The 70,844-nt window shown below is 42.2% G+C and overlaps 2 protein-coding genes across 4 annotated transcripts; both read left to right on the plus strand.

The window, feature by feature from the left end:
* The first annotated feature begins 381 nt into the window (after positions 1-381).
* Positions 382-5,521, plus strand: LOC104026583 (protein FAM83D-B). The gene is made up of 4 exons (XM_075721216.1): positions 382-837; positions 2,896-3,063; positions 3,651-3,775; positions 4,023-5,521. Exons 1-4 carry the CDS (start codon positions 382-384, stop codon positions 4,411-4,413), a joined length of 1,140 nt encoding a protein of 379 aa, XP_075577331.1. The 3' UTR covers positions 4,414-5,521.
* A 1,499-nt stretch (positions 5,522-7,020) lies between these two features.
* On the plus strand, positions 7,021-39,109 carry DHX35 (DEAH-box helicase 35). Of its 3 annotated transcripts, none has more exons than XM_075720991.1 (22): positions 7,021-7,098; positions 9,407-9,540; positions 9,897-9,989; positions 10,814-10,891; positions 13,159-13,263; positions 14,535-14,596; positions 15,136-15,205; positions 15,773-15,832; positions 17,859-17,971; positions 18,321-18,417; positions 19,505-19,663; positions 20,866-21,076; positions 22,800-22,924; positions 23,657-23,711; positions 28,834-28,929; positions 29,332-29,426; positions 30,067-30,144; positions 31,342-31,471; positions 32,188-32,269; positions 32,837-32,908; positions 35,190-35,328; positions 37,864-39,109. In XM_075720991.1, the coding sequence occupies exons 1-22, from the start codon at positions 7,059-7,061 to the stop codon at positions 37,906-37,908; spliced, it is 2,139 nt and encodes a 712-aa protein (XP_075577106.1). In that variant the 5' UTR covers positions 7,021-7,058; the 3' UTR covers positions 37,909-39,109. The 3 variants fall into 3 exon arrangements, with proteins under 3 accessions (XP_075577106.1, XP_075577104.1, XP_075577105.1); XM_075720989.1 differs by having other exon boundaries at positions 7,059-7,098; positions 35,190-35,301; XM_075720990.1 differs by lacking the exon at positions 9,897-9,989 and having other exon boundaries at positions 7,059-7,098; positions 35,190-35,301.
* Positions 39,110-70,844: the final 31,735 nt, after the last annotated feature.

Consider the following 70,844-nt stretch of genomic DNA (forward strand, 5'->3'; position numbering starts at 1 on the left):
CTTAGGAGCCGCTTGTGATGGGGCCGGGGAGCAGGTCGAGGGCCGCGCTTGCTCTCCCTGCCTAATTCGGGGTTTGCTTTTCTGCGGACGCTTCCCTGGGCGGGGGCAAGCCGGCCGGCGCTGCCACCCGTGCCTTCCCCGCGGGCGCCGCCGCTCCAGCGCCCGTTTCCGCCCCGCTGCCGGCGGCTGCGAGGGGACGGGCGGGGCGGCGGCTCCCACCCGCGGGGCGGCCTCCGTGCGGGGCGGCCTCCGTGCGCGGCGCCGCCGGCGCCTTCCCGCGGCCCCGGGGCCGGGCGGGGGGCGTGGAGGAGCCTCGCGCGCGCGGGGCCCGCCCGCGGAGCCGCTATAAAGGCGCGGGGCCGGGCCGGGCCGCGCCGCGCCATGGCCAACCCGTCGCAGTGCCTGGAGGAGGGCGCCGGGCGCTGGCCGCCGCGGCCGCCCGGGCCCTACAGCGAGGCGCAGCGGCTGGCGCTGGAGGAGCTGGTGGCGGGCGGCCCCGAGGCGCTGCGGGCCTTCCTGCGGCGGGAGCAGCTGCCGCCGTTCCTCTCGGAGCCCGAGGTGCAGGCCATCGCGCGGGGCGCCCTGCCGCCCGCCGCCGCCGCCCCGGAGCCGGCGGGCGAGGCCTCGCTCGGCGCCTCCCTCGACGCCTCCTCGCTCACCTACTTCCCCGAGCGCTCGGACCTGGAGCCGCCGGCGCTGGAGCTGGGCTGGCCGGGCTTCGCCAGCGGCGCCTTCCGCGGGCTGACGCGGGTGGAGGCCCACTTCCAGCCCGGCTGCGGGGAGAGCATCTACGGCTGCAAGGAGGCGGTGCGGCGGCAGATCCGCTCCGCCCGGCAGGTGAGTGCCGGCCGGCGGCGGGCAGCGGCCGCGGGTCCCGGGCGTGCGGGCTCTGCCGGCAGCGCCCCGCGAAAGCGCCCAGCCCGGGGCCCTTCCCCAGCGGGTCAGCAGCCGGAGCCAAAATCGGTGACCGGTGCCAGTCGCCCTCGGCTGACACGACGCAAGGCCAAGAGGCTTTAAAACCCCTGTCGAGTAAAGACAGCCTCCTTGGGACACGCTCGTGCATACTGGGACCGGCACTCGTCCTAGCAGCGCCCGTCGATACGCTACACCCCTGAGATCTCGCCGCCCCCGCACGGCTGCCCGGGCCCACCTCGGCCTGCCCCGCCATTACTCTGAGCCAGCTCCCGAGTTTGCTTACAACGCTATTTTGCTATTGCCCCCACCCCCCCCCGCCTTCTCTTGTATTCATTTTTTAATACGTTCGCTATTTGTCAGGTTTCTTCCCCCCATACTGATGAGAGCCGCGTCTGTGCTCTCCGGGCCTCACTGCGCGCACCGAGGCGTTGGCACCTGTGGGCGATGCGTCCCACGCGCCCATTCCCCGCTCGTCTCTGGAGTCGCCGCTTCCACATCGTGCGGCGGATGCAAAGCTCGGGGGCTCAGGCCGTGGCACAGATGTGCGAGGGCCGCAGCTGGCGCTCAAGGGAGGTTTTACTCAAGGAGCTCGGGTGAATAATCGGATCTTGGCTTGACATACCATGAGGATGTGAATAATAAGTTGAAGAGAAACGTCATTTTTATCTTAAATAGAGAGGTGAGATGTAAAGAGCAGTCAGACACCCGTGATTTTTTTTTTTTAACTGTTTCTTTTCATATTTGAGAAGTTTGAAAGACTCTGGCAAACTTAAGTTTTAGAAATAAGCTCATCTTTTTCTTCAGGCAATGCTTTGGAGGAAAAGACATCTGTTCTCAGGAAAAAACCCTCTTGCCTAGGACTCGGAGACCAAATTTGCCTAACACAGAACTAGAACCCTGTTTTTGCCATATCGCAGGGTGAGGAAGAAACCTGAAGCAATGCATTTATTTTGCCACTGTTCTGGTTCTTCCAAGATCCTCTCAGCACCCCCAAACACCTCCACGATCAACTCGGGGCTTCTGTTACACTGAAAGTTACTGATGTGGCTGAAGAAGTCTGACAGCAAAATGTCTTTCTTCTCCTCATGCAAAATACTTTTTTATCAGTTCACTTAGGTTTTTGGAGAGATGTCAAGTCTCCTTCTGCCTTCGTAGGTCTTGGCACGGCTCTAGAGGTGGGGGGAAAGGAGAAAATGCTCAGATTCCTGTAAATTTTTCTTGAAGGTGAAGTTAGGTAGTAAAAAAGGGAAGGCTTTAGTTAGTACAGGCTTAATTAAAAACCATGAGCAATGTGCTGCTGAACAGATGCAGGAGCTATTATTGCTGCTAATTAGTGATGAACTCTCATTTTTAAATAGAAAAAAGGTGTCTTTCCACAATAGGCTTTCAGGCTAGATTGCTTATACCTAGTGAATCAAAAAAGATACAGATCCTCGCAAAAGAAGCTTCAATGTCTGCTGATGAAATTATAGTAAACCACAAAATTCTACAATGTGATAATAAAAATCTTAAATGATGTTATCTGCTCTAAGTCAGTCAAGCAACAACAAAATTGGGGCAAATAATCTTTAGCAACAATTTCTGTTCATAAAGTCAATATTTTTTTTTTTCTATTTAACTATACAGGGATATGAATAGGTGATCATGGTGAAGGGGTGATGTATATTGTGTCTCTTGTACCTCAGCATACTGCACTTGGTAATCACCTCTACCAAAATACCATTCTCTTCACGGAACTTTATTCTAATCAGAGTTATTTTTCCTTTCTCTTCTCTTTCTTACATGTCTGTTAAATGTTTCAGCAGTCCTCTGAACAACAGAAGAATACATGGTCTCACAGAACACTGTACCGTGTTCCATAACCACCAGGAAAAAAAAGAAGGGGGGAGGTATTTAATTTGAAAGTCAAATTCCTCATGTGCCATCTTCGTTGGGATGCTGTGGAAACAGCCTAATGATTTCTTCTGAAACTTGTTGCAGATGATTGCCTTGGTTATGGATTCCTTCACAGATACCGATATCTTCAGAGACCTCTTAGAAGCTTGTAGCCAGCGGCAGGTTAAAGCATATATCCTTCTAGATCAGTCTTCATTTTCCCACTTTCTAAAAATGTGCAAGGATCTGGGAGTTGACCTGGAACAGGAAAAGGTGAGCCTTGTCATATTTATAGGGATAGAGAGTTGATCCTCTTATGACTGTAATCTTTGAGCTATCAAAAGAAGAAACTATTTTGCCTGCTGCCACAACTTAAAATGGGTTTTACGTAGCTCTAGTTCTTTCTTGGAAGATTTAACCATTCTTGCATAAGAAGTCAATTAATAGAAAAACTGAAATCTCTATAAGTGGCTGTTACAGTTGCTTTCTGAGCGCAAATACTAATTGAATATTCAAGGAAATGCAGGAGGAATGCCCAGTTCTTAAAGTGTGACTCAGGCTCACTGAGACTTTGAAGGCTGATGGAGAAGCAGGTTCTCAGGCGTCTGTGGAGTTTGGGTCCTTCCAAGATTTGGCAACAATCACATTCTGCACAATCAGTTTATGGGTCTGCCCCTTAATGCCACCTCTTTGCCTACTAAAACAAGACAAAATTATCATTTGGTTCCTAGAGGGTGAATCTTGTGCCACCGCGCAGCAACCTTTGCTCGTTCATCAGTGATAATTATTGCTGTCTGTACTCCTTCAAATACAATCGTTTAACTTTGAAATCCACATGATGCTTGCCGTATCTTTAACAGTCGATGAGAATTCGAAATATCACGGGGAACACATACTACACGAGGTCGGGTGCCAAAATTGTTGGAAAAGTCCGTGAAAAGTTCATGTTAATTGATGGCATTAGAGTGACAACAGGCTCCTACAGGCAAGTGCCAGTTTCTTTCTGTTGCTTTACATTATTTCTTTACAAGGAAAAGAAAAGCAGCCACATTGCAAAACTGCTTTCCTTATCAGAGTTTATTTGTACCGTTTGTCCTAAGTGGAGCACACTGCTCATCGTTTGGATTATAAGAACAATCTAACTAAATGTGATGAAAGAGGATTTTCAGTTAATACTTTGTTTACTATTTACTTTTAATTAACTCACAATTTTCTCATTCTTCCTTTGCTAGTTTTACATGGACAGATGGGAAGCTGAACAGCAGCAACATTTTGATCCTGTCAGGCCCTGCAGTTGCACACTTTGACCTGGAATTTCGGATTCTTTATGCACGGTCAAAGCCTATCAACCTCAAAGAGTTATCCAGCTGCAAGAAGAATAAGGTGTTGGACCAGCTGGTCAGGATAACAGTGGCCTCCAGAGACTTGACCAGGGAAAACTTCCTGAGAATGGAGTTTTTGTATCTCAGAGCATTTGTAGGAAATCTAAAAAGGAAGCGAAGCTGGCTGCATGCCTCAAGGGAGGCAGTCTACGTGTCAAATAATGCAATGCATGCCTCTCCTCCACTGACTAAGAGGAATGGCTCTCTAGTTATGAGGCCACACTGGATCATAGAGAGATGAATTTCATGGTCACTCAGAGCGAGAAGCAGAACCTCAGGAACCACGTCCAGCCGTCCACGTCCAGTACTGTCTTACAGTATGTGAGAGCAGCTGGGAAACAAACCTCGAACTGAGAGAAAGTGATACTGGAATTGCGGTTCCGTTTGAAGACCACTGTAATGCAGAGCAACAGATACAATTACGGTATTGTCTTAGGCTCGGACGTGTTTTTAAAAAGAAACTCCTAACACCTAGAAAGCCATTATTGATTTCTAGTATTCTGTCAGATTTTCATTTTTCCACCTATTCTTACATGCTGATGGGTTAGCAGTGTCTTAGCTCAGTAGCTCAAGCCTTTTTTTTTAAGGAATCTAGGTATAGAAAATAATACTGCTTAAAGCTCTTCCAAAGATGAATAGCAGGACTGCTGTACGGCTCTGAAATCAGTCTAAGCTTAGTCTTGTGTTGAACGAACTCTCCATGAAGTGTTTCATGACACAGAACTGGAGTAACCATAATCTAGAAACTAGTAGATCAGTACCATGCTACTAGTCCTCAAGTGTTACATTTTCTTTACACAAAGCTGTGCTGCTAGGCAGAACGAGCTAAAATGTCGGGCAAACAAGGCTTTTGCAATGATTGAATTTCAAATGACCTTTTCCTTACAATTATAAGAATACTTGGGTTGTTGGATATCATGCAATAAATGCATGCAAGGGATAGTGTTCCTAAGAACCTACTATGTTTGTAGTAGCGCCAAATGAGACTATTTTCTTGGCATTACTATATATACTTGTTGTTTTCTTTATGGTTGCCACTGCTGTCTGATCTTATGGGAAAAGCTGAGTATCTGAAATCTGTGAAGCTGCTGCTACTTCTCAAAAAACCTTACTTCCACCAGACATGTGATAACACAAAAGTCAGAAATAGAACCATTTATTTTTAAGGTTTCATGCAAGATCGATTTTTTTTTTTCTTTTTAAAAAAGATCCATCCATTTCTGGAGAAAAACAAAAAAACCCGAACTTAATAAACTATCCTCCCAAACAGTTGTACATTGAGGCACTGAAGTGCCAGCAGCCTGCCAGTGCAGAAACTCGTTAGTCCAGCCATGGCAGCTGCGGCAAAAGCAAAGGTACGCCATTTCTCAAGTTGTTCTTGAGGCTCTTGCTACTGCAGAGAACTCAGGTGTATGCTTGCGTGAGTGTCTTGTGCGTTCTGGGCTTCAAAGGAGAAGGTTAAAACTTAGATGGGGAATTTCATATGGGTCTCTGCTAAACATCAGCAGGATAACATTAAACTGGACATGTGGAGCTTACAAAAATGGTCTTTATGGATGATGCAATAATGTACTGATAAGGATACAACTTATCTGTACCCTTTTTCTTCTGCGCTTACAATCATGGAAATGTAATAGTTCTGACTCTCCTAATCTGTAAATGTTCAATAGTTTATAGTTTAATAGTCTTAATTTTCATCCAGGTGTAAAGTTTGAAATGTATTTTTATTCTTAACTATATTTTTCCATAATAAAAAAACATACAACGTAGTACTCTATGCAAAAGTGTTTCTGCAATCTTGTTTTCACAATAATTACCTGTATATGTTTTCTCAAATACAAGTTTTTAACTTTGTTGTTCATCTCATTACTTTAATAGGCAACTCTTTCCGTGTGCCATTAGTAGGACTTTTTCTCAACAGTTGCTAATATATTGATGATACAAAACACTGTGACGAGTTGTGTTTATTTTTGATAGAGTGGACTTAATCTGAAAAGTACATTGAAATAAAGAGCTAGAATTTTAAGAATGTCTAATTATAACTGAATAACCTCTTTTTCAAGTGGTTGCCTAGACTTAGCATCGCAAGTGACCATGGAGGTAGAGCGTTGTGAAGCGCAGTCTGTGTTAATCACCACGACCGCACTGTTAGCGGCTCAAGCTATTAATGAAGAATGATTAAGAAGAACATAAAATGTGATTAGATTTTTTCCATAAGCATGAATTTTTGACAGCACTGCTAAACTTGTCAGAAGCTGCCTTTTCTTTTTTTTTTAAACTCCAGCCTATACTTAATTAATGCAAAGTCTACATTAAATTTGATTCTTCACGTGGAGAGGGGAAGCGATTGGCCTCAGTTAATGAACGAGACAGGGACAGCTGGAGGCCGTCTCTCACGCCCGCTGAATGCTAGGTTCTCCGGGGGTTAGTCACGGGAGCGGCACCGGGAGGGCCGCCTGACACACAGCTCGCTCCTCTGCTGCTGCTCTGGAGGTGCAGGGTGGGCTCCCGGCGCCCCTAAAGCCTGTTTCGCCAGCTGGGCTCCCTCAGCAGTCGCTCCCGCGTCTCCGAGTAACCGCACGGCTCCCACACTCGGCATGGCGTTCACGCGCGTTCGTCACGTTCGCATACCCGCCATGCGAGCCGCCAGCCGGCCTCGCCGCCAGCACACGGCAGCTCGGGCAGCGCCCGCCTCGCCCCGCCAGGCGCTGCGGGCGCAGCCGGGGCCTTGTCCCCGCCCGCAGCGAAGCGGGGCCGGCGGCGGGCGCGCGGGCAGCTCCCTCGGGAAGGGCAGCTCGCGCCGAGGGGCGGGGCCGCCTCAGGCGCGGGGAGACGGGCGGCGCGTCACGTGGGCCCCGCCGCTTCCGCTTGCCCTCTCACCCCAAGATGGCGGCGCCCGTGGGACCGGTGAAGTTTTGGAAACCGGGTGAGGGGCCGCGGCCGGCGCGGGGAGCCGCGGTCCCGGGGCGGCGGGGGGTGCGTGTGAGAGCTCCTTCCCGGGCCGTCTGCAGCGGGCCCCGGGGTTCCCTCCCCGCCGAGAGCCGCGGCGCTGCCCCCGGCAGCCGTCGGCAGCTGGGGGTCGCACGGATTTTAGAGGCCGAGGGCAGCGCAGAAACGTGCTGTCCCTCCGGCGCCGGGGCCTGGGGGGCGGCGAGGCCTCTGTGACTCCAGCCGGGCGCTGCCCGCTACCGGGGGTGGCAGGGGAGCGGACGGAGTGGATGGTTCGGCGGGCGGGCGTGCTGCCCTTCGGGGGACCTCGACTGGCTGGAGAAACGCGCAGGGGAACCCCGAGAAATTTAACAGAGGGAGGTGCGAAGTCCTGCCCCTGAGGGGGAATAACCCCAGGCGCCACACGCCGGGGAGAGCAGCTCAGCAGAGCTGAGGGGACCTTGGGCTCCTGTGGGCCAGGAGCTGGGCGTGAGCCATTGATGAGCCTTGGCAGCAAAGAAGGTCGCCCGCATCCCGGGCTGCGTGAGGAAGAGCATTGCTGTTAGGTTGAGGGAGGCGATCCTTCGCCTCAGCACTGGGAGGGCCGTATCGGGGTGATCTGTGGGCTCCCCAGCACCAGGAGACGTGTGCTTGCTGAAGCAGGTCCACGAAGTGAAGGGCCACGAAGATGATTGGGAGATTGGAGCATGCGATGTGCAAGGGGAGGCCAAGAGAGCTGGGACTGTGCAGCCTGGAGAAGAGGAGTCTCAGGAGGATCTTTCTGATGAATATAAATACTTGATAGGGGGGTGTAAAGAAGATGGAGCCAGACTGTTCTTGGTAGTGCCTCCTGACAGTACAAGAGGCTATGGGCACAAGCTGAAATACAGGCAAGCCAGCTTGAAAATGAGAAAAATCTTTACGACTGTGGGATTGATCAGGTTCTGGAACAAGCAGTCAGGCAGGTTGTGGGGTCTCCAACCTGACTGAAGGAGGACCTGAGCAGCCCGCTGTAAGTGACCCAGCGGTAAGCAGGGTGTTGGGCTAGAGGTCCCTCCCAGCCTTCACTGTGCTGTGACCCTGTGATCGTTCCCTTGGGCTTTGGGCAGTTGTATGCCTTCCCAGTCACTTATCCCAAAGGGGAGCTTGGTAGATAGGAGTTTGGTGGGGTTTTTTTTGTTTGGTTTTTTTTTTCCAAATTGGTCACTGCGTTGTGGTATGCTGTGGTTTGCAAAGCTATTCCAGAGTCAAGATTAGTTTAGCACACAGGTTCTTAATCATTTGAATATTATAGTAATATGTGTGTATATGCAATATGTATAGATAAAGTAATATATTGACAGTTGTGTATTAAAAGAAAAAAACACAGAAAATGCTGTGAAAGAAAATCAGTGGGTGATGAGAAGCAGTATCTGTTAACTTTGTTGATTTCTCAAGATCCAGATATTCAGGTCCCTGGTTCTTAACTTCCACATCTGTCCTGGGGAGTGAATAGTTACTGGAATCATTGCTAATCACTCTCAAAATTGGATCAGTTTTCTATAAAACTTGCTTGGCAGCTATGCATAGGGACTAACTGTTTTTAAATGGCGGAAAAAGTGGAAAAAGCCCAAACAAGCAAATCCTACAAAACGGGGGAATCCTTCTCTTTGCTCTCAGCCTCTTCCAGTTGAATCTGCAGATGGAGATGATACATTCTGTTACTGAGATGAGGTTTTATTGCTAGTTCACTCATATGATTCAGCATTTTCAGTTGTGAGTAGTTTTATGGTAACCTGCATCAGGAATAAATCAAGTTTCAGTTACGGAGGTAAATTCAGATCTGAAGTGAGTGGCATATCTCATGAGCAGCAAGGTTGAATGATTATACAGCTGATGTTAGTCAAGGGAAGTTCTGTTACATGTCTGACTGGCTGGCTTAAAATTCATGGACCATGCTTCTGAGAAAGATATTGAAGATATATCTGAACTGTTGCACAGAAAAAGAAGAAAATTGCTAAGATCTTATTGTATATTTTTCCTATGTGCTTTTTTCTTCCTTTATCTTCTTTCAAACATTCAAATACTTATTCACATTAGATTTTTTTTTTTTTTTTTAACCAGCAGGAGACACATATTTTATTTGAAAGAATTTCTGCGTGTTTACTGTTAGTTAAGATTTTGATTATTTTCATAGAAAAGTTAGCCTTTTGATATATGCTGCTACCTACGATTCTTCCTTGTAAGGAACATATTTATTTTGGTCGTATTGTGATGCACTAGGCAGAAGTGTATTCTTCCAGTTAATTTTAACTTATGTCATGTAGGCACGGAAGGTCCTGGAGTCAGTGTCTCGGAGGAGAGACAGAGTCCTGCTGAGAGTAGTGGCATAACCGTCATCTATAATCCTTATGCTTCCCTTTCTATTGAACAACAAAGACAAAAGCTGCCTGTTTTTAAGGTACAGAAGTTCTTTTTGGTCTATTAAATATGTTGCATGATGTCTGGCTCTTATGTCTTTTTTTGAGAGAGCAGTACAACATAAACCAATAATTTGATGACCTTGCTGTCTTTATTTGTTGGAATTGATCTGTTTGACAACTGTTACTGAGAGTTTTACAGGCTTTGTAGTTTTATGTTAAATTACTATACATTGTGCATGTCATTTACAGATTTTTAAAGAACTGTTTAGCTTTTGGCACTAAACTTCATGTAAACTGAATTTACTGTGGCTGTTAAATAAGTAAATATTGTAATTTTAATTCTTATTTTTGTATACACCTGTGTTTTATACTTAAATGTCATCTTCTCTTTCAGCTAAGAAATCACATACTTTATCTAGTGGAGAACTATCAAACTCTGGTGATTGTTGGGGAAACAGGTTGTGGGAAATCAACGCAGATTCCACAAGTAAGTGTCTGTTTAATTTGGTAAAATCAGGTGTTCCTTCAGGGGGTTTTACCTGAAACATTAAACCACCAACCCAGAACTGCGCTGCGAGAGTGGAATTCACCTGTCCTCATGTGTGTGACCAAAAGGAGAGAAATATAAGGCTTCATATTAGATAGCAGGAGCTGCTATATCTGTAATATAAAACCTTCTTCCTCTACGGGAAAGGACCATACACCACAAATAAGTTTATGCTGGTACAAACAGTAGTCACTGTGCTGTAGTATTGTGTTTATTACTCTATCAGAATCATGTTTAAAATTTTGTTGAGAATATGTTTTTAAGAAGGAAAAAAGGTACTTGGACATTTTTTGGAATATTGTATATTTTTGTGGTTTTGTAAAATTTGCTTTTTTGTGACAGGAATGAAGAAAGTCTGAGAATGTTTCGAAGTTCGTTCTTGATTTTAACTTAAAAAATTGCAGACTAATGATGAATGTCATCTGCTTCAGTGTGAGCACAGGACTTGTGCTGCTTAGCTTTTTTTCTTAAAGGGGTTATAAAATAAAGGAGAGAAAAAATTGAGGTAGTTCAAAAATACTTGAGACCAAAGAACTGCTCTTAGATGCTTTCTGAAAGTTTATGTGCTTAAGAAGTAGGTATTGTACTATATTAGTTTTAATGGTGAGATTAATAATGCACAAAATCTCTAAGTAATGAGTTTGCCTGATGTCATGCATCAGTTAGTGTCAGAACCAGGAAAAAGCACATAGTGCGGAGAACTAGCCCCTTGCTGTAATCACAGCATGACCAGCTCATTTCTTATCCTCAATATTTGTTTGCAGTACCTAGCAGAAGCTGGCTGGACAGCTGAAGGAAGAGTTGTCGGAGTGACGCAGCCTCGTCGGGTTGCTGCTGTTTCAGTGAGTTTCTCCATGTCCAAATTTTCCCGGTTTGTTGTCATTATAACCTCCAGTTTATTAGTGAGTTTTGCCGACTAGCAGGAATCATAACTGCATGAGTTCCTGAATGAATAGACGTTTCTGCTCATCTTCCTCACAGAATTGCTGGTACTATATGCTGAATTCAGCCTGATTAGTAGGTCTTGACAAAGATTCCAAGTCCAGATTTGCAGATTGCAAAGTAGAAGCTTTGAAATAAAATTGAGTGGTATCAGCTGGACTGTGTATGGAAGTTAGGGCTGTGCAGGGTTGAGCTGTGATTGACTCCGGACTAGAACCATGCTTGTGTGACCCTTAGCTTCTTTCACAAAGTAGTCATGTAAATCTGTGCATAGCCAGTGGAAGAAAGAGGAGGTTGTGTACCTCTTTTTGACAATTCATACCTAGTTTTCTCAAATCTTTTTTTCTGTGGATTTTGTTGTTGTTGTTGGGGGTTTTGTTTGTTTGTTTCCCCTTGTAAGTGTTGGGGAAAAGAAGAAACAATTTTATCGTGAGAAATCTTTTCATGTACATAGTATGTGTAGGAGAGCATAGTGTCAGCTAGATGTGCTATGAGAGGAAGAAGAGGGGATGCTGAGGGCAAAAACTTGTACTCTCTGGTTATAGTCTGCACAGAAAGCATCCAGTGCTCCTTGTCTTCATAACTGCTGCCAAACACTGACTTGGTGGGCTGAAGTTTCTGCTGCAGCATTCTTTTTTGTATAGAAAACTGAGGTGCCATTTTGTAACCCTCATTTTGCCTGTTCTTTATAATGTATTAAATAGTGCCCACAAGAAATCAGCTTATGCCTCTGGTAAAAATGTAGTAGACTGAGCGGCTGTGCAACTTGCTGTTTCATCTCATGCAGTATTCTTTGACCAGATCCAACATGGTTAAGGAAACAGTCTCTAGCAGTGATTTGTGTCTTGTGCTTTGGGCAGGCTGCCTGCAGTGTCCTCCCTTTTCTCCTTCATAGGACATCCAGCTGACTGCACGGTTCTACAGGAGATGTTGTGTATCCTGCAAGGATTTCTCACAACTAACTTACTTCTCTTTTCCCTTTGATGTCTTAACACATTCTTTTTAAGTCTAAAATAAAAAGATTACTCAGTTAGGGCTTAGTATACAGACACAGTAGGATTTCTCTTCAAGAATGCTGTTGCAAACTGCCTGGGCTGTATGGCTGTTGCAGGGAGATGAGAGAGTTGATGATTTATTGCTTTGTCTTGAACTGAAAGTGATATTTTATTGTAATCGCTGCGCTTATCTGCATTACCATCTGGAGTATGGGGGTTGTCAGAAGTAAAGATAGGTAGTTGCAGAGGCATAAGGCACAGTTTAGAAATTCCTGAACTTCTGCTTGCATTACCCAGACTGACAATTATCCTGAATGCTTGGGCTGAAAGTGATGGAGTGTTAAGATTCCAAGTGAAATCATGAATTCACTGCCTGTCGGTATGGTTTAGAATGTCACTCAAATGACTGAATGTAGCTGGCTCATGGAATTGTACTAGGACTAATGTATATATTGTGGAGTTTTATTGTGTCTTTAACTATTAAATGTCTTTGTAGCTTGCTGAAACCATGGCCTGATAATACATAATATTCTGTAGAATAAATCTGAATAACTCAAGACTTTTAGCTAAAGGAGCTATGGGCTTAAAAGTGGCCCTGGGTAGTACTGTTCCGAAAATTGTTGCTTCTTTCCGTTCTATGTCTGTTTTCTGGATAGAAGATTCTGCATTGTGAAAAGTACAGTAGCATCTTTATTTAAAAAAAAAAAAAAGTCTGAGTAAGTTCAGGGACAGATCAGCTTAACTGATAACTTTTTTCTGCATGCCGTATGCCTGTACTCTTTCCCTTTTTGCATGCCAACTGTGTTCTTAAATTGTACTCCTACAATTGCTGGTAGGTGGTCCTTCCACAGCGCTGTGACTGGTTGAGTGGCTGCCTTTGTAGGTCTGTCGGAGTACTTATCACAGAAAGGTACCTCTGTACCTTCTACCTCTGAGTAGAAGCAGTGTGAAACAGATTGATTAAGTTACACTAAAACATTTAAACTGTATTTACAACTTGTATGTTCAGTATGTGCCATTGTGTCGAACAGTATGCACTTGAACGAGAACAAATAACTCCTTGGAAGCACTAGCTCTGTCCCTGTTTTGATACCAGTTCTCTGAGAAAATAATGATACAATGAAGTAGTGTGCTGTGAGATGTCTCTTGTTTATAAGAATCTCTTTTCTCAGGTTGCAGGCCGAGTTGCTGATGAAAGAGGTGCAGTGTTGGGGCATGAAGTTGGATATTGTATTCGGTTTGATGACTGCACAGATCCACACGCTACAAGAATTAAGGTGAAACATGAACAGTATGTGGTTATGCTGAAAGGGTTAGCTGAAGCTCTTCAAGTACTTTTGCAAAATTAATGAGAACCTTGTGATGCCCAGTAAAGAGAATAGATAGCATTTCAGTTTTCCAAGGGGTTACCCCAAAAGTGTGCTTGAAATATCTGTGGCTATCCAAACCTTAATGAAACAAGTACGTGTTCTATTCTGCTAGTCTGGCAGCCACTGTTTTAAAACTAAAGGAGATTTTCAGGGCAGGTATGGCCAGATATTAGTACAGTGCTAGTGTGACCTGATACGTCACTCAAAGTCATAGTGAAAGGCTGCAGTGAATCACAGCTAAAATATCCTCACCACCCTAAATATAGATTTTGATTAAAAGCGCAGATAAAACATAAGATGAGTAGGCTAACTGGGAGTAATTTGATGTGGATTAAATTGCAAGCTTTGCAGCTGTTCTTTAGGGCTGTGAGCAATATTAATGTTGCATGTGTTGGTACAGACAAGAGTTTGCTTTAGTTATGCTGGCATAGCAATGATGATGAATGAGACAATTTACTTTTCGATTTTTTTTTTTTTTTCTGAGACTAGTAGCCCTTTTAAAGTGAAAGAAGTGGAGATGCTTGTTCATTAAATGCAACTGAAATATTTTTTTTTTGAGTGTGATGATTAATCATTTGGAGTTGGAAATCTGGAGGTTTTTACCTTGCGCACCAGTTCTTGCCTAGTTTGAGGCCACGGTTGGAGTCCCAGGTCAGACTACTGTTTGATGGCTATATAAAGCTGATGGGTTTCCACTGGCTAGTAGGAAGAAAGTGTTAAATTAAAATGTTGCATTTTGCTGAAATGTTAAGGCTTGTGTTCTGATCAGAAGTGTGTGATAGATATTAAGTAGCCTACTTTGAGAGGGTCAAGACTGGATTGACCACAGGATGTTATCGGTAGAGCAGATTTAGCCATGTTACAGACAAGAGTGAAAAACTTCTATTGCCATGTTCCAGTTTTTTTCTTTCTGTTATTTTCTTTCAATACAAAAATAACTAATTTTTTAAAAATCAATACTGATTAAAAAGCAATCACTCTGCTTATCTCTGGGCTAGCACTCAGAAATACATGTTTGGCTTCCATAGCTGATAATAGATCAATTTAATAGATCACTAGAAAATTAAAAGCAAGGAATAATTTAGGCAAAAGCCTAGAAAATCACCTTCAAAAATCACATGGGTAATCAAGACTGCTGTTAGGGTTTTTTTTACATTTTTCTTTGCATTCACTTGTAGTTTCTAACTGATGGTATGCTGGTGAGGGAGATGATGGCTGATCCTTTATTAACAAGATACAGGTAAGGAAACATGGAATGAATGCTTGCTGAAGTGTAATTTGGTAAACAACTGCATTTTGTTTAGACTGAGGTGTGGTTATTATAAATTAAATACCAAAAAATATGAAAAATGTTTTAGGAGTTTGAGTTCTTTATGTTGTAAAGACTGTTAAAAAAATCAACTGATCACTGCAACACCAAAACCAGCAGGATTTGGTGCTGTGGTTTTAGAACAAAAGGTAAATGGGTCTCATTGAGTCTGAATCGTTTCATTTACTTGTTTTAAATTCACTTTTTCTTTCCAATGCTAATCAAATTAAAAAAAAAAAAAATCAACAACAAACACAGGCTATTCTGGTGTCCAGAAAACCTCTGCAGTACAGTAAAGATAGACCTTTTTTCTTCCACCCCTTTCCAAAAGCTAGCCTGAATAAGTAGATGTAAACAGTAATAGTCCACCAGCAGATTTCAAATAATGATATTTCTAGAAGACAGGAAGACATAGGTTCTAGTGTTAGTCAAACCATTTCTGAGATCTTATCTTTCTGTTTTATTCACAGTGTTCTCATGCTCGATGAAGCCCATGAAAGGACTCTTTATACAGATATTGCCATTGGCTTACTAAAAAAGGTTATTTTTTCTAATGTACTCTGTAACTGTTTTCATTTTCATCCTTTTTGTTAAACTTCTGATCCTGATGGCTGATTAGTGAACCCATTTGAGAGAGGGTGATTTCTAGTTCCTCATTTATCCTACAGCCTATTGTACATACCCAACTATTTACTTTAGATATCTGACATTCAGGATCTTCTATTTCCTCCCCCCAAAGCTGAAATTTCTCATTAGATGATATTAGCAAAAAGGTAGTCTTCATTCTGCTGCTGCTAATCATTTGAAGTGATCTGATAGGCGGTGGTTGTTGACTTTCAACCTACAAAAGATCTGACTCCCACCAGAAATTAAGACTAAGCTCTAATGCTTACAGACTGAATGCCCTTAAAATGAATATATAAAACTCCAGTCATCGTATTATTAGATCTACGGGGTGATATGGGTGTTTCAGGTCATCAGCTGTCTTACAGTATCAAAGTATTTTTAAAGAGAAGTTACTGGTAATCTGGATGCTCTAAAACTTGGTTCTAGCTTTATATCTCAAAAACCAGTTTTTACTCTGGATGTTCTTTGTCTCTGTCCTAGGTTCAAAAGAAGCGTGGGGATCTTCGACTGATTGTGGCTTCAGCCACCTTGGATGCAGAGGTATAGCTCACAGATTTGTTTTGATGTAGAGTGAACTTAAGTGGCAGCTCCGCTTCTATTTATATACAGCTTCCTCTGTGCTGCTTGCTTCTTGTGAAGCATTGCTGCTGTTTGAGTGGTGAAGAAGGGAGGAGGGAGTGCAGGAAAAATAATCTGCTGTAGTTAGGATGCTGTGTTTGATTTTCATTTTGTATTAGCAAGCTTTTTTGGAAGTGAATTTAAATATGAATCTGCTTTTCATATATTTATGCCTTTTTCCCTCTTATTGGTGTTGTATAAAAAGATGTTCTCTTGGCTTAATCTATTCTAGTAAGAGACATTGGTTTACCTCTGTTTTGCTGATAGCAATAATTTGAGACAACCATAGATGGGTAAAAATAAATGATAAATGCGTAGATTTCATTTCAGTGGGATCTTACGAGTTCCCTGATTGACTTGTGGCATGCGGGAACTCATGTAACTTACTAAAAACATTGTTAATTTAATTTTGGGTAGGAACAGAAGAAATGCTCTCCTAGATGAGAGCAGTGTTTCATCCAGCCTGGTGTTCTGTCTGTAGCAGCAGCAGCAATAGGAGATGCTGTTTAGAGAGATCATGTGAGCCTGTCCACCTGCTGTGGGTCTGTTCTCTTTGAGCTGCTTCAGCATCTGCAATGGTTGTAATGGAGATACTGGACAGTATGTTCCTGCTGTTTCCTTCTAGTATGTTTTTATGGACCTGCTGTTTGTTAATTTGTCTTTGAATATGCTTGATGAAGCTCTAAGTCTCCAGGACATCATGTGAGAGCAATTTTCAGAAGTTTACCACCTGCTATGTAATGAAGTACTTTATTTAATTTCTTTTAAACCTGTTAGTTTCATTAAGGACCTCCTAGTTCTAGTAGAGTGGGATTTTTTTCTTTTTAAAAAACCGAAACATACCCCCCCCAAACCAGTTTTACATTTACTTTATCTGTCACCTTTGATTCTGTAAACCTCAGCTGTGTGTCTTCTCAACCTTCTGCTCCCCAAGCAGAGCCCCAGGCTTTTCAGTCTCTCCTCCTAAGGCAGCTACTCCGTCTCCTTTATCATGTTCATTACTTTTCTCTGTACTTTTCCTAACTCCACTGTGGCCTTTATGAGATGTGGCGGTGGGAGCTTGCGTGTAGCACTGAAGATGCAGGTGCACTGAGATTTCCTTTAGTGGCGAATATCATATGCCATAAATCTTGATAGTGTGCTGTGCTTTGGTAGTACTTCCACTGCTATGTATTCTCTACGTTATATTAGATAACATTACAATACTTTCCCTTTGCAAAATTTTAACTGCCAGAAATCACACGGTTCAAATAGTTTACAGTTAATGTAAAAATAAGTTAATAAGAGCAAAATGATTAGTAAGACTATATAAACATTTGTTTAAATACACAAAGTTTATGGTATCTCTATAATGGTCATAAAAGTTGAGATGGATTATTTGGGTTCTTAATGTTCATTCTTTTGCTATTACGTATGGCAATAAATCTAAATTTATGAAGGTGTCTCGCAATGTGTAAATCAAAACCTTACATAAATCAGCCTAACTCTGCTTTTTCAAAGTGAGATCTTGGTGTTCAGTTAGAGCTGTAAAATTTACTTACTCATCCAAAAATGGATAAGAATATGCAAGACCTACCCAAAACTTTTAGGACCAATCACTTCTAAGTTTTTCTTAACCTTGACTTTGCTACTGTTATAGATCCAATAAAAAGTTTATGTATCTGCTTTTTCCAACTATATCAACTCATCTAATTAATTTTACTACCTCTTTTCAATCTTTGCTTCTCAAAGTAATAAACATGCCAGACAGGGTATTTGTGCTAAATGCCTGAACCCCAGACAGAATGGAAGGCAACAAAATCAAACTTTAAAATTTTTAAATTGGCACTGTCAAATTTATGAAGAAAACATCCAAGTAGTAGTAACTTAACTTCTTCATGTCTATAGGTTTCTCCCTAAATTCTTTGAAGTATCAAAGTTAAAGTGTTTTTTTTTTATTTTAATGTAGAAATTCAGGGATTTCTTTAATCAAAATGATACCGGTGACCCCAGCAAAGATACCAGTGTGATCCTTACTGTCGAGGGGAGAACGTTTCCAGTGGACATCTTTTACATACAGAGGTGTGTTCCTGTTTGATCTTGTCAGTGGTGATTAGGAGAGTGTGCAACTGTGGTATCATTTTGTCTAGGTTAGAGCTCAGAAATTGCCAGACCAATGGTAAGGAGGTGTAACATTCAATTTGGGAAACATTTGGATATTGCTTGTAGCAGCAGACTGGTTTTAAGCTTACTGTAGTGTAAAGGAGACAAATTAATTGCTGAAGGCTGATTCCCAAGGATGCATTATGAACTAAATGTAGTATGGCTGATGTACAGTGTTCAAAAGCTAGCTCTTTATTTGTTCCTTATGGAAGTGAGGAGTCTGTACCTATTTTTCTGCTAATGTCTCTGCTATTTTCTCTCCCCGTAGTCCTGTTCCAGACTATATAAAATCAACTGTGGAAACTGCAATGAAAATTCACCAGATGGAGAATGATGGTGATATACTGGCATTTTTAACGGGCCAGGTATAGACATAAGCAATTTTTTTTGCTTTACAGCACTGTATTGTGGGCTTTGTGAAGCCACCTCAGTCTCCTGCTTTCTTGAGCTGTGCTAACTTTAATCTCACTAAAGATGATAAATATTTCTGCATTGATGGGAGCAGAATTAAGCCAGTCTGAAAGACTCTTAGAAAATGTAATTATGGTCTGGATTTATCAAAACTAGTGATGGATGATAGTTTTTCTCATTTAATGCTGTATGCTTTTGGCCTTGTTGATAAGTGGAACAGTATGTGTTTTTTTGCTACTAGTCACACCTATGAAGTTGGCAGTGAGTCATCATTAATAGTTAAGGCAAATGGAATTTACATTTGTTAGGCTTAACATCTGAAGTCTTTGACAGAAAAACAAATTGCTGTGAGACAAGAATTTACTAGTTTCTTCTGCTCTATTTATACCTGTCAGCTCACTTTGCAGCCAAGAAGAGTAAATGGAAGGTAGCTTATAATTTTTCCAGTGAGGAGCTACCTTGAAGAGCTTCAATAACATCTTGCATATTTTCAAAATAAATTCTTCATCCCCATTATTGATTTGACTTTGAAAGAGTGAACAACATCGTGGCAACGCGGTCTGAAGGCTTTGTGGTCTGTGTTTTTTTAAGAGTGAGATGCCACAGTAGATCTCTGAGATCAAATGTGAAGTTGAGCAATAAGTGTTGATACTGTTACTGTGTAATTCCTGATCAAAACACACAGCATTCTGCACAGTCAAAATAGATTGACCTCCCATTTTGCTCTCACAAGTTGAGATACACGGGGAAAATATGCCTGCTTGTTCCTGAACTTTGTTCAGTCCTTCCCTTGTGATTTTTCTCATGTGTGACATTGTCTCAAATAACAATGAACATAAATATTTACATATATGTTTATTATTAATAGCAATTTATGTAAGAGTATTACAAAATTGAGGGACCTACTCAAAACATCCTGGAGCTTGAACAACTGGAATTATAGTTGGATTATTTTGGTGCATTTTTTGTATATAGGTGACAAATATGTGATATTAAAGTGAAACCTCTCTCATTCTGTCCCCTACCTTTCTCTGGCTCTAGGAGGAAGTGGAGACTGTTGTTTCTATGCTCATAGAACAGGCTCGGGCCCTTTCTCGCACTGGAATGAAAAAGCACCTCCGTATTCTCCCCATGTATGCTGGGCTGCCTTCCCCTGAGCAAATGAAAGTGTTTGAGAGAGTTTCTCACAGTGTCAGGAAGGTAAGGCTGTTGAGTATGTCTCAGTTTCTACCACCCAGAAGGGTGTCCGCATTACTCAGATTGTATATATCAGGTTCACATCATGAGACTATTGCAAACGCTTAATGAGGGAGACTTTCTGCGTCTCCTAACACCGCCTGTCAGTTTTCAGACTGTGAACCAAGAACGTGTTCTCTGGCTTCCCTTTTCATCTTTGTTCAGTCCTAGACATGTCAGTTCCAACTCTCCTGTCTACCTCATCAACTTCTCAATTTTAAGGGTACGGTTTTATTTCTTTTTGTGCTCTAAGTATCTATGGCTGTTTCCTGCCAGTAATGGAAAAATTAGTGACAGAGTGTGTAAGTGTTCTATTTTCACCTAAGAAACAAGTTAAAACTTACTTGGGTTTAGTAGAAAAAAGCTTTTTCTTGACTTCTGCAAGTCTTGTTCGGATATTTAATGTCAGAACTGTGTAACTGGTCATGATTAGAGCTTTCTGCTTAGGCAGAGCCTCTGTTGGGGCTGAGATAAGCTGACAGAATTACACAGGGGTGACATGTTGTAATTCTTGTGCCTGCTGGAGTCTAATAAGTAAAATTGTTCATCTGGTGTTGGAGAACATTGAGTATAAATACTTCTTTTCTCTCCAGCATATGACATTAGTCAATTAACTTCCAAGATGTACTTTTTTAATTTCAGGTGAAATAAGGATTAAATTTCCCTCTGTCGTCTGGGAACAATTATTTTTTTTAATATTTTAGGACATATATGTAAGTGTGTCTCTGCAGGAATACTGAACATGGAATGCTTCATCAACTCTGTTCCCCTCCTATCCCCTGCCTCACTCCAGTGTTACAAGTAACAGTTCAATGTAACCGAGAAGCAGAAAGAAAATATTTTTAGCTTGCTACGTAAGAACACAATTTACAGCCAGTTAATGTTTTTCTCTGCAAACACTGCCAAGTACTTCTTTTATGAAGAGAGAATAAATTTGAATAAGAAAGTGATTGTGAAGCTGTAAAAACTGGGCTTATTTCAAGCTGACAGCTCTTTCTGCTGCATGTACTGTATCCTTTTGTACTCTAGAGTGTGTTTGCTGGAACTGTCATAGCTGAGATCTTTCACGTGGCTTGTATTGGGATCCTGGTGCACTGATGCTAGGGCTTGATAGTGTAATTGAGATTGGGGAGTTCACAGTATCCTCATTGTTTCTGTATCTGTAGGTGATAGTAGCCACCAACATTGCTGAGACCTCCATCACAGTTCACGGAATTGCATTCGTAATTGATTGTGGTTTTGTGAAGCTTCGGGCCTATAATCCCAAAACAGCCATCGAATGTCTTGTGGTGGTACCAGTGTCTAAAGCTTCGGCTAATCAGAGAGCAGGACGTGCAGGACGGAACCGCTCTGGAAAATGTTACAGACTTTATACAGGTCAGTAATTTGATGTGTAGGGAAGGTGAACTTGCTGGTGCGACTTCCATTTTGCTTTTAGTGTTAGATTAAGGAGAACAAAACCATGTTTTTTCTTTCAGTGAGAGATAGAAATTTCCCTTTGTTATTCCTCTGGCTTATTTAGAAATTCATTGTTCATATGTGTTAAGCATTGGAAACTCAATCCTTTTATGAATCAGAAACACAAATTGAGCAGGGTAGGTACTATGAGATTGGTAGCAATTGCAAACCTGTAATGTTAATGCAACTCATACAGTGGTGGGTCTACTAAGAAGTTTATTTTTTAATGATTTTGGTTTCTGAGCAATTTATAATACCCACCTATGATGCTCTCTTCTGTGACTAAAGTCTCCTTTAGGTTGTGCATCTAACAAAGGACTTCTGGAAATCCTTCAGAAAGCTGAAGGAAAACTTTTTGTGGCCCGTTTTTCATAGGAATAGGTGCCAACCCCAAATGGATCTCATGAATCAATGATCCTGGTACTGTACAAAAACTACGGTTACAAATAAATCTGTTGGCCACCCAGCAGTGTTCAGAAAGCTGCAATTTAACTGTCGAAGTTATCAGCTGTTTAATGAGAAAAGCCTTTGCAGTTGAGCACTGCCATCGCTTATGTGCCTGAGGTTCCCGCTAGTTTTACTGGAGCTTTGAGACTTAGAGAGATGAAGCATATCTTTTAAAATGTGTGTGTGCTTGCCAGCAGTTGTCACATTAAACAAAGACATGATTTATTCTCTAAACTTTTGTGTCCAGTGAAGAATCAAGAGTGAATGTCTGCTGCATAATATATCAAGCTGACATAGCTTTTTAGGTATTTTACTGGAGAAACCGTGACCACACTGAAGTTACTTTTGTGTGCCCGAGAGCTGGCCTAATGGGTGCCTTAAGAAACATTTTAAATTCCCTTTTAAAGTACACCGAATGACAAAAGTAGACAAAAGGTACCCTACCTTTGTCTTCGTGAAGGTTTGAGATAGAACAGACAAAGAAGAGGGTTCTGTCTAGAAATTAGAATAATTCAGGTAAAAATCTCTTGTCTTCATTTGGAGTTTTAGAGCAACACAGGGATGTGTGTGTGACTGTGTCTTTTTCTTTACTGCAGAAGAGTTGGTTAATGAAAGGTACAGGAATTTTGACCTTGCATGAAGTATTTTTCTAGACTTAGACTTTATAGTGATTGTGCTTTATAAAAGGCATCACCAAATAAATTGTTTTTCAATCCGTAGTCATTATTTTAAATATACTTTTTAAAACCTCATTTAATTTGAGTAGTTACTGAAAATAGTATTTTTATACTGAAGGCATGCTGGTTTTGAACTTTTCCTTGTCCCTTCTTTAAAAAAAAATGCTTTTTGTAGTATTGCACACTGCCTTCTATTTTCTGATTAAAAATATTAAACAGAAGAGAAATAAAGCATTTCCAGATTTCTGTGAAGAACTTAAAACATTTCAGATTGAAATGTGGGTGGGTCAACTACAGAATCAGCAATTAGCTAAAACCATTGAATTTTCTGTTTAAATTAAAGTATCTTAAAATAGAGTAATTGGAGAAAGATCATCTTTGAGTTAGAATTCTTTTGACACCTTTAAGTATTCATACTCAGGAATTTTAGCTTGAAACGGGTACGATTCTATCATGTTGACTGCATACAGTAGGAGTTGAAACTCAGTCCCAAATTGCTTTGTTTTCTCCCGCAATAGAGGAAGACTTTGAGAAGTTGCCGAAGTCCACTGTTCCCGAGATGCAGCGCAGTAACCTTGCACCGGTCATCTTGCAGCTGAAGGCTTTGGGAATTGACAATGTGCTGAGGTTCCCCTTTCTTTCGGTGAGTCCTAGGCTGTAAAGTCTGCCATCTTTCCTTAGTGTGAAGAAAGATCACTAGAGGACTTGTTGATAACCCACAGAACCATTAACCAGTAACCATTGTCCTGTTAAGTTGGAAAGCATAACTTAGTGACAGCTTAGAAACAACGACTGTTTGTATTCTAGAGTTTGCTCTTAGAAGTGTTAAGAAGTCGGGAAAGGCCTAGAAAGACAAACTCCGAGATTCTGCAAAACTGTAACTGTAGTCCCTTTGCACTGAATTTATGAAGAAAAAGGAAAAAAAAAATTGGTACCTACAGAACTAAACCTGTGCTTGTCTATCTTGTTAAAAAGAGCAGTACCAATTTTTAGATTTGCTTTCTGTAAAGTTTCTAGCTACTCTTGTATTGATGTGAAAAACTAACATTGTAGCATTAAATGAGAAAGTTAAGTAATGGTTCTGATCACCGCTGGCATCACTGTTGGACAAAGCAAGTATGCCTTTTCTAGCTCGGGCCTTGAGAGCATCATAGTGATGATGCTGAGCCTGTTGAGATAGTTCTGACTCACAGCACTGGTAGTCAGTGGACGGGTGATAGAAAGAGCCTGAGAGCTCTTTCTTCATTTTGCATAAGTAGAAAGGTAGGTAGTTAGAACTTCAGAATTTTGCAAAAGAGGAAGATCTAAGCATTTCTGTGAAAACTCGTGTGTTCTATGATGATAACTTTAAACAATGCACATTTTTATTTCACAGCCACCTCCTGCACAGTCAATGGTGCAAGCTTTAGAACTGCTGTATGCTTTAGGAGGTGAGAACATTATGCTTTGCTTTGTTTATAGTTATGTTACAGGAGTTATGGAAAAAATTGTTAATTTGGATTTGGTGATTAGATGGGCATTAATCAAACTTGCATTTGAGAACTGTGCTTTGAGAAAGAGGAAACACGGCTTTGACTGGTGGAAGCTTTTTGTTGGTGTGTTTTTAAAGTGTACGTCGGTCACCTCTGAATTTACTTTCTTTTCCTCTAGTTATTTCAGACAGGTAAGGAAGCAAAAGGCAGCGATAACTTTCTGGAAGGAATTAAAAATCTATTGCATAGAGTATAAACTAGAATTAACTGTTTAGATTGGGCAAATGTGTATTTTATAGCTAGCTTCTGTGTATTGCGTTGCATCTTCATGGGAGGAACCAGCTATTTGTCCTTGCTAGGAACAGGGCTCTGAGCTGATGAGGGTGTTGGCTTGATTCTCTCGGGCAGATCCTCTGAGTTTCTTCAGTCCTTACAGAGTGGTATGAAGATAAAAACGGAGCTCGAATGCTATTTAAACCAGTACATGAGTTAGACTCTAAATTTAACTGCATCCAACTGGATAAGTTGTTAGATACTCAAGCTCTTAGTGTGGTGATCTTTCATTTTGTGTTACCGTGCCAGTGATGGAAACACGTAGCACCTGCAAGTATAAACCAAGAAAGTTGAAATTAAAGATTTGACATCTCTTTCACAATCAGACTGATTGTAATAACCTAGAATTTAGCAAGCTTAATATAATTGTTACTTTGTTTATTCCTTGGTCAGATTTTAAAAAGTGTAGTGTATCTATTTTAAATTTTTCTGTTAGCATGTTACATTCATTCTCTGATCTTGATGCATGTGCAGCAACTCTGCCTAAACATTGTAAGTAAAATCTGATGCTTGAATTTGGGAGAGGCCAGTCACTGGATGCTAGAATTAAACCCAACAGAGCATGTGCTTCCCGATGGCTTAGCAAAGCAAGTGTCACACATTGATTTTCAGACCTTCTCATTGATACGATTTTGAAGGTATGACTGACAAAAGTTATTAAGAGCTAATCTAATTATAATTGTAAAAATGGGTTCTAGTCTGTGTCTCTGCTCTGAATGTAGCATGGCTTATGACTAAAAGACTGCACCTCATGTAGTGTAGTGCTGTTGATGTTAGTGTTGTTGGTCCTGCAGCTGAGGCAAAGTTCAAACCTGCAGCAAGTCAAACTGTTCTGATTCTGTTGTGAATACATGATGCAACCACTAACATTCACACACCCCGCCACCCCGATCATCCTAAAGGCAGCACATTTCCTCCTGGATGAATTGGAACTACGTTTCTCACACTCAGTGTCTGTGTTTCAGTGTGCAGCCTGCTTGCTTTTCATGCTTTTAAATGCATAGGAGCTCATTTGCATGCAGCTCGCAAAGAGAGTCTGCTCTAGTTTTAGTATTGAACTTTCTGGTTATGGACAAATGAACAGACACACACAAACTTCTAATGAAAAGAAGAAAAAGCTGGTCCAACAGACCCTGAGAGCATAATTCAAAGTACTTTTCTACTATTTAGCTACTTAATAGAATATCTTTTTTTATTATGGAATTTCTAATCACAGCTTGTTCTCAAATTCAGTAAAGAGTCTGAACAATGCTCTTAGTCATATGATTTAGTTTTAGGTAGTCCTGCAAGGAGCAGGGAGTTGGAGTCAATGATCCTTATGGGTGGGTCCCTTGCCACTTGAGATATTCTGTGATTCTAAATATGTTCATTTTGGTTTTATTCATTATGCGGCTGTTGGATACCTATAACACTGAAATCACACTGTAGTGATATTTTTATACACAGTTTTCAATTTCTTTTTGTTGTGGTGAGTGGAATGTATGCTGTCTAATTTTATTTATAGGAAGAACTGTTATATTGTTGGTTTTTTGACAGCTATTTAATCTTTTTGAATGCAACATACTTAAACAAAACAGAAACTTGGCACAAGAACAAGTAATCAAAATGAAACTATGTTTGACTTTAACTCAGTGTTTATAGTTAACTGAAAGTTAACAATATTTGCTTCATAATGTAAACATGAGGAAAAGAATAGTGTAAAGGAGATTGTGTAAGTTTTGGAAGCTTCCAGAGGCTTGTGGCTGTTTTTACATCACTTACAAATGCTGTTTTGTAACTTGTGGCAGTCTGCTCTCTTCTTATTCTCATGGAGCCGTAACTCTGCTTGGCCATGATTTTGCTCTGTGCTGATTCAGTTCCATCTTGCAAAGGAGGGTTTCACTTAAGGCACTTGGTTCTTGGCAACCTTTTCAAGCTTGGAACAAGGACCTTCATAGTGGCTCAGAAGCATGTTGCAAGGATGAATTATGAATTCACAGCCAAAACCACCTTAGGGAAATGGAGAGGAAAGGTCAATAAACTCACTGATTAGTTGTTTGATGTTTTGGCAAAAGCGTTATGCTCATGGTAGCTTTACAGAAAAGTACAGAGCTGTTACTCTCTCGGCTGCCCGGATTTTGTAGCAAAGCAGAGAAATGCTGATGTTGGTGTTTAAGATGGAAAGAAACCTGTGTGTGTGATATACAGATTCGCTCTTCAATTTTTGCTGAAGTTTAAGGTTTTTAGGTGGTTTATTATGGAGATTTTATAGAAGTTGCAGAGGTGAAGCTGCCCAAGCGTTTGCAGGTGCAGCATGGATTAAATTTCTCTTATGCAAGTATGAACATGTATTTCATCATTTGCATTGTAATAGCATGCAAATGCGCAGTTTAGGGTCAGGACCCTATTGTGCCAATGCTGTGCCAAAAGAGTAACTTGTGCAGAGCAGACACTCTTAAGGTTGAGATATTTCTGTTGAATAAACACATCGCTGTTTTTAGACTGATTATTTTTACAGTCATGCAAACTGATTACACAATTCTCAGCCTTCTCCTTTGATGCCCCTTTGAAAGTCTGAGTTGTCAGTTGGAGCTTATTGTTTTTAACTGTAATTTAGGAGGTAAAGAAGCAGGTAAAAAGTGGCTTTATTTTTAGCTTTATTTCAGAGCCAAGATTTTGTGGAAGGTTTGTTTGTAAGTGGTTGCTTGTCAGAAACAACCACTCTACCTAAGTTTAAAATAAAGTATTTTAATCCCGCAGTCTGTCACATACTAGTGGTTGTTACTTGAAACCTTTTAGTGCCACAGTACTTGAATAATCTCTCCTGAGCGTGTTCAATCAAAATCTTTGCAGTTTCTTTTTCTCAGTTCTCCAATTTACGATATATATGTATAGATATGGATATAGTGGTTGCTTCCAAGATTATTTCAAGGAATCTTTTACCTATTCCAAACTAGTACCCATTGCAGGCTTTTTGTGTATATTCAGGCTTACCGCAACAAAGACATCTGTGCACAAGCTATATGTATATCCATGCAAAATTGCCTTGAGATTTGTAGGATTCAGCAGAAGCCAAAGGATTTTGGCTTGATGCACCTGTAGAAAGTTAAAAAGATGGTAACTTCTCCTTTTTCCTACTTAGGAACGCAGTTATCTTTCTGTAGGTAAAAGACAGTGTATTCTAAGCTATTAATTGTGGTAGCACTTAAACTTCTCGTTGCACTGGTCAAATGAAAGCTATCATACCTTAATTTTTCCAGTTTCTGTGACTTTATGTTTAAATATATTACTTCATCGTTTCACATAAGCTGACTTTTGTACCTGTTTCTGAGGAAAATACTATGACATTATGTGAAATACCTGTTAGGTTTTGTTGAACAGTGTAGGGGTGTGGTGAGCAAATTACGACATTGTCATAGTAAGTGAGATGATAATATATCAAATAATAAAGGAAAGTAAATACTTGATAGAGGTATCTGTGGTTTTAGATATGCTGACATGAGTTATAGGAGATCTCATTCCTTCACTTGATTTGTGGTTTCACTTTTCTCTGTGAAACGTAGCTGAAGTACAACTGTGGTTTTTTTGCCACCACACAGTTTGAGAAATAATATGTTTATATAATGCATGGGCCACAGTTGCGTTTCCTCAGTCCACTCTGCTGTGGTTATTTATGCAATCTGCAGTGCCCCAAAGTCCTATTATTGGGCTCTTGTTTAGTTCCTCCTTGTGTAGCTTTTCTCTTGTGCTCTGCCTCCTTGTTGTACCTCATACAACTTGGCTTGCTTGCAGTTTTCTTTTCTCTTTCAGTTCTCACTCTTGGCTGCGTTTCTTATTGAGCTCTTTTCTTCCTATTGTTTCCTGTGTCTGTATTCTTTTTTTTTATTGTATTTCCTATGCCTTCTTGCAAAGGAAATGCTTTTCCATTTAAATTTTTCCCTGCAATTCCAGCACAGTGCTCTGGATTAGAATATGACCCGGTGCTTTGTATGGGTGAACCTTACTGCAGGTGTTTGACTGTAGGAAGCCATACAACTGAAATGGTAAATGTGCAGGGTTGCTCAGCGATAACTAGGAATTGAAAAGCAAGCTGTCATGCCTACCTCCTGTGCCATCTCCAGTAAAAAGGTTACAGTTGGAACACAGCTGACAGTTTAGTTACGGATGCATGAGACAGACTAAACTGCAGAGAATCTTCATCAGCTGTACATTTCTAGTTTAGATTATATTAAAGTTAAATTATTTTCCTCCGTGACCTAAGCAGATGTGACTCAGAAAAATGACACCCTAACCCCCACCTCCCCCAGCAGTGCTTCCTGTTTCTATAGTGGTGCCTGTTCCACAATTATGCCCTTTTTTTAATTCTCATCAGGACTCCTTCTGCTTCCCATCACCATGAAAAAAGATGTTGCTACATACTTAAAAAGGAGATGCATGAGTCTAACAGCTAATAGGTATTCTGGCCATTACATTGACTTTGACTGCAGGTTTTCTAAATTGGTAGTAGCAATGGAACTTGGGCAAAATGAAGAAACTAGTGTGTTCAAGTATGTTTAAAAAAAAACCCCAAAAAACAGTGACCCATAGGAGAGTAGGTGGATATGAAGAGGCTCCTTTAAGCTTAGTTTAATACACGTTCAGCAATTCTTACATGTATTTGCTATATCTTAGCTCTTAATTCTGCTCTTTAGTACACATTAAATTCCTGAACAAGAGTTTCTGTGCTACTTCTGCCTGTATCACAGCTATATTTATTAATATGCTTTAGGTTTGGATATGCACTGCCGTTTAACAGAGCCTCTTGGAATGAGAATAGCAGAGTTTCCTTTGAATCCTATGTTTGCAAAGATGCTTCTGGAATCAGGTAGGAGGGAAAAAAAAACAGGGCTTTTTTCGTAGTCTTGTGTTGAGTAGAGGATATTACCTCTAGTGATTATAGTGTAGTATTAGACATTTGCTCAACTTGAAACAAACTGTCTGCTTCATCTTGGTATAGTGTATAGTGAAAAGAATTGGTTAAACTCATGGACCTCTCTAATAAATAATAAGTCTAACACATTTAACACACTAATTAAGTCTAACACATTTGTCTTTTAAGTTTTGCGTTAAAAACATTTACTGTTATACTTAAAAAACATCCAGTTTAGGTATTTTGGGTTTATGTGCTATAAAAATATATTCAGCTTCTTTTCCTCTTTATTCTATATGGAGATAAGTTGAATGGAAGAAGTATTTCCTTTACTGAATTTCTCCACTTACTCCTCAGGAAATTTTGGCTGCTCCCAGGAGATTTTGACAATTGCTGCCATGATGCAGATTCAAAACATCTTTGTGATCCCTCCAAATCAAAAAGCTCAGGCTGTAAGTTTGGTCATGTTGGTCATGTCTCATTTTCCTTTTGTTAGTTCCACATTTCTGGATTTCTGCCAGGTATTCTACTGACAGCCATTGCAGAGTGCAGGTTTGTATGAAAATGAAGTAAAGTCTTGGACTGTACCTATTGGTTATAGGTAAAAGAATAAACTGAGTAACAGTGGGAACCTTGGAGTCCTTTACTAGTGTTAAAAGCCTCCTTTTGAGAACCAGAAACACAAAGGGTTATAAACCAATATTGGTCAGCATAAAGGTTTGGGGCGGGGGGTGGGAGAAACCCCAAACAAAAAACCAAACCTCCCCAGACACCACTTCCTTTCAAGAGGAACAAAAAAGAAAGTATTAGGATGTAGGAAATTCTTAATAGGTAGCAGGAGCCTAATTTTAATGCATTCTTCTCTTGGATTTTGGGGGTTAATTTTCAGTTCATTTTATTTTAATTTCAGTTTTAAAAGTGCTTCTGAATATAGGTAGGCTAGTAAAATATTGCTGTTGCCTAGAGGAACTACGCTATATGGTAAGAGTTTTGACAGTCACCAGGAAATATGCGATGATGAGAACTGAGCGCATTGGGCATGATTTTTGCAAAAATCAATCTGCCTATAAAAATGTATTTCTTCTTCTCCAGGCCAGGCAACACAGAAAGTTTGCTGTGGAAGAAGGTGATCATCTTACTATGCTTAATGTTTATGAAGCCTTTGTCAAAGTAAGTCAGTTCAAGTGCATGTGGATTTGCAGGAATGGGAAGAACTTGAGGTCTTCATTTCTGATTCTGGAAGTTCTGGATATAGCATCCTCAAAGCTGGGGACTTACCAAGTCTATTAAGTGATAATTCTGCTTTAAAAGATATTCTGGTCATATTTTGCCACAGACCTTCTGTAGTTCTTCTGAACAGAGAATAGAAAAAACTGGGTTTGGGTACAGCATGGAAGTCTTATGGGTAGGCAACTGTATTTTCAAAGAGACTGGGATTTTTGAAAAGGCCTGGGAAAAACAGATATCCAAATTCTAAATGAAATTCATATTCTGGCATGTTTTCTATGGATGTATCTGAGCTTTGCTGATGATAAACTGCATCAAAATCTAGCAGGTTTTTGTTTGTTTTATTTTGGGTTTTTTTAAATTGCCTCATTGATCATCATATCCTCTTTTTCATTGATCTTAACTATCTACCCGATGTGTATCACCAATCTTAATAGTTCTTTGTAAGCTGAGGTTTTACTTAATGGTTTTGAAGTGATATACCTATTTGGGAGAAGTATATTTTGCTGGTATAAAGCACTTCTGTAATAATATATTTGCAACAGTGTTGTGTTGAAGCAGTGTAACCACTCAAGTGATTAAAAGACAACTTCCCTCTCCCCAGCCCCAAAGTAATCAGTCAGGCACCAACTGAAATTTTGCCATTTAAATTTTATATCTGCCTAATTCTCTTAGAAGCAGCCAAATGCAGAGGCTCTTGGAGTAAGTGCTGGCTTCTGGAGAAATAGTTCTTTGCAGAGAAGACCAGTGAAAACAGTTTACAGAGAAGGTTGTTTACATTTTGAGATTGAAAACATAATAGTTTATGATATGATACATTTGTATGTGTGTGAGAGAATGGAATGACTCATGCTGTTCTCTTTCACCACATATGAAGAAATGAAGCACATCTGTTTGAAAATACCCCATGGCATTTGTTCTGCTGCTATTTAGATGTTGTTTGAAACATGTTTTGTAGTTACTGGTGTTATGTGTCTCTGTTAGTTGCTATCTAAATAGGTAATTTTCAGGGAAAACTACAGTAAATATGTTGTAGGAGACAGAATAAAACAGAACAAGACTATGTGATCCAAAAGACATTGATTTTTGTTTTGCTCATGGTATTTCATTATAATTTTTTCTATTCTTCTCACTGTACAGCACAGCAAGAGCTCTCAGTGGTGTCAGGAACACTTTCTGAACTACAAAGGGCTTGTTAGAGCTTCTGTTGTAAGAGAGCAGCTGAAAAAGCTTCTCGTCCGCTTTAAAGTGCCAAAGAAGTCCAGTGAAGGTGAAAATTTTTTTTAAACTGTTGTCCAATACATATCGAAGGTAGTCTCCAAATTGCCAGTCTACTTCCTGGCAGAGGTTTTCTTGTAACCTTTGAAGTATTTTCTCCCTGGCCTAAAAATAATGTTAATTAAAACCAAATTTTTGTCATAAAAATGACTGTAGAAGAGCTTTTTAGCCCATTTTTACAGTTAATGTTTAGTCCAGTCTTCATTAGTTACATTTTCCAGGAACAGATTATCACCATTGATTATATATTTAATGGACAGATTTACCAAGAGTCATAAATAGGTCACCTTGTTCCCTCTTTTGACTTTTCAAAAAGCCATTTTTCTAGTATGTTCAAAATGATGTGCAGTCATTGGGATTTGATTTCCAGCAGTGCTGTGTGTACATAGATGCCATGACCTGTTCTCAGCACTCATCTCTAACTGCTCTGCCAAATCAGACTTCAATGCTTAGCTGTCACACAAGGTTGCTCTAAGGACTGTGAAACTATCTTCATGGAGATACCAGTGGCAACAGTAGTTTTTTTTTACGTAGTAATTTCGATTTGCTGTGAAATTGAAGTCAAAACAGATTTCAGGGTTTGTCTGCCTTCAAGCCTTTGCTATCAAAGCCTGATGCAGTGTGAAAAGTTGTATGAGATGATTAAGTGGAGTTTTAAGGATTTTGCCATTCCATTGAGTCATTTTACATAAAAATTCTTTTCTTCAGGTGATCCAGATCCCGTTTTGAGATGCATAGTTTCTGGATTCTTTGCTAACGCAGCTAAATTCCACTCTACTGGAGCTTACAGGTAAACATGTATAGCTTCATTACAACTGTTTAAAAGTTTAAAAGGTTTAAAAAGGTTTAAAAGCTCCGTTGACTGTATACATCTAAGTATAATCAACAAACATGCTTCTCTAGACACCTGCAATAAGAACACATAGCATTTGATTTACTAAATATTTGAAGTTTTGTATCTTCAAACTGCTTCAGTGTTTCTCTCTTCTCTTTGGCAAATATAAATAATTAGAGTTATTGATAGTGGGAAGCTGTTACTAATAGTAATTAGCTTGTGTTAATACAAGCAAGTACAGTGTCTCTGTTGTAGCACTCCCAGTGCACTGAATAAAAGCCTGAAACGCTACTTTTTCATTGTATGTAGATAGAACTCTTTTAGGACATTAAATTATCATTTCTTCTTTTGGCCAAGATTTAAACCTGGTTTCATCTGAAAGCCTGTTCATTAAATGCAAATGTTTTTAATTTGCTTCGTCTCTTTCATTGTTGCCTTTTAAACATTCTTACTGGGGATGAAAGGAACCAAATGTTAAGCCATAAATAGATGCACGGTCTGAAATAGTATCTTGCTTTCAAGGACTATCCGTGATGACCATGAACTTCATATCCACCCCACTTCAGTGTTGTATGCAGAGAAACCTCCACGTTGGTAAGTTAAAGCTGTCTTTACAAGACATTCTCAGCACCCATACATTTTCATGAATGACTTTTCTCCATCAGCGGAGGAATAGTTGTAGAAGGTCATGGCTTCCACAGAGAGAATTTAATTGGTATTTCCTTTGCATCTTTTCGTAGGCAGTATCCAAATAAATCAGGGAAATAGTGACGTTTAACTGTCAGAAAAAACCTGCAAAATTTGGAAAGCACAGTCGGGTGGCCTTTTTTTAATAGGCACCATCTTTTGCACTACAGATTGTTCTCTGAGTGGTCTCTGTACCTAGATAGAACTAGGATTAATTTACTTTTATTAAGCCTATTAAGTAAATGTCCTGTCAAATAGGTGCTGCAGTAATTGCAAATGGCTTGCTAGGAGAGGGCATACATGTCAAATGCATGATGCAAAAAGTTTGAGAGAAGTTATGGCTGACTAGCAGATTGAGGAAAGAAGTGGTTGTACTTTCATATTAGCTGGGATATTACAATTCCATTTGTGTGTCAAAGATGCTCAGATAACAATTAGAAATGTGTTTCTAACTACCAGGTCAGCATGATAAATATGATGTATTTGGACTCCTGTCCTTTTTTGCCTGTTGCTGAGACTTTGAAGGATAAAATTGGCCAGTGTCTTTGAATTTGGGCTCCTACACCTTTTGCATAGGGTTTGCAGAAGTGTAACTGATTGGAACTTAGCCATCAATTACATTGGCTCACAAAATAAAAATTAGTCCAGCTCACAAAGTAAAAATTAGTCCAGCTCACTTGTTCTTAACTGTACTGATTCTTCAGGGCTGAGTTGAGCAGAGTGTAGCTAAAGTAATTTTTGCCACTGAAACCAGCCTGATTCACTGCTGTTTTGCCAGTTATTTTAACCTCCTGCCACTGCTATTAAAAATAAAACACAATTTGTTTGAAATAGTAAAAAGAATACTTTGCAGATATACTTTTGAGATTTTCTAGCTTAAAGTAGAACCTCCTGAAAGAGGCTGGATTATGGGAGAGTGACAGACAGTAATAAGAATAAACTGAGAAGAAGTTAATCTGGAAAGAAAGCCTAGTGGTAGAAGAGTAACTGGAAGAATTCTTTGCTTCAGCACACTCCTCCTCCAGGGCTCAGCTTTTAGATGATGAGCACTCGGCATGGAACTTCCATCCCAGATCCTAGCCTTGGGCACTTCCAGACATATAGAAAAGCAGAACTGTAGACTATTTGCTGGTGGCAGCAGTATTGCTGGAGTTTTTGGGAATACTGATTCTGGGCTTAAATCTCTTTTTAGATCCCTGTGTTGCAGAACAGGCACAGAGCTGTCTTCCAAGGGCACGTGGTATTGCCACCGCCAGCGTAAAGACGCTGCTGCCTCATGGCATCCTATAAGATAGGAGTTTAACTTACTCAGCAACCCTAATGTCAGTGCTGCTGCTGCCTGGGCACCCATCCTATACTGAGGGCTTCAGTTCTCTGTCTGTGACAGGTCTATATAAATGTGTTCTCATTCTTCTGTTTTCCTCAGATTTCTCTTTAGTTGTATCAGCTGGTATGTCTCGGGCTGTATTTGTCAAAGAAGAGAATTTTGGACTCTTTCCTCTTTGCTTTTGAGAGCAACATACCAATTAATGAGAGACTACAAACATGGATTTACAGCTCTACTGTGTATAGAAGGCAGATAATGACTTACGGTTTTGGTGACTAGCCCTTCAGTGTGTGGGTTTGCGCTTCCTTGGTAAAAATGACTTTCCCTACTGAAGGGTGACTTCAGAAGTAGGTTGCTCATGCTGGCAGCAGGGGTTGAGTCCACATGGCTGTCTGTTTCTAGATCTCTTACCAGGAGACATTCTGGCAGTTAAAGCTGATTTCTTCCTCTAATCCTTATCTAGTGTGGCTGCAAAAAGGCACCAGGGATAGTCATGCTGTGATTTGTGCACTACTTGTTATGGGTCCAGGATTTTGGTCTTTTGACATCCTTCCTCATGATATCACAGAGTAACTAATCTCTCTTATCTGTTATGAGTCCCCCTTGGCCTTTTATACCTTGCATGCATATGTCCTAGTATGTGAAGGTGTTTTTAATGGCAGTCTAAAGGTTGTCTTAACGTAGACTACTCTGAACAACAACAGGGAAAGAGGTAAGAGACTGTATTGTAACTGAAAGACTCTCTTGTCACTCTGTAAATACTACCTCTGGCAGCATGTATGTGAAACTGTCTAAACAATCATCTCTCTCCCTCGTTGCTTTATAGCAAACACTATTTTTTTTCCCTTCCCTTTCTCCTAGGGTAGTCTACAATGAAGTCATACAGACTGCTAAATATTACATGAGAGACGTGACTGCTGTTGAATCTGCGTGGCTCTTGGAACTGGCACCTCATTTTTACCAGCAAGGAACGGTACGGAATCAGCATAAAGCCCAAACGGTACCATTGCTGTATTAGCAGCTCTTGTATCTGAACTTTTTAAGTGTTTATGTTTTGTTGTCTATTTAATGGTACAAAAATGAATTTGGTTTTGTTCATTGTAGTGGTTTTAATACAAAGAAAGAGGATAATATATTGATGCATGAAAGCTTTTTCCCTATTATCCATCCAACAGACATGATCTCAAAGTTACAAAATAGTGTATCATTCTGGTAAATGAAGCCTTCAACCATTTTGCATATGAATATAGACACTTGATAGCACTTCTCTGAGCAGCACTGCAGCTAGGCTGTGGTAATGCTTTGCACAATAATTTTGGAGGAGTCTTTGCATGCTTTGCAAATGTTTGTGCAAATCCTGAGCCTTTTATGAGCATTGATTATGTTTACTGCAAAAAAATCAGCTCTGATATGTTCAAACTTGAAATAGCAAAGAACAGCTGCTATTTGTGCAAACTTCTATTGCAAATTCTGTTGTGTGTGATATACCTACCTTTTCTTTACAAGTATCTTAATAGTTGTCACCCTCCTTTATCAACTCTGTCCCATGTGAATCCGTCAATCTAGACTTATTCACTGGTCATTCTGAGAACTGGATTGGTATTAAATATTATCTAAATGTTTGGTATGCTGGAGCTGTTGATACCACATTGCATGTAAATACTGTACAGGCAAGATTGCCAAATTGATCTTGCATGTAAATTTCCCATGGGAGAATAATAACTACGGAGTTTTATATTCTAAATTAGTGAAGTATTTCCAAAATTCTGAGAGAAAAGATGCACTTGCATATCAGACCTATGCAAAACAAGAGATCTGGTTGTGCGTATGAGCAGCCATGTTGCAAAAATGGCTGTTTCTGATTTATGTATCTGCTACGCTATTTGACTTTTCTGAGAATCTGGTGGGTTTTTTTCTTTCACTTCCTGGAAGTGAAAGAAAGGAAAGTTTTTCCTTTCACGTTTTGGAAAAAAAAAAAACCACTGTGGTGCATGGAGCATCTTAGGACGTACCTCTGTGGTTACAGTGTACAGCAGCATTGGCATCTGTCCATGTAATTGACTTGAAAGGGTTGGGTTTTTTTAATGTTGAGCTTGGATAATTCATCTCAGTTATCCAGACACTTACCATCTATAAATGCACTTACTAAGTAGCTGAATATTTTCTGCCTTTTTTTTCCTATAATGCATTTGACAAAGGCAGTAATGACCCCTGCAGGGTAGACCCCTGAGTCTTTAGCTACCGTTAGACATTCTGCAAGCGTGGTGTGAAGAGGAGATGAGCCAAAGTTCCAGCTGTATCGAATCTGCTCGTGGAATAATCAGTCCTTTTGACTCACATATTTACATCTTGTAACATCCCATACACAACACAACATAACATCCCATTATGATATGACCTCTCCATGGGCTCAATTTTGGGGTGAGGTTTTCCTTTAGGTAGGTGGTGTTGGGGAATGTGAGTCAATGCTTTTTGTAAGTGAAGAAGACTTATCTTGGATAATGCTACCTACCTGACTGAGAGAACGTGTTTTTCAAGGTAGTATTACTACTGTTGTAGCTATTCTGTGAAATTACATCCATTACATTACAACCTAATTTTTACTGTTGCCATCCCTTTGATTTGATAGAGATGAACTTAAGTTTGCATCATGACCTAAGCATTGCTTTCATTCTAAAATAAATGGAAGCTCTGGAGGATAGTGCTGATTTTGAGGAAAATTATCTTTTCCAGTTTGGTTAGTTATCCTTATCAACCAAAAGGCCTGGATGTCTTTATAAAATGTTTAAAAATTAGTAATATTCCTGTTGTGTAAAGCTTTGAATTATATATGTAAATTTTGAATAAGCAAGCCATTGCAAGACACACAAATTTATGCTAATTTATAGACATTCAGACCCTTTTTCTACTGAAGGATACATCTTTGTGCTAATTAAGAGATTTCTGAAATATGAGAATTTTGTTTTCCTGTATCAAGTTAAAAACAATTTACAACTGAATAGGATTCTGTGTGAAAAGATTTTCTTCTACAGCTCGATTGCAGGTCTTAGGACGTTCTTCATATTTTCATTCCACATTTTTGTAGGCCTCTTTCTTTAAGAGCATAGAGGTTCAAAGGTCCAATGCAACTACAGCTGCATTGTTAATACATTAGATAAAATCTTGTACTTCATGTATGTACTCCTGGTGTTTATGCACATGTGTTGCTGGGAGCGCGTGTCCCTTTCTTTTTTTACACACTGGCAACTTGCTTCCAGTGGGAAATTGTTCCTATGCTTGCAGTTAGTACAGAAGTACGAGAAGATGGTATTTTATACCAAGCCAGAATATCACTTTGTGATACATGTGGGTTTTTTTTATTTCATGTGTTTATTTTAGCTATATCAGTAACAGGTAGAGCTTGGGAAGGGTGGTCTTTGATATTTGTATAAGAAATGATTTAATTTGGGATTAAAGACTGAAAGCATTGTAGTTGAACATTTTTTCTAGTTGTATATATGCTAAGCAATTTTTCTTTTCTTTTCTTTTCTTGCAGCATCTTTCCTTGAAAGCAAAAAGGGTTAAAGTAGATGACCACTGATTTGACATGACTTAAGTCTTGTGACATCAGATGCAGAACCTACCAGTGATTTCAAGCTGGCTACAGTCCATTCAGCAGTCAGTTCATTAGCAATTTGATCTTACATCAACTTAAGTGTTTAAATGCCTGCCAGGTTCTGTAGGGGTTTATGCATGACCAGTACATTGTAAACCTACGTAGAGCTTGCATTGCGGACATTTTATTCTTTGCCTTCTTGACCACTGTTGTTAATCTGGGCATGTTGCTCCTTTTAAATAGGTAGAAAAACAATTTAAAAAGTAAGAGGACATACAGGACCACAAAAACTGAAAACTTCAAGAAGGAAACTGATTTCCTGGTGTGGTACAGCTGCCTTATGAGAGTGGGGAATAGGGTACCCTGCCTTCTATTACCTAGAGCACTGTGACTACTACCGGCCAAACTGAGACTGAGTCCTGCCAGCAGGAGCTCAGGGCAATGAACTAGCCCTTGAAATGCCAGGGGCTGCCATGGAAACATTGATTTCATGTTGTAGCAGCCTGAACTGGTGCAGCTTGTGCTCCCAAGCAATAAAAGTGTCCTGCCTGAGGTCGAACTGCCCCTGGCTCCCTATGCTGTAACAGTCCTTCTGTAGGCAGCATTGTAGTAAAATGTCTTGTTTCCATACATGAGAGTTGCTGTTTGGGGAGGGGGAGGAAGAGTAGCTCAGTATTTTTAAGGATTAATTTTTTGCTCAATCAGGGGACTATACACATACATTCACAAACAATCAAATTCATAGATGGGACTTGGCTTCCCCCCCTGCCTCCTAACAAGAGAAAAGATGTCAGCCTCCCACTGCTTGGAAATACCAGAAAAATTCAGCAGGGGTATATCATGGAACACAGTTTTTTAGCCTCTGTCATTCAGCAAAGATTAAATGTTCTGTACTTTCCTGTAAGGAACACAGTCCTATATATTTCTTTTATTAAGAATCTGTTCTTTGCTGATGGGGACTTTTCTTCATGTGTTAACTGTAAGAAAAGGATTGTCTGAACAGGTGCTGCTTTAATCGGGACTCCGTGGCTACTTTTCAGTAAGGAACTATACCTTTTTGTGTTTTAACAAGATAGCTTGGATACATGTATTTATTTTTTCCAACCCTATTGATATTTATTTTAGAAACACATTGTTTGAAAATTTTATTTTTGTAAGGCAACTGATTTGATGAATGTGTTTTTGGCATGTTAACTATAATTTTATTTTCTTTTAAAAAAGAGTATGTAAATAGGCAAAAATTTCTACATAGAACAAATGCCTTCCTCGTCACAAGACTGCCTTGAAAACTTTCTTGAGAGCTTCTTTGCCTTCTCCCTTCCAAACACCTGCAGAGAGAACATGTTCTGTCATGTGCAATGTGTGGTCTATTCAGTGTCTACGTACTGACTGCCAGCACAAAAAGATGTACCAGTCTCCATGTATGGCACCAGCAGCATGACAAACTGTGTCACCTTCCTTATTGTTTTCCCTGTGAACCTCACCTTTGTATTTCTCTCTCTCCCAGAATGGAAGCTCTTTGGAGCAGGGACTGTCTCCTAGCCAGAGCTGAGAGCAATCTTGGCACTTAGGAAAAAGATTCAATTTGCGGGTTTTTTTTCTCTTAAAGGATCGGAGAAAGAACTGAATATGAAGACTTGTAAAATATCCGTATCTCTCTGTCCTCTGGAAATATTCTTAAGAAAAATAAAACCATTGAATCAAGGAAGCTTGATAATGCAATCACTTCAGCCTGAGTAGCGGGTGATTTCCCAACATACTGGGTGGTTGTACTGTGCTGGTCTGAATTGTGGTGGGCTGTCAGTGGATGACCACTTCATTTGCCAGTTCTGAGAATTTCGGGTGGTTCTGGAGAACGGTCTCCTCCAGATGTCCTTTTACCTGGCTGTACATCTGCAAAATTTTGTCTTGGAATGATTGTGACTCCTGCTAAGTTAAGAACCCAGCAATGTGAAAGCTTTGTAACATGCTGCAAGCAATTGTACTTTTCTGAGTGCAATAGGTCTTTGTAAACAAAACCAGAAATGGAGACTTGTTTTTTAGTAGTTTTACAAACCATTGAGGTATTGTCAGAGGTGCAGAACAGGCAGACTTTATACTAGAGGTGCAGGCTAAGGATAAGTGGTTTTGCTATCCAGATTAAGGTTACCTTTAGACAGAAAGCACTGCTTTCGTTGGAAATGTGGACCCTTTGAAGGTGTTTGAAGACAGAGACTCAAAACTTGAAAGACCTGAAAATCTCTTTACTTTGTAAAATTTTGGCCTACAGCTCTCTGCTAAATTTGTACATAGCATTATGCTTTAAATAACTTTGATTAAGGAGATGGGCAACTGTGCCTTGTTGTTGGCTCTTGCTGCATAAACAGTCTGTGTGCTATTCTGGGGAGGTTGGAGTAATTTGAAGATGTTTGTAAAGGAGTTTATGAAACAGTTTAAGGATTTTAAACCTGGTTTTTAGAGAATGAGGTTAAAATATTAGGCTCTTGAATTAAAATGTTCTTGAAATAGAAGTCATGCCACCACTGACAAGGAGATAGATTTTTTTTATTTTTTAAAAGTAAATTTACAATCTATTAATGTCAAATTACTGTGGGGGGAAAAAAAAAGAAGCTATACTCCTGAAGTCCATCAGAAAGTGCTCTCAGTGTTTCTACTCATGACTTTAGTATTGTCAGTTATAGAGTAAGATGAAGCTAAATTGGAATAAAAATTCTGCCAAGACAATATTAATTGAAATACATTTCTCATCTTGTAGATTAAAAATAATTCTGATAAACTGATGGGAAAACAGTCACAACTCTTGGTTAATCCAAAGAAAGAGACCAGTAATTAAAAGACTAAAATGAAAAAAGGGAAAAAAGGGAGATGTTGCTGCCTTTTCTTCTCAGTGCTTTATGATAAAACACTGATATAATAGGATATATAATGGAGCCATGCACACAGCAGTATTCTCTAAATTTCAAGGTAATGTGATGTAACTTATTTTTAAGCTGAGTTACTTTTATGTATGTTACAATAAGCACATTGCAGACAGGCATCGGAAAAAAGCGGTAAGTCAGGTTGCATGCGTCTTTAAACCAAAAAAAGTAGTTTACCAGAATCAGATATCTGTGTGACTCATTCTAGATCTGGTGGTTCAGATCTTTTCTGGCTCGTGGGCAAGTGCAAGCAGTGAATAATTTCCTGTTCCAGCAAATGGAAAAACAGGACAGAGATGCTAATGTGGGGTGAGTGTGGAGCAGCGTTTCTGCATGAGGGAAGACAGGACTGTAAGACACTCGAAGTGTTTCAGTAATTCAGTATTCTGCAAAGACACTTCTGATTACGAGGGAGGGCTGGGCTTCTCTGATTCTGTCAGGAGCCTGGGTTGTGGGGAAGGAGGGGGAGAGAAGAGCAGAGAGGTCTCTGCAGGGAAGGTGCAGACAGGTGCAGGGTTTCTTCATCATCGGTTCACATGGTGACTCACGGCAGTGCTTCGCGTGTTTACTCTGACTGCTGCTGAGCAGGTGGTTGCTGAGCTGCTGGCTTGGTTGGTGGGAAACTGAACTTCCAGAAGCTGATTGGGAATTAATTAGCTGAGCCAGTATTGCTGTGCTTGTCCCCTTTGTGTGACTTTTGTGATAAAGCTCCTGGACAGTAGTCCTGGAGTCAAGGACCAGGCTGCTCGTTCGTGGGGCAGGCAGCTGCTGATGCAGGAGCACGGGCACGATGACTTCAGTGCCATGGAGGCTGCGTGAGGCTGGGCTCAGCCTTTCCCCTTTCCATGCTGGAGGTGAAAACTGCCTAGACAATACACTTATCTTTGGATTTGAAAGGCGGTTCTATTCTGAAACGTAGTTGTCAAAATCATTCCTTATGTTTCAGCTGCTTTCTTTACCAAGGAAAATTAGCTGCATCTGTCTTTTTTTCCCACTAGCCCTTCAGAACCCCCTTATTTGGGAACATCAATGTGCATTGGTACCTGTTGTCATTCCGTCATTCTGGCAAGTGTCACTTACTGGACTAGTTCATCACTTTTGAGCAATTCCATTGAAGGCAACTAGGAACCACTACTGTAATTAATCATTACTGTAATTTCATAACTTTATATTATTCTCTATCAAGTGGCCATACTATCAACAATTGGCAAAGCAAGTCAACAATACAACTCAGCATTTACCCTAAGTTCCTCTACTGGGACCTAGAACAAAAAAGTTGCAAGATGAACATAAGTGGCATATGGAAAAACTCTCCTTATATCCTGTTTCTGGCCTGTTCTCAGTCTTGCAGAGCTTTTGGCCCTGAGAGCTCGTATGGGGTTTTTCTTCTGTCAATTAATAACTTTTTCTTTCTCTGTAAGCTTTCTCAGAGATGTGCATTTTTGGCTTAAAACTGTCTGCGTTTTGAGAAAGGTGCCAGTAGATGGCAGGCATCAGTTTCGAGCAGCAGTATCTTGGGGAATAAATAATTGCCCAATTCTTAAAAGTTTTTCTTATTCTTCAGTTTTAGCATTAAATTAGTTTAGTGATAAGCGGGATGAGGGAAGGGTAAAGGAAAAAGCTGTCGGTGGCTGTGGAATGAAGTCAGTATTTGAAGTGCAGAAATTAGTCAAAAAGCCCAGAGTGCTGTGTGCCCCACTGGTTTAAAAACAAAAAAAATGCCCCCAAAACCCCCAAATCCCAAACAATAAATTCTATAGCAGTTCTTTCCATTACACACTGAGTCATAAAAATGGCACCTTCACTGTAAACCGTAGCTGGAGGTCTGGCAGAGTGTGTGTTAATACTGCAAGGAGATTGGCAGCATTTGTTACTGGCTTTTGTACTTAATTTATCCAGGTGACCAACCACAGTTGAGATTAAAAGAGATTTTTTCACTTTTTTTTGTATCTACTTCCAGCTACAACTCTCAGTTTTTCAATAAAATAAGTTTTGCAGCCACCTTGGCTGATAGAAATACTTTTGTAATACGAAAATGAAGAGTTAATAGAATCCTTCAAGTTCAGAATTCCTGCACGTGGGCTTTGTACATCCACAGAGTTCCTCCTGTGGAACCAAAGCCTAATGCTGGAGCAATGGGCCCCATTAACAAAAGGTGTTCCCTGGAGGTTTACTGAAGCATCAGTCTAAGGCTGCAAGTCGTCTTGGTTATTTAGACCTTTCTTATTTCCCCACACCGGTATTCTTTTCATATCTCACTTTGTAACTAAAGTGTACTGAAATGCTCTTCTAGCGTTCAGCTGGTGAAGCTGTCTTGGTTGAAAGTCAGCATTAACCATGTTGATTTTCCTCTGTGAAATGGTACAGGTAAACTAGCAAGGTGCCTCCTTCCAGCAAAATTTTGTAAAATTGAAAACCCCTGAGGGAAGCCACCCATGCACCGGGGGCCAGTTCTGCTTACAGACGTACATTGGGAGCTCCAGAGATGTGAACAAAGCTCGGAGTAGCACAAGGGCCAGAAGTGGCCTGTAGTTTGCAAATACCAGTCTGTGTCCAAAATGTGGCCAGCCCCGTAAAGCGTGTGAAGGGGTGCACGTTATCGGGTAGGACACAGCATATTGCTTTCCATAAGCATCTGCTGCTGGCTCTGTTCAGACAGGGTGAAGGTTGCGAGGTGCCCTGGTGTGCAGTCCTTAGGTGTGTGTTTCCCTGATGGGAGGTGGATCCCGTCCAGCCTCCCGCTTGGCTCTTATCTCCTTCTCACTCGTGCTTCAGAGCAGCAGCTGTCGTACCCACTACAAAGAAATTTCTGATCTGTGTTGGATTCTAGCCACTATTGTAATAAATAAAACTAACAGTTTAGGGTAAAAAAATCCATTCTGTTCATGGCAGCATGGTAGATGTGATTTCTCTCAGAGGATGCAAAAATGGCTGCCTGCTCCGTTCCAAAATTGTCTTTTGCAGGGCTGCAGTTTTGCGAGGCTGTGAGATGCAGAGGTTGTATTTAGCTGTGTTGCCAATTATGAGACATCAAAAATTGCCTGGAAAAACTCCCCTTTTCCACCTTTCTAGAATCATAATAATAATTTTAAATAAATGTATATTTAATTTGACTTTCAATTTTATTTTAATTCTCCTTAGCAGTACACAGCAGCACAAGGAGCACCATGTGAGGAAACCTCTGATTGCCATTTACGGTGTAAGCGCAAGAGATGGTTTCAGCTGGTTGCAGCTGCAGATCTCACCCTCACTGTTTCCATGATGGCTCCCAGGTCCAAGGGCTTAGATGGAAGAGATTTGCAGGTGGAAGAAGTTAGAGGAGGATGTTTCCTGTCCTTGGAGTGAGTGTTGGATGGCACAGAGTTTCTGACCACCTCTCACAGATGCCCTGGAAGCGGGCAGGTTTCCCTGAAGTGTAGAGGCATGAGTCCCGCTTTGCTTGCGCAGCCTCTGCCTGCAAGGGTCCCTTCAAGGTCAGCGGGCTCAGACCTGAGTGGGGCATCACCCACCAGTTCCCTGTAGACCTTCCATCCTGTACTGCTTTGCTGGGCAAAGTCAAAACTTACAGGAGAAAGAGCAGGACAGAGAACAGAAAATCGCAACAGCTTCTTGGCTCCCTTCAGGCCAAGAACGAGGTTGTTTATTGCAGATGCCTGTTGGCAGAAAGATAATCCCGTCGGGCGGGGTGTGTTTCGATGCCAGGAAACATCTTTCGTGAGCCAGGTTTTATGGAACTTCTGCTGTTTCTCTTTTTGGTATTTGGTGAGATACCAGGGTTTCATAAGCGACCTGTAAGCCGTGCAACAGCCCCGCTGAAGTGAGAGCAGGGAAGGAGCCCTTTCAGATGAGTTAGGACCGGAAAGAGCCAGGCTCATGGTCAGTCCTGCTACAGAGAGCAGGATCTGTCTGCAAGGCAGAATTAATCCTTTCTGCTTCCTATTCTTCCCCTTGCATATTAATGTTTTGGGAGGCTGAAGACTGTTTCCAAGTGCGTGGGTATGCACATGGGTGTTCGGTATCTGGGACAACAGGGTACAGACCTTAGTAGACGTCTTCAGGCACTGCTGGGATGGGAACACGTCGGGGCTTAGAAGGAGAGTGAAGAAACAAGAGGTGTACTTGATCTAGAAAAATAAAATGAAACCATGCCCCAAAAGGTGCTTGTCACCAAAGGGAGTGCTCTTCCTCTGCTGAAGCCCAGGTGCCTGCTATAATTCAGAGATGGCTGTTAGCAGGGAGGTGGGTCCTGCACACGGACATCCAGTCTGGCTCTGCTGCTATGTGGGCACAGGCTGGGGTAGTGCTTGTGTGAGGCATTGATCACAGCAGCCGCTCTGACGTGTAAATACAGGCTGAGACAGTATGAAATACCAATGGCCATTAGGAGCTGTCAGACCAGTCAGGATACCAAAAAGGGTTCTTTGCAGCTCCAGGGGGTGGGGGTGGGGAGTGCTGGGCACATTGAGGGGGGATCAGAGCTGAGAAAAGTGCCTTGCCTTGCTCAAAATCTCTCTGGTTTCTTGGAAATTGTAGCTGATGCTGATTTAACCCTTTGCGCTGCAGGAAGACGCACTGATGAGAAAGCGATGTGTTACGATGGTCAGGGATTGACTGGAGAAGCCTTGGAGCCTCTTGTTTTAGATGGAGGAGCAGAAAGCAATTCCTCCCGCAGCTGTGTGCGTGGGACCTGCTGCACTGGAGCGCTTTCAGAGGTGGTCATTCCTGGCTCTGTTACAAAATCTGCCTTCACAACCAGCTTGCCAGTCTGAGCACCTACATGATAAGGGAGTCAGACTGGGATTTGGACACATGATCTAGCTAATGGGGCTCACTGAAGTCCATATAGCAATGGAGCCAGTCATTAGAGCTTGTGTACATGCTTCTGTGCAGCAGTGCACATCTGTCTCGCCGTGGTGAGAGCAAACAGGCTGTCATTGCCTCTTCATTGGGCTAAGGGTGCCAACAAAGTCATGGTGAAGTTGTAAAGAGTTCACATCCCTGAGCCTGGAGAACATAGATGAGTTGGATGATTTTCTGTGCAGCTAATCAGACTTGCATTTTGTTCTGGTTCTCATCCTGTCAACAAACATCTATGGAAAAAACTGCGTTTTGGTAAATTCTTTAAATTACAAATTGCAGCACTCAAGCCCCTCGGGAACCCCTGGGGTATTGCTGTTCAAAATGTCACCACTGATGCTATTTTGTGAGTGGGATTTGTGGCATGTGAGCATGTGTAACACACTGTGCAGGTTACCATGTGGGTAGATATGTGTATCGTTAGTATATCTTTGCACCTTTTGATTTAAGTGCCATTTGGAGGCCTCCTGAGGATGTGCTGTACCGCAAGGAAGACTTACAAAGATTAGGGAAGAGGTCCAAGTGGAAAACACTCATCATGACATGAGGAATGAAGGGAGCAATGGTCAGAGGAGGGCTGCAGGTACATGGTTGGTAAGAACACTTGCTGCTCTGGATCTGCTCTGTGTCCTCCTGCTGTTCTCCATCTGAAAGCCTTTTATAGATGCCTCTTAATTCCTGTCCCTTTGTCATCAAGTCCTTTTAAGTCTATTTAAGGGTGTCCTTGTCAGTGTGAGGAGTGGTATACAGACGGAAGATGTATTGTAGGAGGAGATCCCAGGGACTAGGAAAGCTGAAATATATGGGAACCCACTACTCCTTTCTTAGTCATTTGAGTGAAGTTTCCATTAGGGTTTGGAAGCTTTCCAGAAGCCCTTGTACCTAAGCAAGCAATAATTTCTGGCAGGACAGGTGTTTTAGGCTTTACCAGAATTTCTGCATCAGTAGCAGTGACAGGAGAGTTGAGCTGAGCCTAACAGAGCTTTGACCGGGGCAAAGCCACGCTGATGGCACCCAGTGGAGCCATGGAGGCAGGCACAGCGCAAGTGCCTGTCACCATCACAGGTCTTCCTGAGACAGGTTCTCCAGGGAGAAACACCTTCAAGGAGTCCAAGGGTACTATAGACTGCTTTGGAGTGGGCTGGTTTGTGTATTTTTACAAAAGTTAGAGGATAAACATTGTGTATCAGCCTCCTCCCTCCAGAATTTTATTTTGGAATGAGTTTTTGGTTGGAGACAGAAAGAACTGGAACATCTGAATTTTGGTGTTGACTTTGTCTCTCACTGGGTAAATCCACTTGTAGTTCATTTTACTAACGTGTAAATACGGGTGAAATTTATCTCCTATGGCAGTAGGAGCCTGTAATGTCTGTCAGATATATTGACACCCACAAACATGATGCTTTCTGGAAGGCAAAAATGGTTTTGGCAAGTGGGTTTGCATGTTGGGAGTTTTCTCGCCAAAGCTAGCTGAAACATTCTGAGAGAAAATTTCTTTCTAAAACTGGAATTAGCAGATTGCTGACATCTGATATTTCTCAGTGCTGACTGATCTTTAAATGATATGCTTGATTTGAGTTGCACTTTTTTCCTTCAATTTCTCTTTTAGATTTTTGGTTTATTTATGTCACTTGTCTCCCTTTAATTCCTCCTTTGTGGTCACTGGAGGAAAACTAGTAGAGAAAGTAAGCCTTCCACCTCTCCCTTCTCCTACTGTAGCTGAGTGGCAGGAAGTAATTTGCCACGTATCTCTCCTCCCCATGCTTTTCCACTGCAGAAAGACGCGGACTTGCAAGTGAGGGTTGCTCCCCCTTTTTTTCTATTTGAGAAAAAGCAGTAGAAGCAGGGTAAAACTTCAAAGCATAGATAAAGTTTTAGAATCTTCCTTGGAAAAAACATCAAAACCTGTTTAAAGAAAAGTTTTCTGGAAAAAAAATTTCAGGTTATGGCCCCCTCTGCAACTGTCCAGCCATTTAGGCTTCATCTCTCCAAACTGTGCTCCATGCACACACACATGCACACTCGCAGCCCTCCAACTTACTGGGCCTTTTATAATGAAATGAAACGTGCTGTTCTTGAGACTTCCAACATTTCTCATTTTCTTCTGTGTGCCTGCGTTGTTTTGCCTGAAGTGTTGGTGTGATGCAATCGAGGCGGGAAGCATTGAGAAAGCTCCCGCTGTCAGCAGGTTGCTGTTAAAATCTTGGTGCTTACGTGATGCTGAATAGGCAATATAGAACTCCCAAGTGGAGCAACACATGGCAAATACGTAATGAAAAATGGTAAGTGGATCAAAATTAATGATTATAAGGAGCAGCTTTTCTAGGCAGCTTCTTGTCTGAGTAGCAAGTATGGTTCAGTGGTTTGGAAGCTCTTTTAACATCTTTAAAGATTAAATCCCTCCATCGCTGTAGTGTAAACTTGCATTAGGTATTTACAGCTACATGCATGAAAGGGCTCTGGGTGTGAGTCAGGGATCTGCAAGGTCTAACTTCTGGACATCTGGCTCCTGCAGTGGACACCACAGCCTTGTGTAGGTGTCTAATCTTCCATGCACTGCAAAGGGACTGTTGATGCCAAAAGATAAAGTTCATGGCATTCAGCTTGCTTAGTGGGAAACCCACCTGAGATAGCTAGGGAAAAGTGAGTTTGAGGTGGTAGTCCCAGTGGGAGCTCAGGTCTTTAGGGTACTGTGAAAACTCTCCTGGAACTGAATTTCTAAAAGCCTCCCTGTAAGGTGATGTAGACATACATGAACCAGTTCCAAAACTGGAAGCCCAGAACTCAGACGCCAGTGAGATGCTGATGGCCAACAGTGATACAGCTGTCCGTGAGTTACATGCCCTTCTGAGGGAGATGGACATAGTTACACCATTTCATTGCCCTCTGCCAATAAGCATGAGAAGAGCTGTAAGGATGTTGAGTTCCTGGCTTTAGCTCTTGGGATCTCAGCACCCCAGTGTGCTGCAGAACAGTCAAAATTATAACTAGGATGAGGTAGATAAGAGGTAAATTCCTACTCGGTGACAGCTCAGTGTTTGATGCATTCACTTAGGAGACTACGGCAGGGCTTCTAAGCCCTTTTCAGTTGAAGGTGGTAAAACTCACCACCTTCAGGAGAGAGTCTGAGGGTGAAAAAGGGAGCACGCTGCACGCTCTGAGCACAGATCAGCTACCTCTTGTAAAAGGTAACCGGCATCGCATTGGCTTGGGGGAAGGAGTGTGGGTTGCAGCTCTGCAAGCAGCTCCCCAGGGAGCAGAGACCCAAATCCTTGTACAAGTACTGTTTGTGTATTCGGTGTGGGAGGGACATTGGGCAAAACACCTTGCCAGGGCTTTGGGACATGGCAGTAGCTGGGACCATACCGTTACTGCAAGCAGAGAGCCCATCCCCGTGAGCCAGGCAGAGGGGGCAATGCCACTGCGCTGGTCCAGACCCGGGGTCAGGGGAGGCCGGCCCAGGCGGTTGGGTTAATGGTGAAGGCTGGGGAGTCTGCGATGCTGACAGCAGGGACAGCCAGGCTCGGAGGCACTCAAGTAACAAATTGAATGGTGAATATCTTAAGATGACTCTGGTTTATTGTCCAGATCAGGTCAGCGGAAAAAATATTGCGAGACTGAACAAAGAGACAGGCTGCTTTAGCAGATAAATGGACTGATCATTTCGTATTGAGGAACAATCTCTAAAACATAGTTTACTGCGCAGCTGAGGGCTGAAGCATTTGCTGATGCCAAGAGCTCCTTCTTTGACCCTAGGCACGCGTGGAATTAAATAGCGCGGTGTTTTTTGATGGTTAAACTCCCCGAAGAAGACACTCCATTTGTTACCAGGGCTCTGATGAAGTAAAGTGTGGTTTATATGTACAAGGCCGGCCTTCAACTCATCTCAGAATGAATGGAGAGGTAAAATTGAATTTTACACTCCTGCTGCTATGATTAATGTACGGGTTCTCCGATCCAGTGGCCGGCCGCAGGAGGGCAATGCAGGCTCGCTCTGCGGGCTGCCACGCAGGAGCCTGCCTGCCTGCCTCCATTTATGCACAGGGATGCCAAATAGAGGGGAGTCTGCATAAATGAATAGCTGCTGTAAGAATAAACCTGTTATAGCAATAAATTCCCCGTGTATCCATCTCAGCACAGCCCTCTGATATGAGGCTGCACCTGACAAAGGAATAAACTTGTTAGATGAATAAAAGAGCACACATACATTAAATCAGAGAGTCTAATGCCAGGAGACTGAGAGGGCTATGCAGTGCTGGCCATGCAACATTCGTGCTGCATATCACTGAGGAATGGAAAAATGAGTAAAGCTGCTTGAGGGAAATGCTCAGTGTTCAGCAGGGATGTGCAGGCCTGGAGAGTTTCTGGTGGCCCTTCAGCCCTGTTGCTCCATCCACAGGGAGGGCTTGGAGGAAGACATCCATAAGACCTAGGGGTTTTGAAAGCTGCTTACGTGCAGGAGGAGAGGCACAAGCTGCCCAGCACCCTAGAAACATGTATTGTCCTCATCCACTTCAGAAGCAAAGGAGTGGGTGAGACCTGTTCATAACTTCATTTGGGACTGAGTGGCTTCAGCAGAAGCAAGTTGGGAGGCCAGGATCTGAGGCATCCGTGCGCTGAGGAGAGGTACTCTCTGCAGCACTTGCCATTACACTCTTCTTCCACTCCCTGGGACTCTGGTTTTCCTGCTGGGCAGAGAGGATTGTTTGCCTCCGATTCCTTTCCCAATAGTCCAGTGGGGAAACAAGCTTCTGTGAAACCCTTCAATGCTAAAAATTGTTCCCTGGCCCTCCTGCATGTTTGCTGTTTTGAGGGAAGTCCTGCTGCTTCATCTACAGAGTGGTGATCACGTCCTTCACCTCGACCCGCAGCTTCCTTAGTGAGAGTTCAGCTGGATGCTCTACCATTAAATCCTCCTTTCTGGTTTATCTCCAGGTGTGTGGGATGATCTGGCCCCACTCGCTAGGCAGTGCACCATCTTCCTTTTGCAGCATTTGAACCAGTTTTAAGTCCCTTCACCCTACACAGCAGTACAGCAGCATTTGCCCAAATGAACACTCGTACGGCAGCATTAATGCTCACAGCACCAAAGGGCAAAATGCAGTGGGAAGTCAACCAGAGAGAATCTGACTCCCAAGGTAGAAGGAATTTCCTAGAACAAGCAGGACCTCAGATCTGATAAGGGAAGGGGTTGGTGGGGTTTTTCCTGCTGATAAGATTATTTCCACCCCCCAACCCTCCTCCATGGTGTTATCGATTAGATATAAGAACCAATATTCTGAATGCTTATAAATGATCTGCAGCACTTGCTAGCGTTAGATGGAGAACAGGCCTTGTAGTAAATAGTTGCAAGACTAAACTGTACCATCTTAGTTTAGGTAGGAAGACACTCAACTTTTAAAAGGTGATGTGTTTATTGAAAATAAACATTTAAAAAGGCATAAATCAGGAAAATGTTGGGCTAAGCACTGCAGAGGACTATTCCTATGTTAATGCAGGTAGTGGAGTGGTTTCCCTGAAATTCACTGTACTATTTGCCTAAAAATGGAGCGATTCAAGCCAATGACGTACAGTAAAAGTAGAACAAGGTAAGCAATTGCCTTTCACCATCTCTGCATCCCTGATCTCAGGACTTCTGAAGACTAAAGATCAGAGTTGGTGACAGGTAAACAATGTGGAAACCTGTTAGATCTGGTCTGCTGAAATCAATGGACTCCAACCTCTGTGGCTCTAACAGGACTGAAAATAGAACTGTGTAAATCATTGATTCTTTTTTTAATGTGGTTTTTTTTTTCTTGCTAAACTTAAATTTTAAATATCAAGTATCAGGTGAAACATCTTTTTACTTTGTATTTTTCTGTTGGAATTCAAAATCAGAAATACTGTTTGGGGTCCTATGAAATTTTTTTATTCCAGATGAATTATTTTGATTTGCTCTTAGTTAATTTTAAATTTAGGTACCTTTGTAAGATTCTCTCACTAGAAAATACTTCTCAGCTAAAGTTGTGAATAGTACTCTGCCCTTACCAACTGCTGGGTGAAGCACATGCGGTAGAGAACCCGAAACTCTGGAAATGAGCCTGGTTGGAGGAGCTGCTATTTCTGTACCTCGGGTTTCGCAGATGTTGAGCATGGAATGAGCTGATTCTCCTTGGGCAGCGCCTTGTTAGTCTTAAAACCAGCTACCTACTGCCAGTGACGTAGCTAGAAAGGCTTCTTTATCCTCCAGCTGTTTCAGAGCAAGGTATGATGTGATTAAACACCCTGTGCCTTGAGGAGGGCTGTGCTTTGCAGGGTTCCCCAAAAACATCTTTGGTCTTTTAAGTTGACATAATTTTGAAAACAGACATTTGGAAGCCATCGACCAAGCTGTTCATTTTTCCATGGCACATGAAAATAATTCGGTTTGCTTTCTGAGCTACTGAGATGGGAGGAAAAGTTTTACTGTTGGTGAGGAAGACAGACTCTCTGCTTATGAGCCTTTTTGCTCAACTAGTGGGAAGGTATGTGACTCTAGGGGACAGAGTTTGCATAGAGGGATCTTTTGAAAAGGGTTTTGGTGTCAGGAAAAATCCACAAAGAAACTATTTCTTCTTTCTTACTGGTGTAAAACCCGCAGCGCTCATTTCTCTGCTCTTCCACCCAGCCCAGCATAAGCCCGGGGATGAGATGTCTGCTCCATTTGTGGCCCTTTCCACTAGCGAGGGCATCTGTGTCAGATACGACTGAGTTACAACCAGCAGTATTAAAACCATCACTCCATTATAAATGGAGCTTTTGGTAGCTATCGGTCACTTCTCACCTCTCAAGAGGTACAAAGTATGACAAGCTGCTTTCTGGAGCCTACAACAGACTGTTGCTTGCTTCAAATCCAGGCTGGGCTGAAATGCATGGCAGCAGTGGAGGGCTGAGGGTCTCTGTTACCTGGCCACTCGCTCCCGTAGTACATCTGAGCCCATCCATCCTGGGTAGGGTGGTATGGCTGCAGGGCTGGGGGGGAGGCGGGGGGGGGGGGGGGGCAGGTGGCTTTTGAACATTTGCTTCAACTTAGCACCTCTCTTCCACTTATTCCAGCATGGAGCTGCGGGTGCGACGGGCGCCTGGCTGACAAACAATAAACGGCTGAAGGATAACAATGAGTCAGGTGAAAAAAGGAAATTGTTTTTTTGACAATCTGCTGTTGGGGGAAGGGGCGGGGAGCAAAAGACCCTGTAAGAATGAGGAGCCTGGGAGAAAGGGGATAAGTTAACATTAAATGGGCATGTGGTGACAGGGGGGGAAATGGTGGGACAGCTGGAAATGCAGCAGGAGGCTGGAGAAAATCGATACGAGATAAGCGTTCCAGGGGTAGTGCTGTTCATCAGGTGACAAAGTTAAAGGCAGCGAGACACTAAAAGTGAGAAAATATCACTGACCCCCTGCAGTATTGATCAAACAGCTGAGACACTCAAGGCCAAAGTCACTAATAAAGTGAGACATATCAGCAAGAAGCCCATGAGAGCAGATGAGTTGGCTTCCGAAGGTCTTAAAAATAAAAATAAAATGTATCTGCAAAAGTTCTTGTTAACCATCTTCTTTGTCTTGTTAAGTGCAAAGGGGACAAAATAGCTCTGTGGAGAGGCACAGCCAGGGAACTGAGATGCATGAAGGTTTGCTATGTTATTAAAAGGCAGTTTGAAAACTGAGTGGATTTTGTAGTGGAGAGAAAAGAGGAGCTAGTAATGCTGGGGAGGGACAGCAGTTCTGCAGGCTGCTGCTGACAGCTCTGCCCAGACACCTGCAGGAACCAACCTAGCTCCGCTCAGAAATCTCACACTGGAGTCATGCCCCAAATTCAGGCTGCAAAACTAAATGGGTGCTCCTGTCGTAACCTGTCTATCTGAACTCCTGCAGTGATACTATTACACATCGACCAGAGATGTCCCACAAAGCTGGAACCTTAAATCTGGCCTTGAATCCATTTACATAGGGAAGATGGGGCTATTTGTATTGCTTGGTTTCCTCTAATTGCACACAGCTGAGGGATGCAAGTAATGGTAGGTCTCTCACAGGACACAGACACTTCAAGTGAGACCAATAATTCAATTAAGAGATGTTTCTTCCCTGCCTCCTTCCACTTGAAATGCCTAAAATTGTGCTTGGAGGATTTGATGCCCTCATTTCTCTTGCTTTTTGAAATAGGTTCAGGTCAACTTGGTGTGTTGGTGCGGCCACAACCCTCAGCTACCCTTGACCACCTTGTGTACCAAAACTTGCCCCAGAGCTGGATGAGAGCTTGCTCATGGCACTGCTGTGCATCAGGAACTGTCCCTGATGCTGTGGAGCTTGGGCTCACAGAAGCAGAGGTCTGTGGGGCAGGGAGCAAGCCTTACCTGGTGAAGACTGCTGTGCCAACTCCCAGCCACTTCAAAATGACTTTTTATGGTGCATGGACAGCGTGAAAAGAGAGAGGAAAGTAGTTGCGAAGAGACTAAATTTGTTTTAAAGTGTTGTCTGGAAAAGGTAACAGTAGAGAGAGGAATAAGGCTGTGTGGTAGACTGCACTGGAAAATGGAATAACTCAATTTTTGGTTCTCTGTGATGCATACATGTAAAAAAGAAGAAAACAAAAACCCCTCTCCTCTTTTCTTAGAATTAAAGGGATCAAGAGAGTCTTTTCACCACCTCTGTTTTTTAATGAGAGAAGTTCTTGGATGATTGTTCTGTACTGGGAAATATTTAATCTGAACTCAAATGGAAAATCCATCATACCTTTCTAGGAGTCATTTCCAGGCTGTAGGCAGCCTCCTAGGGTCTCACAGCCACTGCTGAATGGCCCACAAAGCTTGCTGAGAGAAGGCAGCTCGTTGTAACAAGCTTGTTGTAAAAGGGGCTGATATTGGTACACCTCAGGTCACACCTCCGCTGAAAAAATTTCAGGGGTCTTCAGTCTGAGTAAGCGCAGAAAATGCTGTCTGTCAAGAGGTGTAGGTGCTAAGAAAAAAATAAAAGAGCCTAAATAAGACCTGTACTGTGATCTGACACCAGCCCAGCTATTTTAGAATAAAGTACTCTGCAGTTGCTTTGTCCTAGTATGCGAGTGACTTTTATTCACTGTATTTGTTCTTTCGTCTCACTTAAAAATAAGACCGCATGTTGAATTTTTTTCTAGAGTAATGAAATTAAAGACATAATCTGGAGCAATTATTTGGGAATTGCTGGGCTAGATAATTTTCCCTGTCAGTTTAGACCTATGTACAGTGTCACCTGAAATCAAACCTCCTCAGTTTGATTTATAAGTTCTTCTAGAGCAGGCTTTTTAGCTGAATTGCTAGTGTAACATCTAGCAGGAAACTTGAATTCTGATATATCAGACTTTTGGCTGCTATAAAACACAATGCATTCCTTACACAACTAAAGAGTGGTTAAAATATGTAAATTGGTGGCTGTCTAGATTCTCCAGTGCCATTACCTGCACCTCAGAGTCACATTGTCTTGCACCTTAGCAGACAAAATGTTGTGTTCGGTACCGTCCATCCATGTCTATATTGCTATGGTCAGAGACTCACAGAGGGGTTGAGGTTGGAAGACAGCTCTGGAGATCATCTTAATCTGACCCTCTGCAAAGCAGGGTCAAGTAGAGCATTAAGTTCATTCACTGCTTGTATTCCAGTAATACAGAATCATATATCTTGTATTCTTGTAATACCTTGTATTTTGGTAATATCTGAAGTGAGCTCGGTACTGAACTAGCTCCACAAGTAAAGGGAAGGAGCAATAGATAGGAGGAAGTCTTTTGCTTCAACTTGCAATAGAAACAGTGGGGGAGAAAAATGCAGGATGCAAGTGAAGTGCTTGAAATGAGGTTAGGCACAGGTCCAGAATAACTCCTGTTTAATATTTGTATCTTCTAGCAAAATCTTTGTTGTTTCACATACTTCAGAAGTTAGTCTGAGGCAGGAACTAAATGATCTGCTTGACCTCTTTGTTGCTAAAATGCCCCTTTATTCCAGTTCTTAGTGTGTCTAGGGGCAGGAGTGTTCCAGAACTCGCCGGAAATAGCAGAGGGTCTGTTTAGGCGATTTTGTTGAGCTATTTTATAATTATCTTAGCACTTGCATCATTATCTGTTCACATGAACTGTTGTCTTTGTGCACTTTCTTTTACCTGCCTTTATTGTGGTTCTTAAGACCCTGAATACTGGGACAGCAGAGTTGCATCTTTTGGCTCAGAAAGAAAAGGAAAAAAAAAATCACCCTTTTGTTAGTGTTTTTGAAAGATAGCTTCCACTGGCTCCTGTCTTTCCTCTGCCTTTTGCCCACCTCCCTTGTGGAGTAAAGAAGGAAAGGAAGATGAAATAAATACAACTTACTAACTGAAGGTATACATGAGATCCCTGCTATAATGATGATGTAGTGTCCTAAAAGCATGTGCACTGTGAATAATTTTAGGACAGGAACTGACAGGTCCTCCCGAGGACATTTTCGGGGTGAGGGAGATGTGGGAAGAGGTGAGTCTACAAAGGAAGATGACAGAGAAGGGAATTTACGTAGCTTAGCTATGGGGAAGAGAGGTTAAAGCAATTGCTGGCTTCACCAGGTTTCTATATGATAGAACTGCACCTTAAATTCATAGCTGAAGACCCTAAAACCAGAAGACAGTGTTTATTTTGATGGATAGGGTAACCATTAGAAATTTTACCTGGGACATTGACTATTTTATATGCAGCAAAGACAGATTAATTTAATTAAATCAATATGCGATCACTAAGCCTCATAATAAAACCTTAAATAAAAACTTTAGGGAGAAAGATAGATTACCTTTGCAGAGTATGAGATGGAACAACTGTTTGTTTATGAAATACTTTTTCAGCAGTTTAAAAAATTATTCACTTCTTCCTCTCCCCATTTCCCCATCCCATCACATGATAGAAAAACTGGTAACTGGTACTTCAGAGTTTGGGGTTTTTTCTTTTGCTGTTAGCTCTGCCAGCATTGAAAGTTTGAACACGTAGCAGCAAAAGGAGGAAACCCCACTGCAACCCTTTGCACTTCTGTCCCTTCAGAAAGGTACAGTCGTGCCTCTCTTTGTGTTTCTAGATATTTTCTTTCAACCAGATTTCATTACCTAAATTAGGAGCAATGATTTTTAAAGGTCAGAGATCTTGGGCAGGCAGCTACCAGGTGCTCAAGCATTTCCTGAATACCCTGTTGGGCTTTATACTCTGCTGACCCTGTTAAGTTTTATACTCTTACTTCCTAGGAAATCATCAGCTGAGATGCTTGGGTAGACAGCAAAAATTATGAAGGAGATCGGACATCTGCCAGGATCACTCTGCAGCAGCGCATGTGCAGGAAGGTGCATGCTGCTGACCTTCAAAGAGCATCACTCCTCTGCAATAGGCTTTTTCCAAAAATATCTGAACTTGACTTGTTAACTTTGCTAACAGGATCATAGAGGGTGTTTATTATAAGGCTTTACTTTCAAGCATCCACATATTCGTGCAGCAGGGTTGTTGCTGTATGTTGTGTCAGAATACAGTTAGAAGGACTCGGAGCCTCACCTGACTGGTGAGCTCTCTTTAAGTGATCTCTCTTATCTGTGTCCTGTAACATAACCAAGCATTTTAGGCTTTCAGCAAGATCACCTCGCTGGACCTGTGTCACTGGACTCATGAATAACCCATGAGATCCCCTGCTCTTGCAAGGACCAAGGCCATCAAACCCTCTCCAGCTTTCTCCCTCCCAGTTTATCAGTGTTCCTATAATTTCTGGCTTTTTATATAAGACACCCCAATCAGACAGTTTGTCCTACAGGTATTGAGAAGTGCAGGTGAGAGTGTGGATGTTGCATGTACCTTTCTGGACCCGAAGTCCATCACCTCTCCATAACTGCTTACGTCATCCCTGTCTCCACTCCCAAAGCAAAGTTGAGCCACTGCCTAGTTTGCTGCTAACGCAGAGATTTTTTCAGTTTTCCCTCATGAGAAACACTGGTTCTTCCTGACTTAAACTGATGGGGTGCGAAGACCTGGACAGCGCCTCATGCTTTGGCGAGGCCAGCCCAAGCAGTGGGATAACGGATGATGTGCCAGTGCCGGAGCGCATGTGAGGACCATTAGACCAGTGCACGTCCCACCCGTTGGTATGGTAACGGCCCATTATTTAGTGGAAGGCACCATCCTTAGCACCGTCCAGCTATTTGTACTTGTCTAATTATTATGACTCTTTGCATTTTCTTCCAGTGGATGAGTAATGGAAGGGGGTTAGAGGGAAGGGAAGGTGCAGGGGGAAGAGAGCAGTGATTTGTGGGATAGGTATCTCATCTTGGAGAGGAGGACATTCATCTTGCTGAGCATCCACGGGCAGCCCCGGCTGCTGACACGTGGTGTTTGCACGCAGATGCCTGTGTGGGTGCCAGCTCATGGAGACTGACAGGGGTTGAGTGGGGACTGTGGTGTTATTTAAGGTTGTTTTGATCTGTGAGCACCAGTTATTCGTGTTTTGATTTCTAAATATTCACCAACAACCCAGTTGTTTTGAAAGCGAACCATCTCCCGATGAGACCTGAAGAGATGTAAAAAAGACTTCTCAGATCTTGATCCAAGCTGTTGTGCTCATTCTTGATAACTAAAACCTCTCACTTTGCATAAGAGTTAGTTTCATGAATTAAACTAGATTAAACGGTCACTTTCTTTTCCTAGAGCCAAAGACAATTCTAGATTTCTCGGGGCAGAAATCTTTATCCAAATTGGGACAGCAGACGTAGCTTTGTAACAAGCCTTCCTTCGGTCAAGCATGTTGGTGACTACAGTAAAGCACAGTTGCCCCTCGGGGACAATGGTTTTGTTAGGACATTTCATGGTCTTGTCTAGGCTGGGTGTAATGATGGGTGGGAAATAGACCCCTGATGCATCTCTCTCTCTCTTTTTTTTTTTAAGTGTGTGTGTATGTGCATTTACCTTCTTCCTGATAGTCTTGCTTGTTTTTTTTCTCTTGACCTAAAAGTTCCCAGGATAGTGCTGCTGACCTCCCAGAGGGATTCTCTCTGTGTTTTTTCTATGGTCTAATTTGGAGTCAGTTATCCTGCTTCAGTGGAGTGCAAAGTATTTTGGCCTCCTAGAGATTTACAGGGGTGGGGAGAAAACAGAATGTTTTGTGAGGGTGGAGAATGGGGTATTAATTCCTACTATGTAGAGAGATGCATCAGTGAGAAATCTGGATGTGTCAAAATAGAAGATATAGTCCAGTATCAGGTCGACTAATATAGAATCATAGAATCATAGAATCATCTAGGTTGGAAAAGACCTTAAAGATCATCCAGTCCAACCATTAACCTACACTACCAAGCCCACTCTAGACTAATCAAGGGTAGACCAGACTAAACCATATCCCGAAGTGCCACATCTACCCGTTTTTTAAACGCCTCCAGGGATGGTGACTCCACCACCCCTCTGGGCAGCCTGTTCCAATGCCTGACCACCCTTTCCGTAAAGAAATTTTTCCTAATTTCCAGTCTAAACCTCCCCTGGCGCAGCTTAAGCCCATTTCCTCTTGTCCTATCGCTAGCTACTTGGGAGAAGAGCCCAACACCCACCTCACTACAACCTCCTTTCAGGTAGTTGTAGAGAGCGATAAGGTCTCCCCTCAGCCTCCTCTTCTCCAGGCTGAACAACCCCAGTTCCCTCAGCCGCTCCTCATAAGACTTGTTCTCCAGACCCTTCACCAGCTTCGTTGCCCGCCTCTGAACACGCTCCAGCACCTCAATGTCTTTCTTGTAGTGAGGGGCCCAAAACTGAACACAGTATTCCAGGTGCGGCCTCACCAGCGCCGAGTACAGGGGGACAATCACCTCCCTGCTCCTGCTGGCCACAGCATTCTTGATACAAGCCAGGATGCTGTTGGCCTTCTTGGCCACCTGGGCACACTGCTGGCTCATGTTCAGCCGGCTATCTACTAACACCCCCAGGTCCTTTTCGGCCAGGCAGCATTCCAGCCACTCCTCCCCAAGCCTGTAGCGTTGCATGGGGTTGTTGTGACCGAAGTGCAGGACCCGGCACTTGGCCTTGTTGAACCTCATACAGTTGGCCACGGCCCATCGATCCAGTCTGTCCAGGTCCCTCTGCAGGGCCATCCTACCCTCGAGCAGATCGACACTCCCACCCAGTTTGGTGTCGTCTGCAAACTTACTGAGGGTGCACTCGATCCCCTCATCCAGATCATTGATAAAGATATTGAACAAGACTGGCCCTAAAACAGAGCCCTGGGGAACACCGCTCGTGACCGGCCGCCAACTGGACTTAACACCATTTATCACTACTCTCTGGGCTCGGCCACCCAACCAGTTCTTTACCCAGCGAAGAGTATGCCTGTCTAAGCCGTGAGCTGCCAGCTTCCCGAGGAGGATATTATGCGAGACGGTGTCAAAAGCTTTGCTAAAGTCGAGGTAGATGACATCCACAGCCTTTCCATCATCTACCAGGCGGGTCACCAGGTCATAGAAGGAGATCAGGTTGGTCAAGCAGGACCTGCCTTTTGTGAACCCATGCTGGCTGGGCACCAGCCTCTGAGCCACCTGTTAATCAGGTGAGTTTTCCCATTCCTTTCAGTGTTCCTTGCTGCCACTGACGGGATAGAGGAAAACACAACCTGTGCTCCCGATCCTGCGAGCAATCGCCCCAGTGCCCTGAAGTCCCTCTTCATTGGCCTAGGACTTCTCTCTGCAATCTCGTCACTGCCCACCTGTATAACCAGCAGTGGGTAATAATCGGAGGGCCTCACGAGGTCAGGCAGTTTCCTCGTAATGTCCCTAACTCGGGCCCCAGGGAGGCAGCAGACTTCCCTGTGGGATGGGTCCGGGCGGCAGATCGGCCCCTCAGTTCCCCGCAGGAGGGAATCCCCCACCACAATCACCCTCCTTTTTTTCTTAACAGGGGCAGTCGTAATCCGTGGGGGTGACTGACTGACCCTCGGCAACCCCCTGGCTGGACCTTCCCCTTCACCTCCCTCCCCGCTTGCCTGGCCCTCAACCTCCAGAGCCCCGTATCTGTTGTGTAGGGGCAGCTGGGGAGGTGAGGGAGGCCGGGAGGGGATTCGCCTGCCTCCCCGGGCAGGGACCTGTTTCCATTCCCCCCCGTCTCCTGGATCCCCTCCTTCTGCTTGCTGGCAAGAGGGCAGGGGATCCTCCGCTCCTTGTGGGGCCTCCGCCTGCTGCCCTGGCCCCAGGGACGGCAGGGTGCGGCTCCACCAGTCTATCTCCTGCTCGCACTCCCTGATGCTCCTCAGCCTTTCCACCTCCTCCTTCAGCTCTGCCACCAGGCTGAGCAGATCATCCACCTGCTCACACCGAAGACATTTGCCGTCTCGCAAATATGTTTCACACAGATCATCTGTGTTGTCTTTAAACACTGCACACTTGCAACAAGTCGTCTAAATCACCATATCAGTAAGCGGGTTGGATTTCTTTGGCCACAGCCATGTAGCAAAGAGCAGCTTGTACCTTCTGTAGTAGAGTTTGTATTTGATGCAGCAAATCTTTCCCTTGTTTTGAGTGATACTTAAACATCTAGAACCAAGAAAGCTCAACAACATATTGTCTGGCTCTTGTTGTTTCACAGGTGTGAGTTACACATGGAATATTTATAGATGCAATGAAGGAATTCTATGGAATATCTATGGATGCAATGCAGGAATTTTATCAAAGGCCATTTATTCCATGGAGCATATGCTTTTATGCAGCTATGCAGAGAGCTCTCTGCTGAATTTTTGGTTTCTTTTTCTTTTTCTATCTATTTTTTTTGCCAACTGATTCCCAAGAGGAGGTTTCTTGAAGTCTGCACAAACTCATATCATGCCCTAACCTGTGATTATAGAGAATTTCATGCTTATATTGCTCTCTGTGGCTGTGGGGGATCTTTGGGCTGTTCTGACAGCAGAAGCTTCCACTGTTGATGCAGAGCCGTGTTCAGCAAGGTGAGGCCTTTGCAAGACAGTCAAACACTTCTTACTCTGCTCCAGAGAGGGCAGCAGGTGAAAACAGCAGCTGATGTGTTACTGTTCATCGTGTTCTTGGTTTCTATGAAAAAGCAGTAAGTATCTCCTTTCAGTAAATAAACAGTTGTATGAGAAGGAAGATGCTGGGCCTGGACCAAAACCAGAGGGGTTCCTACTCAGGGGTAGCACCAGCTTCTGTTTGTACTGATGGTATCTCAAGTAGGCACTTTGGAGGATGTTTGGAAACCACTACAGCCACAACCCAATGTGACCAAATACAGATTTTCCACAGTGAAAACAAAACCCTCAAAGACTTTTCCTGCCTCCCCTCTCTTCTGGAGGTGTGCACCATATTCCCTGTAACACCGTGATCTCTCAGGACCCTAAATCCACTTTGGGGAAGGTCACCGAGGCACTGTGCTGGGAGTTTGCTGGGGTGGGGATAGGAAACAGTTTTGTTCTTTGTCCTTTGACAGAATAGTCCAAAATTTTTCATATTCATGCTGGGTAGGCAGCAAATCAGGATTTCTTTCCCTTGAGCAGTCTGTTCTGTTAACTGCTAACGGCCTTGTAAACCAAAGCCATCCTTTCTTTTGGGGACAGGAAGAGTTTTGAAGCTCCAGAACAGTGAAGGTATATCATCTCTTGCAGTCAAAAATCAATGTGCTTGACCATAAGATCTGCTCGTGCTTGAATGTGTTGTGGTAAATGAATTAGAAGATGCCTGTTGACTGAGTGGATGCTCATGGCCGAGCATCCCCCTGCTCCCTTGCCCTGGTGTGCAGGCAGGGCCTGATTTGGAGAATGCCGGGGCCATGTTTAACCTGCCCCTCAGTTATGTGATCTGGGAAGGGAAGAAACAAAAGACCTCGGCTATAAAAGGCCCCAGTACAAGCCAATCCAAGGGCACGCGACGGTAACAGCCAATTATGATAGTATTATAAAAGATGGCATTACAGCACTGAAAGTATTGATTGAACCTTTAGCCATTGCAGACATTGAAAGAGAGAGAAAGAATGAGTGTGAGATCAATATATGCATCTTTAGACCTATTTATCTCTGGGTGATTTTTCCATTCCCCTTCCTGTTCGATATGGCATAATTTACCTTCATAAAGTGTTCAGCGTCAGGGGTCCATTATCAGAGTAATCAGTTTTGATTAGTAGAGAAAGGGTACAAAATTGTTTAGCCTCTAGATAGAACTGTGAAGAGTGAGTAAACTATGCTTGACAGCACCTAATGCAGTTAGAATGTAGACTTAATTTGATTCCAATTCTTTATGGCTTTCCGTGATTTCAAGCATCTATTGGTTTGTTAGAAAAATATAATAGGAAATGGGCCGTGGCAGGTGGGAGGGGAGAGGGAGGAGAGAGATAATTTAAGTTTGCAGGATGCAATTTTCCTCAATATAAACATTCTAATGCAATTTGATGCCCGTTGTGTTTTGGTGTGCCAGGCAGGAGCTTTTATTTTGCAGATTTATTTTTAGCACTTTGAGTATATACAGGGGGTAACCCAACCTGGGTGGTTGACTGTTTATTCCCAATGCCACGAGCTGAGCTTCAGAAATTCTGACATGCAGTACGGAGCTGGGAGTTGAGGCTCTTGTCTTTTCTTCCCAGCTCTCTCTCTTGTACTGCGCTACAGCGCTAGCATCCTCCTAACTTGTTTTTGCTCTTTCTAAAATGGAGTGGACAGTCATGTAAAATCCATTAATGGTGGCAGAGCTCTTGGAGATCGTCTAGTGAAGTAGGCATCCAGCTTTGAAGTCAATCATTAATCAGGATGTGATTAATGCTACTGAGTATACGATCAGTGTAAAAGAAAAACCAATTAAGATTTTACTAGGCAATGACTTCACTCTGCTCCGATTCTCAGGACAACTAGCAGAACAGCAGTACTAGTTGGTACGCTGGAAAGTATTAGCTGATTTCCCAAACTTCTGTAATTAGTTGGTTTGAATCCTTAGCCCCATCTCAGTTATGCCTAAGGCAGCTGCTTCAGAAGTAATGTCTCTACCTCTCCCAGCTGGAAACAGAGGTTAGCCAGTTAACATCATGACTCAGGTTTTTTCATCTCTGATTTAGCTTAATGATGTTTGGGGAAGGACTGTGAATCTGCAGCCTGCATTGCTCCTTTTGAACCGGGGATACTGATGTTGCAACTTAGATTAACCCCACTGCAAACGCGAGCATCGTTGCTTAAGGACTTTGCTCAAGGACCAGCTGCACCTTGGTGTTAAAGTTTGTAAAATTAACAAGTGTTATGGTAATTGAATGGAATATTTCTGTGTATCAGTGCAAGGTGAGGAAGGGAACTCCATACAGCACTGCAGATTTGGGACCATGGAGAGGGAAGGTTTGTATTCTTTTGAGAGGCCAAAGACAAGTGACTAGACTTTATGGACACACCTTCGATACACTGAGATAAAAGGACTTTACCCTGCATTGATCCATGATAAATTCTGTAGAAACATCTCTTATCTGCAGCTTGTTTTGTTGCCCTGTCTTTACTAGACAAATTTAAGTGGCATACTCCTTAAATGCAGGAAGAGATGAGATGAAAGGAGAAAAGCATCTGTACTTGTGCAATGTGTTTCTTCATCTACCTCATTTTAAAGACCTATATGGCTCCTGGCCAGACCCTTCTCTCCCCTCTGCAGCTGCAGGAGGTTGATGCCGTCTCAGTGCCTCCCTGCCCCAGCTACCCTGCTCCATCATCCTCTCTCCTCCTGGACCCTCCAGTCTTTCATGTTTTTTTCCTCAAAGTATACCAAAGAGCATGCTGCAGGGAGAGCTCTCTCCTTCTACAGCTGAGTGTACAAGGTGTCAGGGAAGGTGTGAAAGCTGTGTGAATGACTGCGTATTAATTTTTCAGCTTACTGTGGCAGTTTTGGGAGTTAAAGGATTTAGAATTGCCCCCCAAAAACCAAAAAACACCAAAAAACCAAAACAACAAAACCACAAAAAACACCCCAAACCACCCCAACATTCTTGGCCAAAATGGGCAGAAGACAGTTTATTTTTGACCATTTTAAACCCCCACCATCTAAAGTAATCTTCAAAATATTTTCTCGTTTTGCATAAAAATATTGTGTTCTGCAAATGTGAAGATGAAACTGCTTCCCCCCCCCCCCCCCCCCCGAATTTATTGGTAGGATTTTTGATTGAAACAATTAAGAGAAAAAAAAAAAAGAATTCTGAAAACACTTTGGTTGACCTGAATCTGTGTTTACTTAAAAAGAAGAAAAAAAAAAAAATTAAAAAAAAAAAGAAAATGTTTGATTTCTTTGCTTCTGTGTAAGCCCATTCCTCCAGTGCTCTGCTCTTGCTGCTGGTATAACATAGCTCCTCTCAGTTTTCCCCTTTCATCTGGAGTTGCTTCCACAAGCAGGTAACTTGAGCAGGGTCTGTAGCTTTCAAAACTCACTAATTTCTCACTACTGTTTCTCAGACTTTGCTCAAATGCAACAGGAGAGGGTCCCGAGGTGGTGGAGTGGGGCCAGCCCCTGCACATGGCTACCTCCTGGCACATCCCCACATCCCTGACTGCGGTGGGAAACGATGCTCTGGGGCTGTTATCAGTCATGTCAGGGTTCAGAGATTAGTCCTAGAGCACATGCCAAATGGAGAAATCCACACTTTATTAGATGTGTTCCAATCCCTGCTGCCCCCTGCTCTCCTCTTACAGTAAACTGACACGAGGATTTAATTTCAGCCTTGCATTAGATAAATAATCAATTAGGGGGAGAGGCGAGGAGATGAAGGAGCAGAGCGGGGGTAGCTGGCAGGTCACCGCCAGCACGCCTGCAGCAAGAGGTGCAGCGAGGCACACGGCAGCATGCTGGGTCATCTGCAGCTGTAAAATTTTATGTGAATGTAAAATTGATGGTAAAACCTGAGTGTGCCGACTCCCACTGTATTTAACTGAAACTTTTAAACCCTTCTCAGATACCCATCTTGTTCTAAATCCTCCCCATCTTTTTTTTCCCTCTCTGTCTCCCTCTCTTTTTGTCTTCCAAGAGAAGTTGAGTAGTTAGAGGAAAACCAGACAGATTTCTTGAAGTTGGCCATTAAAGTCCAACAAGGGACCTGCCTGGATCTTGCATCTGCAAAGCCAAGCTGAGCTGCTGGAGCTCAAACCAAGTTGGCATACAGCTTTTGGTCTCATGTCTGCTTCTGCCCATCAATGCAAGGGTTACTTGCCCCAGGTGAATTGATAAATAACCTTTTACGTGGCATACTTATTTTTTGAGTTTTATCTATAAAATTAGAGCTGGGCAAATGAATTTGTGTAATAGGATCTCTAGTCACAGATCCTTTAGTATTTGGTTTATACCCTCTAGTGACCAGAGATTTTAATACCTTTTAATGCTTTGAAACGGAGACGGTGTTGCCTGCTCTTGTGCTTTTACTGAGTCTTGAGATATTTGGTCTTGTGTTTATAGTCCCAGCTCCTGGAGGCAAATGACTGCAGGAGAATCTTGGCTTTTGTTTTAAAGTGTTTCTAGTAATTGTGGTTTGAGAGAATGGCTTTAAAATGTGATCTGGCTCCAGTATAAAGACTCAGGAACTAGAAGGCAAATAAAAACTTAAGTTAAAAAAACCCCACAACCCCTATTATTTTTTGAGCTACTTGTGATTTTTTTTTGGGGGGGGTGGGGTGGACAACTTATACTCATGATACATATCTATATATCTAAATCTATCTGGAGATGTTCACTAGTATTTTCATCATTTGGGAACTTAGGTCTAAGTAAGGAATTGGCAAGCAGCCAGCATCAACTACAACAAAAATATTTGAAACTGCTCTCTTCCTCCTGTGTTGCTTCACTTGCTGCAAATCCAATGCAAGCAAAAGCGGCACAATGCTGGGCTGTAGAAATGGCTTTTCATGGTGAATTTATTTCCACTTTGAAAAGCTGGAAGTGGCTGTAGGAACTTCTGCAGCTAGATTCAAGGAAATGCACTTCAGGCTCTAAAGAGATGGGCAAGAGAAGATGTGACACTGAGTGGTTTGGTTGATGGTGGTGGTTTATCAGTCAAAAAAGGGGAGGAAATTACTGTCATTATCTGAAAAGTCTTAACTGTCTTTTTTTTTTTTTTTAAGGCATGAAAATGGTATAAACTTATTTTTATTTCTGTATTTTTTTTGGTCAAGCCAACATGTTACACTTTGTGCAGACAATCAGAGGTAGCTGAAGGTTTGCTGTGTGTCAGAGTAGCCTGCTGGAGTGTACTTGTGAAGAAAATGGAATTGGTGTGAATAGCTGTTCACAGAAACTTCTCCGTGATGTTTTTCTGCTCACAGAAATGCCATTGTCTTCTTTCACTCGGTGAGAAAGCTGCAGTGCCTGCTCTCCCGCTCTGTGTGCCTGCGAGGATCGCCACTGCTCTTGGACCACGTCAGGAGTCCCAGCTGTCTGTTTGAGCTGTCTCTTCAAAACAGTATGTTGAAAGCAGTTTTTGATCTCGAAAGTACAGTTTTTGATTTCTGAAGAGAAACAGGCTGAATTTGTGAGGTATTGTTAAAATGGGACATTTCACCCCACCTTTGAGGTATCTGTTTGACAGCAGCTGGCCTTGCCCAACCATGTAAATGGAAGGGGAGAGTTTTGTGGTGGACATTAGCTCTGTTGTTGCAGATCTCTGTTAGAAACTTCAGCCTGCGTGTGAATGGGCCAGAAGTACTAAAACAAAATTTCAGAGTGAATAAGAAGGATTTCTCTGACTGTTTTTTTGGTTCGTAGCCCAGGAGAACTCTTAAACACATGTGCAATCTTAAGGAAGTGTGTAACAACTTAAGTGAATTTGTTTCAGCTGTGTTCACGCCTTTTTGTCAAGTACTTCCCATGAAAATTTGGACTATAAAATCCTGCTGGTATGAAAGCTTTTTTTTCTATAAAGTTTGAAGTTGTGTGCAGCAGTAATCCATATCCCAAACTAATAGTTTACATGTGCGACTCGAAGTGTTAAGTTCAGAGTTTTTGACCAAAGCCAATGTTTACTATACGACACAACCAGTGTGTAGTGACAGTACATACCTGTTTAATCACAAGGTTGCTTCATATGTTGTGGAATTATGATCTGTAGAGTAGTGACACTTGCTGCTAGAAAGAGGTTAAATTAATGAAGTAGTTTATCTGTGATAAGTGATTAGCTGATCAAAATATATCTTTTTTTTTTTTTTTTAACAAAGTTGGGTGATGGCAGAAGGGGTGGCTTGCTTATCTCAATGTCCACATGCATGTATTCCTGGTCTTTTAGGAAATTCATCTCCTGTGTAAAAATGCACAGATTTCCTTTCTTTAGACTGGGATAACTCAGATTTCTGGACATGAAAGCAATTTCAGACAAAGTCTAAGAAAATGGATCCTGTTTAATATTTGAAGGTCATCAGCTGTGTTAGGGAAGGGTCACATCTTTTGTCAGCAGAGTTACCAGACTTTAAGCAGATATATCTGGGGCTACATGATTTAAAGGGGTAACATTTTTCAGTATTTAAAAGATGCCAGCTGAGTAAATAAACCCAGACCATCATGTACAAGTTCTCCTGCTTCCCAAAGTTCATTAACGATAAAGAGACTCTTGGCATTTGGATAATAAATCCGTGATCTAAGGGTTGTTGTAAGTAGGTTGAGGAACTCAGATGGTGACATTAATGGTGCAAATACAATAACATTTGAAAAGAAACTTTTTGGAGGGGAGAAGAGGGAGGAAGAAAGGGCAGCCAAGTGCGAGAGCACGGGGGAGAACTTCATCATTGCAACCCTCTGCGCAGAGTGTATCCACCATCTACTTGTCACATGCTGCTTGTGTTTTCTGTGCCAGTTCTCTGAAATAGCACTGTGAAGAGTGTATATGAGATAGTAAGAAGTAAGAAAGGGGTATGTTACCTGCCTGATCTGGTTTGTCTGGTCACAACAGTTACATGGGCTTAGTGAGTTACTCTGTCGGACGAGCCTCAGTAACTGCATGTGGATGTACGTGCTCTGTTCTTCCACCTTCATGTGTCTCACTGCAATGATTTGCTTTGCAGTGAACTGCCTGCGTACATGTTTGGATTGTGTGAATACATCCCAAATCCCATTGCAGTGGAAAATACTTCTTGAAAATCTGTGCAGGGAAATGCTAAAACCCCCAGAAAAACAGTTGTAGACTTTGAGGTATTCTGGACCTCAGTGAGTCAGGGGCTGCTTGTGATTTTTGGCAATGAAACCTGTTTTCCTTGTTATATTATTAACTACCAGCTCCTCCATCAGGTATAGAAACTGTGTATGTCTACTCGGCATACTGATCTGATAAGGCTGGTGGAGAGCCAGATGTTCTCCTTGGCCAATAGAGAAAAAAAAAAAAAAACCTGCAGGTTTGAAGTGGCCCCTTTTTAAGGTTTCCCATGTCCTGTAAGCTGCTGCACAGCCTGAAGCAGCAGGAGAAAGGAGAGAATCGCGAGTGGGCTGAGCAGGCAGCGTGCCAGGGCTGCCGAGCAGGGGAGATCAGCACCGCTGCCCCTGCCAGGGCTCCTCCGCAGGTCAGTGGTAGCTGTAGGTTTAAAGCCAGCTCTCCTGGCTTTGCTGAGAATAGTGAAAATGCCTTTAGACTTTACTTTTTATTATTTTGGAGAGCAAGTTACATGCTAGCACAGGCCAACTTGGTTTTAGTGATTAGAAATAGTGAATTTACTTCTAAAATGCTCCAGATTCAAGATGCTTATCTCAGGAAAATGTTAATTGCTTGAATGCTTCATGTTCTTGTTCAAGGAGCTTTATTGGGATTCAGCTGTAATTTAGCAACTGTATTTAAAAAAAAAAAAATCTTCTATCCGAAATCAAACCAGTCTTAACATCTTTGTGGGAAAAAGCAAAACAACGTATGACTAAGCCTCTCCTTTGCTTAGAAATAGTCACAAAATAGTTCCCGTATTTCTGCTAGGTGGATAAGGATTTTGTCTTAATAGTATTGAAAACTTAGAAGTGCCAGAAGCTTGGTTTACTAGAGACAAACTAGATACTTTTAATAATTGCCATAAAGTGTTTGCAGAGTACCTGGGAGGATATCAGCTTCACCCAGAGATGTTTTCTGTGGGTAATACTCAACTTTTTGACTCTTGTCTTCTGTGTATTGCAGCTGAATTAATTCATTTAAAAATCTGGGCCTTTTCCTCCCCAGATTTTAGGCCAAGTGTAAATTAGCAATGTGGGTGACTGTTAATACACAGACTAACACTGTTGGCCTCTCCCCCCCCCCCCCCCCCCCCAGTTTATAAGTTACTTTTGGCAATAGCAACCCATGTCAAATGTGAGCTGCTCTCTGATCAGGTTACAGCCTAGGAAGGAGCCTGAATTGTTTTTCTCTCATAGGACTATGGTGGAAAATAGAATTAAAATTAGCAGATAAATGAATAAAATCTCAAGGACAATAACTGAATAAACATGTCAGCTAAGCAATTTTCTAAGAGGAAAATCTGGCATCTCTCACTTAAGGAAAAATAGTGAGGAGGAAAGCATGTGTGGAGTCCTTAACTGCTGAGACTGAACAAGCAGAGAGGTAGAAGCTGGTTTGCAATGTCAAACACCAGGTTCTTGGTGTAAGTAATCTAAAACTTTGCACACCAGAAGGTTTTTTCTCAAGCCAGTATGACTGATCCATCTCTCTCTGCCATGCGATTCCACTGACCTCAGTGGAGTTTGCTGTAATGCTCCGCTGCCCATGGCAACGTTGAAATTACCGACCTGAGCCAAAATCGCATAGCTTAAGAGAAAAGGTGAGCGGGTGCAGTGCACTAGCTTTGGCTGATGAGGTCCCAGAAGACGCATTCCTTCCCCTGTCCTCAGCGTTGTAAAATGGAAATCAGAATAATATCAAAAAGCATGCAATACTGCTTAAAGTTTAAGAATAATGGGTATACAGGCTGGTGTGCAGGGCCTTTTCCAAAGGCAGGCAGTTGTAAGACAGTTATCGTATTTCCTTAGATTATGATCCCGCATTTAGAGTTATCCCCAGACCATCGGCCTGTGCGTCCGCCCTTGTACAGCTGGTCCAGGGCCTCTTTATGTTGTGCAGGAGCTCTCAGCAGGCTTTGGGAGGGCCCAAGAGGACTTACGGGCCAGGAGCAAATGGCAGGATGTGTTCTATATTTCTGGGGACTGAGGAGAGTAAGGGGGCTCATAAAAATA

Source organism: Pelecanus crispus, chromosome 14 (assembly GCF_030463565.1).
Source record: "Pelecanus crispus isolate bPelCri1 chromosome 14, bPelCri1.pri, whole genome shotgun sequence".
NCBI classification, from domain to species: domain Eukaryota; kingdom Metazoa; phylum Chordata; class Aves; order Pelecaniformes; family Pelecanidae; genus Pelecanus; species Pelecanus crispus.

Excerpts from the sequence above, each read along its gene's own strand:
- DHX35 (XM_075720991.1), top strand. The coding sequence starts at position 7,059 with ATGGCGGCGCCCGTGGGACCGGTGAAGTTTTGGAAACCGG. Across the intron at positions 28,930-29,331 it reads AAAGATGCTTCTGGAATCAG|GAAATTTTGGCTGCTCCCAG; the intron begins GTAGGAGGGAAA and ends CTTACTCCTCAG. Across the intron at positions 29,427-30,066 it reads CAAATCAAAAAGCTCAGGCT|GCCAGGCAACACAGAAAGTT; the intron begins GTAAGTTTGGTC and ends CTTCTTCTCCAG.
- LOC104026583 (XM_075721216.1), top strand. The coding sequence starts at position 382 with ATGGCCAACCCGTCGCAGTGCCTGGAGGAGGGCGCCGGGCGCTGGCCG. Across the intron at positions 838-2,895 it reads AGATCCGCTCCGCCCGGCAG|ATGATTGCCTTGGTTATGGA; the intron begins GTGAGTGCCGGC and ends AACTTGTTGCAG. Across the intron at positions 3,064-3,650 it reads TTGACCTGGAACAGGAAAAG|TCGATGAGAATTCGAAATAT; the intron begins GTGAGCCTTGTC and ends TATCTTTAACAG.